Raw genomic sequence first — 69686 nt, forward strand, 5'->3', positions numbered from 1 at the left:
TAAGCGTTCGACCATTTATCTTCAGGGGACAATTTGTATGTTTTCTAATAATAAGTGGCAACTCGCTACTCGCCCAACATTATAAGGGGACAATTTGCAATTAAGCCAAACATGCAGGTGTAACACCCAGTCCATTTATGAATCAGAGTTCCTTGTGACACCAGGTACATTGCAATGCTAACTCAAGAGACTTAAACACTGATATAACAAAGATAGAGACTGATATAATAAATATAGACACTAATATATCAAAAATGGAAAAAATACAATAAAATTTTTTGACCCACTAAAATTAGTGTCCTCCATCTAAGTTCCACTGTCCAATTCTAAAATATCCCATCTCAACCATAAAAAGCAGTTCATAGAACCTTGACCCGTGCACATATACAGGTAGCCATCGCGAATGAGTGTCCTAGGCTCCTGCAAGTTGATCTGAACCTGTGTCCAGTTACGCATAATACTTGTTATTTATTGGAGAGTTTCTTAGTCAGCAGTCAAGATCCATGGCTAAATCATTTGCCGAACCAATTAAGTTTGTGCGTATTGGATCACAGTACCTTCCTCGAAAGAGTGCGCTGAAACTGCATTTGATTTTAAAAGAAAAGATTAGCCCATGATGGGATCAGCAGGTACAGATATCTCCATTATTTATTGCATCTTGACAAAGCAGAAGGTTAACTATCTGAGGCACCGTTTCGATTGGAGTAAAAGAAGGGAAAAGACTCGGTGGACGCCAGTGCCGGCGGCCGAGTGAGTGGTGCCTTAAGACTACCCAACAGTTTCCTCTCACTTACCTGAATTATGAAATAACGTTTGTGGGGAACCAAAAGTTGATGGCTACAGAAGGGTAAGCTATAAGCATAGAATGCTAGGATTTTCAACAACCCGACCCGTTGCCTGAGATTGCAATACTGCTGGCAAATAAACTGCTGCAAGCAAAGAATTCTATAATTCCTGATTTTACAGTAAAAAGGAAAATGGATAGAAGAAACTAATGATGTTGTTTCTTTTAATCGGGGGTCAAATATATCCGAAAGAACTTCGACAGGGATTTCACAAGGCAGGAAAAAGATTCGAAGACTAGAACTTTTCCAAACACTGCATGCTAGTCTGCACCTTGTTATTGTTTTAAGTATAAGAATTGATGCTCAGTTAAGTTATTTGTGAAGTTAGTTGTGCCAAATGCAAACTTGACTCAAAATCCATATTTCTCTTCCAGCTTGTGAAGTCATCAGTTATTCACTTATTATTTAATGTGATATATACTCAAATGTATTAGATTTAGTAGTTAACAATTTCGTAACTTAATAGAATAGACTTTAGATTTCAGTTTTCAAACTTCATTTTAATCGAACACACGACCCTAAGAAGGGGAGGGGATGAGTTGGGTGTTATGGAGGTAAAGATTGTAATTAAGAGGTTCCAAATTTGAAACTTTTTACCTAACCAAAAAAAAAAAAAAAAACTAAGTCTATAAATATGGACTCCTCGTTTCTAAGCTTCCCATTCCTCATCTCTATCAGTTCTACTATTCCATACTTACTGAGTTCAATTTGTTATAGTAGATAGATACTTTTTAATTTATGGGCTTTAGAAGTAGTATGAATTATTACTACGCAGCATTTCTTTGCATCACAGTGCTCTTACCCGCAGCACTATGCTACGGTGGAGACTACTCTAGAGCAACCTATTATGGCCGCCCTGATTTCTTAGGGACACCAAGTACGTGTTTCTTTAATTTTATTCATTTGTGATTTGCCAGCCCCTCTAGGCTATATCACAAATATTTTCTGCTCATGCTTATCATAGATAAATGGTGTATACTATCTAATGTAGCTAAACCAGTTAGAGTTACTTAATTCATCATTATCTCCGTTTTCCCTCTAGTTCTGAATAATCATCCTTTAAAAAAAAAAAAGCCATGAATGTTTGTTACTACAAAATTGCTACTTGTGTCCTGCGTTCAAAACCTGTTTATATATATATTGAACACTCTTGTGAAGGATTTTTTTCCCCTAGCAAAATCAGAATTTATGGTTCATCAATTTGAAATTTAATTGTTTAAATTGGACTAATTTAATCAGCTGGAGCTTGTGGGTTCGGTGAATATGGGAGATTTGTCAACGATGGTCGGGTTACTGGAGTGTCCAGGCTTTATAGGGGTGGCTCTGGATGTGGTGCATGCTATCGGGTAAAGTCTTCCTAGCCATTTTTGTATCATCATTAACGTTTGAAGGCAATAATAAGCCATCAAGTGTGGAGAACAAGCACCTATATAAATAAGCAATTCACCCAATTAGATTAGAAATCAAATAAAAATGCATTGCTCTTAAAAAAGCAACATCTAATTATACAATTTGATGTGTTCAATTATTGCAATTAATTTCACGAGTGCATGAAAGTGATGTGGCCTTTTTTAAATTAATTTCTTTTTTCATTTATTGATTTGAATTGGCAAACCAAGTAGATATATGTAAACTGATCCATGCCTCAATAATGACGATGCAATTCAAACTTCCCTTAATTTTCCTTCCTGTTGATTAAGGTCATTAACGAGAGTATATATATATATATATATATATTTATATATGTTCGTTGAGAATTTCAGGTAAGATGCACCATTCCAGAAGACTGTAGTGAAGAGGGAACCAGGGTAGTAGTGACTGACTATGGTGAAGGAGACAAGACAGATTTCATCCTCAGTCAAGCTGCCTTCGAAAGTTTGGCTCGTCCTTACAAGGCTCAACATCTTTTTGCCTACGGTGTAGTTGGTGTAGAATTCAAGAGAGTTCCTTGTCTGTATTATCGAAGGTTTATATTCCTAGTCCTGCCACAGAGCAGGTACCCCGCATATTTGGCCATTGTACCATTGTACCAACCTGGTACTTTCGACATTATTGCTATCGAAATATTCCAGGTAAATATTCGAGTATTTGAACAGCAAGCAAATTCATCAAGAAATTAATCTTTCATACATTAAAATTTTATTTATTATTTTTTTTTTTTACATTAACAAGCTTGGATGTATGTCATATATCCAATACGGCTAGAGTGATAAAAAAAAAAAAAAAACTTTATACTCACACTGCAAGAGAAATTAGCCCACACAATGCATTGAACGCTTTGAAACAATAAAATTTGTCAAGCATATATAGAGCATGCATGCGGGGATGCTTGTTTGGATTAATTAAGAAAACGACTTGTGATTGATTTTGCTGAGTTTGATGCAGGCGGATCGCGGTGAATGGAGGCCAATGCGGAGGGCTTATGGAACAGTATTTGATATAACAGAAGCTCCATTGGGTGTAATAACCTTGAGGTACAAATCTGTGGACTATGGAGATCCCGAGTCTTGGGTGCAATTGAACGAAGTGATCCCTAGTGACTGGAAAGCTGGACACGCGTATGAGATTGAGATTCCAGCATGATAGTTTAATCTCTCAGAAACTCAGGATTATCGTACGTATGATCCGTCTCTGCAGCCACAACTTATGAGCTGCTTTTGGAGTAGTACGTAGTATTGCTGTTGGATGTTTTCACTTGTGTACTGTTTTGTACTGCTGTTTCGGAGACCATAACCCTCATACATATATGGTATTGCTGCAGGATGTTTTCACTGTGTACTGTTTTGAAACGCTGTTTCAGAGACCATGCCCCTCACATATATGGTTCTTTTAGGGCATGTATAAATCTCCCCAGCTGTACGTCTTTGTTAGTATCCATGGATATCATAAATAAAATCTAATCTGTGAAGTGATTCTATAAATAACTAAGTGTGTTTTATTTTACTGTACTATGACCTTGTTCTCAAATGCTCCTGATTATGTAAAAACTGAGTCAGGATTTTTTTTTTAAGAAAAAAAAAGCACCAAAGATAGATATTTCTAATTTTCAAATTTTTTAGGCTAACAAGAAAAAAAAAATCAAAGTCAAGAATTAAATAAACAGTTGAGAGCACAAAAAAAAATTCAAAATCAAAATCCCCCTCCTCAAACTCTCTGTGAATGCCTGCCAAGTACCGAATGGCCAGGTAACGAATGAAATAATTTTTAATGCTTTTTCTAAGAATGAAATTGAATTTTTTTTTTTTAAAAAAAATGAAGTTTTCTGGGCAGTACATGGGAAGCATCAACCCAGCTTGTGAACGTCAGAATTAACCTCTTTTTTCCCATTATGTAGTAAATGATTTTGATCTCATATAATGGAATTTAGATATAAGAGCAGGAGAGCCAAGGGATTTCTTCGTGTAATTCATGTTGCTTTTCTTTTTCTTGGTGTAATTCAGTATAAGATACTCTTAGGCCCTTTAAATTGTCAAGTTGTTCTTCTACATTTGGGGGCGGAAGAAAAAAAAAACAAACATTTCCATTTCTGTACATATCGACGACATGTTAGTCTATTCACCTATCGAGTCTATTCTAGTAGATAGAATGTCGTCTTTATCGCTAATAAGCTTGATTGCCGAGGATGTGTCACCCTCCAAGATAAAGCTTGGAAATTGGAATCCTCAAGAGTCTTAGGAAGATAGACCGCTTCTTTAGATATTTAAAGCTTCGACTAGTTCTGCTTTCACAAGGCCCTCATGTCGCTTAGTTCTTAGACAGTAAACTGGCAATTAACACACCTTCGTGGCTGCGAATGAGGACTCCCAAGACCAAAAACCTTTGAGCATGCGGAAACAGAAGCAACAAAATTTGGGGCAGGCAAACTATGAAAGACAATTCTGTTGAACTTGGGTAGAGACCGGAGGTGAATTTGCTGCACGAAAGTCTGCAAGATTATGAAATGGAAAGTTGACTGCTGATAGAGGCTGCTTGATAGAAGTGCATCATCACAAGTGTTACAATCACATTATTGTGTTTGTGATTAATATGAATTTATATTAATGGTAAACAATTGTTACTTTTGCATTTTTCGGAAAAGTCTTTGTCATGAGACAACTTTTTTAAAGTGGGTTAATGTGACAATCCTCATCTGGGGAACTCCATGGCAGAGACAGATTACAAGTGGCAAAGAATAATTAGCTAACTATACAGCATAATCATCAGTAGATATTTAAGTAATTTAATGTACCAAACACTATTATGGTATTTTAGTGCCGACCCTTTATTCCTAAGTAAAAAAAAAATTAATAAAGGTCTCACAATTACAATGGTTGTAATTAAAATGCCAGTTGCCCTTTGTGCCCTTTTGTCTTAGGAAATTAGCGAAAGTCATCACATTGTAAGAGTAGCTGTTGTAAGCATGGTTCAAAGTCGCGGTCGTGGCGCAGACCCTTCTACATTAATCTCAGCATATTGGTCGTGATTTCGATAAGACGTAAATTTTTGAAATATTTAATATTCTAAAAATTGTAAAAAAATAATAAAAACTAATAAAAATTTGAGTTGATTTGAGATAACTCGGGTGACTCGACCGTTTCTATCCATCTCAGAGACGTCTCGATCAAGTTTTCGGCGATCCATTAATTCGGAGTCATCTCGTCCTGGTATCGGAACAAAAAGCCCCGCTCTGACGACGACTCAGCCGAGACCGAGACATTGTAAGAGTAGCTAGGATATATAAGTTCTACAAAGCAAAATCAGAAACTGAATGTTAATTCTCTATATATAATTGCCCTACTAATGTTCACCTACTTTCATATTTGCCTCTGCTTTTGGTTCAGGAGGAAACTATTGAATGGAAGCCAATGAACAGAGCCTATGGAGCTGTATTTGACATATCAAACCCATAACCAGGAGCCCTGACGTTGAGGTTCCAAGTGACTGCCTCTGCAGACCACAATTACTAGGTGCAACTAAATAATGTGCTCCCAAGTAATTGGGATGCTGCAATTCCGTATGATACCGGCATTTCCTCTCTTGATTAAATCTCAATGACATTGAACACCGTATTTGTGTAATCAGGACCTAAAATAATTTAAGTTCGAGGACACATACGTGTCATATGCCTAGTCCAAATGCATTGAGTGCAATGGTCTGAGGTCCACTTTTAAGGGTTTGCTAGGAATTTCAATTCAAATCAGATCTAGCTGTCCCGAACTGTACATAATCACAGTGTTACTGCAGAGCACTATGTCTCATTGTGTGTCTAATCAATAAGAATTAGCACCTTAATTCATGGTAAATTTGTTTCTTTTCATAAAAGAAAGAAAACTTTGAATCATGAGAAATTGTTTGAGTGGCTTAATGAATGGGATGGTCCAGTGGCTGGTTAGAAATCTGGTAAAATTGAAAGTGGGGAAAGAGACAAGTAACAAGTGGAAACGAAACAATCATAATTACTGAAGTGTATATGCAGCTCATCAGCGTAACGGTGACATCATTCAGCAGTTTGCTAAATGAAATTCTATCATGATTTGAGATATTTTGCAATTTAAAGCACTAAACACTAGTAAGTGGATAATGTACTTTTCCACCAACCCAATATTCTAAGATTTTAGTGCTTTATGCAGCGTAATTACAATGCTGGTAAGTTAACACCTTCCAAGGCCAATTTGCTTTGATGTTCAGATAAGGTTTAGTTACATTGCTAAGTTTCTCTGAAGAGTTCAATTTTCAAGTATAAGGGTTGGCTTCTTATTTCTGAGCTTTCATCCCAAATACAATTGGCTTTAATTGAACCCAGACTGTGACTGGACAAATTAATATGGAATGTAACATGGGTTCATCCATTCTTTGCAAAAGTTGTTTGTTTTCGAGTATTCTGCTGCTTTTGGTTGCAGAATCCCACAGCCAAGGAATTGTCTCAAGAGCAACCTATTATAAGTCCTCTGATGGCTTTGGAACTCCAAGTATGCTTCTTCTCATTTAATCACCTTATATATAACGTTATTGTACAGAAATTTATTTTCAGCTTCAGAATGCTATTATTTACATTCCGGATCATTGTCCACAAACCTCAGTTGTTACAGAAAATAAGTATTAGTCCTGTGGTTGAATGAATCAGCTGGAGCTTGTGGATATGGAGAATATGGGCGTAAAATCAATGGTGGTCGAGTTACTGGAGTTTCCAAGCTCTACAGAAATGGAGCTGGTTGCGGAGCATGTTATCAGGTTAATCTTTCTCTAGCAAGAACAGACAATTTCTTAATCCTAAAACATATTGCCAATTACTACTTCCTTTTTTTCGTTTCAGGTCAAGTGCAAGGTACCACTTTACTGCAGTGAGGATGGAACAACGGTGGTGGTAACAGATCATGGTGAAGGTGCACATATTGCAGATTTTGTCTTGAGCCAAAATGCTTTTGCAGAAATGGCACTTCCAGATATGGCTTCAAAGCTCTTCTCATATGGAGTAATTGGGGTAGAATACAATAGAATCCCATGTCTCTATGATGCCGATTTGCTTCTAAAAGTCCACGAGACTAGCAAGTATCCTGCTTACTTGGCCGTGTTGTTGTTGTTCTTGCCTGGTGCAGATGATATCACTGCATTCCAACTCTGGCAGGTAAAAATTAAGGCTTAAGAAAACTACACAATCTTAATTCGAATAAACTAAGTGGGACTATTGTAATTGACTCAAACCTTAACGCGTCTCACTAAATTTTGATTGCCCTTTAGAAAGTTCAAAAGAAAAAAGGTTTTATCTTACTTGTTTTGCATTTCTTCAACAAATTCTAGAATTTCATCAACAACAGAGTTTGAATCAAATTATGGAGTATCAATGGGAATATGCAATTATGCATAGCAAGTGAAATCATCTCATACTCATGTCCAACAAGGTTAGGATTAAATGTGCCAGTTGCCCCTTACTGTGCTTTTGTCCCATGGAAAATTTCAAAAATTACGACATCCTAAAAGTCTCTCCAGTTAAAGATCTACAATTTAAAAAAAAAAAAAAATCTGAAGATTAATTTTCTATAGATCATTACCCTTTTAATCCCTACATACTTTTAATTTGCTTGTCCTTTTGGGTTAGGAGGAAAGCAATGAATGGAAACCAATGCATAGAGCCTATGGAGCTGTATATGACACAACAAATCCACCTCTAGGAGCCTTGACCTTGAGGTTCCTAGTGACTGTCTCTGCAGACTACAATTATTGGGTGCAACTAGATAATGTGCTTCCAACTGACTGGGAAGCTGGACTCACTTATAACACTGGCATTTCCTCTTAATTAGAGCTCAATGACATTGAACTCTATATGTAATTATGCATGCAAACACCATCCAAAATAACCAAGCGTTTCTTCAACATGCATTTTATTATAACTAAACATGTTCTTGTAGTTAGTTGAGTAGAAGCATGATATTCAAGATTTATTCTTGCTACACATATTTCTTTCTGTAATATTTGTTTTCTTTCGTGGTGCTGAAATTGTAAATTTGTAAATTGGAGGAGCTACTTGCAGTTGTCTTCTTTGGGTTAGGCTAACAGGCGTCATTAGGACATTCGTTAAGAGGGTCTTACATATTAATTTTTTGACAAAAGTTAAATTAATTTAGAAAATTGTCGGGTGGATTAAATATGAGTGAATGTATTCACATAATAAATTATGTGCAATTTAAGTGAAATAATGAGTGTCGATCATTAAAAAAAAAATTCTTTCTTCCTTTTTAACTCGGATGATTTCCAATCACTGTCTGTGTAGGACATGTAAGTAATGTAATCCTTCTTTTTTGTGGTTCGCAAAACTCATTTCTGTTGGTGAGAATATTAATGGCTTGAAGTCTCATTAAACTTAAAAATATCCTTTTGCTTTGTGAGTATATTTAGAAAGGCAATATTTGGTAAGTATATATCACTAACTGAGGCCTAGGATGCTGTTTTTCCTTTTTCTTTATTCTTTTTTGTTTTCAGGTGGAACCTTATGGTGCTCAATTTTAAACCCACAAAAAAAAAAAAAAAAAGAAACAAAAAATCATGTTGGAAAAGGAATCATACAAAAGAATGAACGAGATGAGATACTCAGCCCAACTGCGCATTGAAACCAAAACAATCTGTAAAGCACCAAAACCCACAAACTTTATATGGAATGAGGTTTCAAATAGTAATATTCTCTTGTCATTGCTTTGGCAATTAAGTTGGACGACAAATTATTTTGCAATGACAACTGCTTTTGCTAGCCGTATAAGGAGCACAATGACAATCTCGAAGCAAGTCAAAGGAATGGTGGATAGATCTCTTTCCCTGTATTAAAACAGTCTTGGTCGCCCGTTGTTCCGCACCCACCGGCTTTCTTGAATTCAATTGGGCAAAATTTTCCTCTCCCTATCAGAGGCAAGAAGGGATAAATAACATTAGAATAAGAATTACGATACATTTAACTAAAGAGGGAGAATGATATTCCTACCAATAGATTGTGTAGAAGGCATGACTTGGCTCGGTAGAATTGCCAAATTAATGCAGAAGTAAAAACATAGTTCCAAGATTTATGGCAGTTGATTTTGCCATTGAGACAAAATTGTTGTGGAAATGATAGCCGATTCTTGTTTTTGCACAAAACTGGCTGTCCAATTTATAGGAGTAGGTCTCCTTATCTTTACACCCTTTCACCTATGGGAAAGGCAGAACATATAGCAGTTAGTTGCGTGTCATGAATAGCGTAATGAATGAAAATAAAATACATACATTGATTAGGGCCCGAGTGCCTAAGATGGAGGGTAGGTGTTAAGATTTTGAAAAATGAAAGTTGAGTAAGTGAATAAATATAGCCTAAGGTAATAATTGTTATTATGTAGATTCACGTTGTAATTTGGTTATGATTTAAGTGTGCTAATGCACATCTACTAAGCACCCATTAAAAGGAAAAAAAAAAATTACTATAATGCTGTAAAGAATGAGAATAAAGTACATAGATCGATTACCATATAAACTTATAGATAACTTTCCCTTAAACTTATATTTTCTTTCCAAAGGTTTCACGAATATGAATAGGATAACTTTGACCTTTTAATTGTTAGAATTGGTTTTCTTTTGGCTATTCATGTAATTTCACAAAAAAAAAAGGAAAGAAAAACAGAGAAAAGAAATAAAGAAAGAAAATATGCGCTTACCAAAAAAAAAAAAAAAAAAATATGCCATTCCATCTAATATAAGAAGAAAGGATTTGAATTAATTAATGTTTCTCCTAAAATAGATTCTTTGCAATCACAGAAATAGAAAAAAAAAGAGGCCATCCCATCAATGTAGAAAAGAAAATTAGGAGTTTCATTAAATTTTGTCTCCTAAAATAAGTCTTTGGTATCTTTTACAAGTAACTGAAAAAAAAACGTAACTGGTTTTAAGAACAAAAGTTATGAATTTTAATTAAAAAAAATTCCTCCTAGAACGAAGCCATTGCGCATGAACCATTGATGTGCTCAAACTAAACAGTAGAAGAATATCTTCGTCCAACATAAGAGAAAGAAATACCAATTTAATTAAGTATACTAGTTCTTCACCCGGGCATTTACACGGCACTTTTTATGTTCTAAAGTTTTTATTTTTTGAATAAAAATTGATATAAAATAACCTAAAAATACTATTTTATAAAATTTAATATAATAATTGTAAGACAAATATTTAAATTCAATAGATTAAAAATAGTTAATTCATATTAACTTAATAATTAGTTTCAATAGAATCTTATCCCATGATTCAATTATGTTTACTCTAATTAATGGTGGCATGTCAACATATAATAAAGAAGATTTATTAGGAAATAAATGCACTTAATATTTGATTTTTTTGCCACCAAAAAAAATTTTAAAAGCAAACTAATAGATAATGAAGTTATTATTAAATCAAATTATTAAAAATTAACAGAAGAAAGTAATTTAGGAGAAATTTTACAATCTTGTGTTTACATGGATACCATTTTAGCCTACATTGAATTCTATCGAAAGGAAGCATAAAAATGAACAGAAAAAAATTTTGGAATAGAATGACTATTTATAAAATTTAGGTGGACATGTTTGAGTAATATGCTAATACTAACCCAAACCCAGTTAATGAACCCAAATCAGTTCCAATCCATCTGCGGGCATGGGCCAGGTCCATAATTACACGTTTCGTACTCCATTGTGTAAACTTAGTATTTCTAAAATTTCCACTTCCAACTTAGGAGTTAAGACTCATTTAATAAAACTAAAATGGGAAATTTGTCAAATTGGTTCCTAACATTTGCCAAAAAACTTTTTTAGTCTCTAATATTTAAATTATGATCCATTTGGGTTCTAATGCTTGTATTTACTCATTTCTCCAACTGAAAATAGCACGCCTCTCTCATGTAGGCATATTTTCAAGGGCAAATATTGAAAACACACTTCATTTCCGGTTTTCCTTCATATTTTCTCAGTGAAAATGTGAAGAAGAAGCTGACATATTAAACACATTGCTAATAAAAAATTTATTACATAACTCTCAGTTCGAGGCAGGAGAGGGGAAAGAGGGTGGCGCTGCTGTTGCAGCTGGTAATATGAGTCAGGCTCAATTAGAGCCCTAGGAGGCAAAGGCAAGTCTAGCCAAGGCTCCAAAGCTTGGATTTTTTATGACAATGGTTTTATTGGTGGTTAGATAGTGCCCTATGAGGTGATTAGGTGGGCGGCCAGGTTGATTGAGAAGACGGGGCCAAATGAAGTTGGAAAATTGGTTGAGGAAGCAGGGGCTGGGTCAATTGCATGCTAGTGGGGGCGGAACAAGAATTGCAAGTGGAGAGGGAGAGAGGAGGAAGGAAGATGAGGATAGAGGTGTGGGAAGTGATGCCGCGGAGTTAGAGGTGGTGGGAGGTGAGGGGGGTAGAGACTGTCGATGCTGGTGGTTATTTCGCGGTGGTAGTGGAGAAAGCTTTGAACTTTGTCTCTACTACTGGCCTGGCAAGTGTGATATATTTGGCCAACAAGTACTTGGATCAAAATGTCAGCTTCTTCTTCAGATTTTCTTGCTATTCTTCCTCCATTACACAACTGTCTAGTTGCAGCTACATTTTTCCTCTTCAATTTCGTTCTTTTAGTGAGGGAATTAGGACACAAATGGGGAAATATGAAGGAAATATGGCTTTACTCAACCAGAAATGAAGTGTGTTTTTCGGTTTTACCCTTGAAAATATGCCCACGTGAGAGAGGCGGGCTATTTTCAGTCGGAAAAATGAGCAAATACAAGCATTAGAACCAAAATGGATCATAATTTAAATGTTAGGGGCAATTCTAGCTGATTTTAAATGTTAGGGACTAAAAAAGTTTTTTTGAAAAATGTTAGGAACCAATTTGGCAAATTTTCCAACTAAAATTTGAAAATTGAAATTCAAAGTCTAAAATCTGAATTCATTAAGTTATTAAATTGTTAAATACTAAATCTGATACATTTAAGTGTATATCATACTCTTATCACTTATTTTTTAAAACAAGTTTTGCTTAGAAAATTTATTATCATTTAATTAAGTTAGATGTTCTATTTTTTATTATCAAACGCGTCTGCATATGCTAAGATTTGAAATCATGTTGGCAAAGAAATCATACAAAAGAATGAACGAGATATTCAGCCCAACTGCACATCGAAACCAAAACAATCTGTAAAGAACAAAAGCCCACAAACTTTATAAGGAATGAAGTTTCAAATAATATTCTCTTGCCATTGCTTTGGCAATTAAGTTGGTTGACAAATTATTTTGCAATGACAATTGCTTTTGCTAGCCGTATAAGGAGCACAATGACAATCACGAAGCAAATAAAGGAACGGTGGGAAAATCTCTTTCCCTATATTAAAACAGTCTTGATCGCCCGTTGTTCCGCACCCACCGTCTTTCTTGAATTCAGTTGGGCAAAATTGCCCACTCCCTATCATAGGCAAGAAGGGATAAAGAACATTAGAATAAGATTTACGATATATTTAACTAAAGAGGGAGAATGATATTCCTACCAATAGATTGTGTAGAAGGCATGACTTGGCTCGGTAGAATTGCCAAATGCAGAAGTAAAAACATAGTTCCAAGATTTATGGCAGTTGATTTTGCCATTGAGACAAAATTGTTGTAGAAATGACAGCCGATTCTTGTTTTTGCACAAAACTGGCTGTCCAATTTATAGGAGTAGGTCTCCTTATCTTTACACCCTTTCACCTATGGGAAAGGCAGAACAGATAGCAGTTAGTTGCGTGTCATGAATAGCGTAATGAATGAAAATAAAATACATACATTGATTAGGGCCCGAGTGCCTAAGATGGAGGGTAGGTGTTAAGATTTTGAAAAATGAAAGTTGAGTAAGTGAATAAATATAGCGTAAGGTAATAATTGTTATTATGTAGATTCACGTTGTAATTTGGTTATGATTTAAGTGTGCTAATGCACATCTACTAAGCACCCATTAAAAGGAAAAAAAAAATTACTATAATGCTGTAAAGAATGAGAATAAAGTACATAGATCGATTACCATATAAACTTATAGATAACTTTCCCTTAAACTTATATTTTCTTTCTAAAGGTTTCACGAATATGAATAGGATAACTTTGACCTTTTAATTTTTAGAAAATGAATAGGTGTTAAGATTTTGAAAATTGAAAGTTGAGTAAGTGAATAAATATAAACATTTGAGTGTATGTCATTCTAAACTTATCACTAATTTTTTAAAGCAAGTTTTGCCTAAAAAATTCATTACTACTTAATTAAGTTAGATGCTCTATTTTTTTATTATCAAACGCATCGGAACATGCTAAGATTTGAACCCAATAAATTTAACCGCTAAATTAAATTATCATATAGGACCTTAGACTCCCTTTTACTTAAAGGAGTTGTTTGGCATATAATTGAATTAAATTGCCAAGTGCTATAAACCAATGTTTTCAGAACCGGACCGGACCGGCCGGTTCGATCGGTTGGACCGCGAACCGGCCATGTCACCGGTCCGGTCTAATGCTAAAACCGGAAGTTCATGGAGAACCGTTGAAACCCGGACGAACCGTTAAGAACCGTGAACCGGCGGTTTTTTAAATTCTTCAACAAAATATCAAGAATGGTGTAGCTAAGATTCGAACCTGGGTCTCCAAGTTTAAATATGACAATCTTACCGCTAAACTGTACTTAAGTTTGTTGAGAATTCTACTTGACTAAAAAATATATTAAATCAATCAAGTTCTTCTCTTATTTTTTTTTTTCAATTTTTTCTTCTTAACCATTTTTAACCCAAATATCCACAACAAGATTTTCTCAAGTCTTCACCATTATTATCTGGTTATTATCTTTAGCAGATTGTAAACAAGTTGAAAATTTCAACTTTTCTTGTTTTCCAACATTTTAGTAAGTTTAATTTTTTTCTTTTCAAGGTTTTTTTCTATATTATTATCTTTAGTTGATTTTTTGCATTTTCTTCTTTTTCCCCTCAATTTTCATATGTTTCCCTCATTTTTGTTTTATTTTTATTCGATTAATTAAGGATGAAATTTTTGCAAAAGTAGTGCACATCCGTGTAGGAATTGGGTAGGAATTACAAATAATAACATTGGGTTGGTCAAAAATATGGTAGTTGGCACATAATCGAAGCTATTGATAATTGAATTTAAAATAATTAATGGTATAGGATCATTGAATTTAATATAACATGTTAATTAGTAATGTTTAGTAGCAATTATTTTTTTATGTGTTTAACTGTATATTTGTTTTTCAAAAATTTTTAGTTTTTTTTAGTTTGAGCAATTAGATTTATATTTTTATAATAAAATTTTAACTTTTTCAGCTTAAGTTGATGAAATTGTGAAGGTGGTGTGGTTGCTTATCATGCCACTGATAAAAGTTTGCTATTCAAATAGTTTGTCTTAACTTGAACTCTTTTATGGATTTTTTTAAGGGTTGTAAAAGAATTTCAATATTTAATTTATTTATTTTTTGTGTTTTTATTTGTGATAATTGGTGCACATTTGGATTGTATCTATTTATGTTTATAATGAATTTATGAAAACTTGTGGTGAATTATGATATTTTAATTATATTTATCATTCCATGTTTTGTGTATAACTTTTAGAAAATTTATTATTATCATAACTTAAATTAAGTTATGTTGGTAAAGTTCAAGTGTAGAATGAAACCTGCTTAGTACTTAACACTTAAAAAAAAAAAAAAAAAAAAACAGTGAACCTTTGAACCGGCCGGTTGGACCGGACGGACCGGTCGAACCGCGAACCGGCCACCTCTCCGGTTCACTGACCGGTCCGAGTTTAAAAACATTGCTATAAACTATAAAGATCAGGTAATGGTCATGGACTAAAATAAAAAGAAGACGCTTGGGAGTCTAAGCAAATACCTTCAGCTGCTACTTGTTAGAGTAGAGAAATGCAAGAAAGTTGAACCAAACAACTCCTTTATATTTTGTCCAAGAATTTGCAAAAAGCACTAAAATCTTAGAATATCCGGTCGGTGGAGATGTACCTAGTTAATGTTTAGTGCTTTAAATTACTTATTATCTAAAATCATGCTTATGTCAAATATCCTTTGGCAAATTGCTCAATGATGCCATGGTTAAGAAGATGCATTTCTTGTCTGGGAACAAACATCACCGATTAGATCATTTGTTCCCTTTTTACTTGATTTTGCCAATACAGTAGAGCAATATAAGAGAGAAGCAAGTGAAAGGAAGATTGATGAGAATAAGCTTCTCGAAGTTGAACCCATCTCTCTTTTATGATTTATCTCACTTACAATCTTTTCTTTCTTCAGTATTGTTGTGCCCACATGTACAAGAATTTTCTCCACATATACCACTCAATATGGCTAATGAGACCAAAAAAAGTACTCTTACACATCTTGATTTGGAATTAATGCAAGGAAAGATGTTGACAACAAACCATTATGAGACTAAATGACTTACATTCAAGGTTGTACTCTTCGACTTGAAAGCGTTAGCTGTTATTTATAATGTTGAGTGAGTTGTAGATGGTATATTTATCCCTCATACTTATCCTTCAATGGGTTTCAAGGTCTAGAATGGGCATTACAATCAATGACACCTATGCCTATAATTTGGTAGACTACCATGGAAATTATTTAATCGCATGAAAATATTAGATTTTTTCTCTCTATAATTCCTCACGTATGATTTGGATTTTGAATTGATTAACTCATTAGTTGAATGAAACCATTATGGTCCAAACCAAACAGTTAAGGTAGAATGACAAAAATTCAAACACTTCATAAGATCTAGAATTCAGATATCGGAATGCGAATCTAAACGATCAACTTTGTATTTTATTTTATGCCTAAGAATTTGGAATTATGGCTAGATTGGTAGATACAAGCTCTACAATTAAGCACAAGATACCCTTTGGCCCTTCGTCATTCACCCTCTACTTAATTTCACTTCACGGCCTTTGTTCTTTACCTTTCTTTGATTGAATAGTTGTTCTAAACAAGGTTTTTTTTTTTAATTGGGTACTCAATTATAATCCACCTAATTTATTAAGTATACACATATACTAATAATTACTATCCTTTTTTATATTTATACATTTTCCTTCATTATTTTTACCTTTTAAAAAATTTAACATCTGAAATACATCTTGAAGACGGGTGTCCTGAACCTTTGACAAGATAATATTAGTCAAATAGCATGATAGTTTGAGGTGCCTTTGGGCCATTGTGTTAATTAATGTGTATAGCAACACTAGTACCTTGAAGTGGAAATCAGGATAGACTCTAAAGAACCACAATACTTCGACACTTAGCAATTCAATGATGAGCACCGTAAAATGCACTTGGTCTTGAGAAGGCCAAATGGACGGCGAAAATCAGTAGGCAACAACCCAATACTGAGGAAAATATCCAAACGCCATTTTTTGGTACAGAAATAACACTTTGCTCTTACTTAAACTAGCAAAGTTTTTTCCTTTCATTTCGATCTACAGCCATTACCTGATCTTTATAGCACTTTGTCAGTCAGTTCAATTATGTGCCAAATTAAAGACGATTTGCTACTATAGGTTAATCCGATCCAGTTGTTTACAACCTTACAGCATTTTGGTTTGAAAATGAAAGCACTAATTGTAGTGCATGCGTAATAAACCTGCAATCCTGAGAGATTACCAGTTGGGAGGTTAATGAATACAGGTGTTAATCTGCCAGTGTTTCGTCTGCCAATAATGATCTATTCTACTGTTGCTTGCGTGTTTACGTTCTTCTAGAAATTGTATCGTCAAGCTGTATATTTATGCAGAAAAGTACCGATATTGATTTACAAAACAGAAACATCTAATACATGGTCCATATGCACTTTCACTGCAAATTTTCTGGTCCAAGTAAATTTTTAACGTGAGTACTGTCGCACCAAATATATAGCAATAAACTAAAACGAGTGTTCTAATGTAATCAATTTATTTGGCGAATATATAGGTTGTGATATCGTCAATTGATTCCAATTCAACCAATATTTGGTACCTCATTTCAAATCTTTTCATGAATTATACAATTATTCACAAGCGCTCTAACATATTAGTTATTTTAGTATTTGCCTTACCTTAGAAACTACTCAAATGATCTAGGATTGTTAACAGAGCTGGGCTATCTCAAATTCAGGCCGAAACAAGAATTTATTAATAAAATTGAGTCTTATATTTAACTAGATAGGACAGAATTTACATCTAAATATTAGACCCAAATTAAATATGAGTTGAGTCTGGATCTTAGTAGACACGGCTCAATTAAATCCCAACCTAAATAATTGTGTATTTAAGAGTGTGTGTGTGAGAGAGAGAGAGAGAGTGTGTGTAATTTTATACATATTATAACTTAAAAAATCGACAATTTATAGATAATTATATAATAGTACACAAATATCAAACATATATTATATATATAATTATGTATTACATTGTGCGTTTGGTTGAACCAGTTTAATTTACTAATTTTGCAAGTCGAGTATGAACCTTAACGTAGTTAGTTTGAGTCCAAAGTCTGAAAGCCCTGAAGTCTCTTTTCTTTTTTTTTTTCTTTGGGGTGAGTTGAAGTTGGATTTACCAAATTAAGTTGGCTCACTAGATCCGGTTGACAGCCCTGCTTAAACTTGCATGCTGGGGAAACAAAATTTACACCGGGACAGAAATGATTATTCGTCCAAAATTCTTAGGATGAATCAGCCACTAATTTATGTGGAAACTACTGCACTGCATCTAAAGTTGAGCAACTGCTTCTTCTAAAGCACCACCTGGATTCCATTTTGCATAAATGGCGAGTGATAATGCACTGGTGGGATACTCCTCCCGGAAGATTCTACACGACGCTTCAAGTATAAATAGTGGATCATCTTGGTTGACCTTTTCATTCAAGATTCCCACCTTGATTCATCTTTTATTAAGGATTTTGATCAAGGAAAGGCATGGCTTTCAATCCTCAACACTATTTTCTTCTCTTTCTCACGATAGCATTACTGTCTGCATTGTGCTTAGCCCAAGATGCCTATGTAACCACCAGAGCAACATATTATGGCAGCCCTGATTGCCTTGGGACTCCATGTAAGCACATTTAATTTAAGGGATATATTGGTCTCTAGAATAGATTGATAAGGAATTATAATATCATGATTAATTTGCAGTTGGAGCTTGTGGATACGGAGAATATGGGCGAACGGTAAACAATGCTCAAGTATGTGGAGTCTCTAGGCTGTACAAGAATGGCAGTGGCTGTGGTGCATGCTATCAGGTAGGCATCTATGTTCCAGCAATAAACGTGAATAAATAACCAGAAAAAATAAAAAAGAAACAAAACTGAAATAGTGTGGCTACATGGTCGAGATCAATTGAGTTCTTGTAAATTGAGGAATTCATTACGTGCAAAAATGGTCAAGAAATTCATTTGCTACTAGACTGTACCTTCTCTCTGATACATTTGCATTCCAGGTTAGGTGCAAGCATCCACAATATTGCAGTGACGAGGGGACTAAAGTAGTGGCCACGGACTATGGCCAAGGGCATGACACAGATTTCATCCTGAGTGTCCGGGCTTATGCCAAATTAGCCAAGCCAAACGTGGTGGCAGAGTTGTTTGCTGCCGGTGTAATTGAAGTCGAGTATCGGAGAATTCCTTGCAGTTATCCAGGCTACAATCTCCTGGTTAAAGTTCATGAACATAGCAAGTACCCCTTTTACCTAGCCATAGTAACACTGTTCCAGGGTGGTACATCAGACATCGTCGCTGTTGAAGTCTATGAGGTACAACACATATCGTCTACAAAATTCGAGCAACGATATAATAGTTACTAAATCAGTAGGTCTAAATTTACATTTTACTTTTCTCTTTTGATGCATTTACCTGGGCTCCAATTCAGATCCCACAACTCTGGAGATGACTCTTTTGATGAATTTGTCACGATTATAGTCTAGGATGCACAAAGTCACAAGTACACGTAGCAGTTTGAGAGTGTAAAATTTATGGATTTTATATAACTTTCTCAGCTAAATCTGTACAAATCAAAAGTACTATTTTTTTGCTACTAATTAACTCATATATATATATATATATATATATATATATATATATATATATATATATTTTGGTTTGATACAGGAATCATGCAAGCAGTGGAGGGGTCTACGAAGGGCATATGGCGCAGTATGGGATATAGCTAACCCTCCAAAGGGAACACTGGCCTTCAGGTTCCAAGTGAGTGGCAGTGCTGGGGTGCAGTGGGTGCAGCCGAACACTGTGCTCCCCAGTGAATGGAAGGCTGGGGTTGCTTATGACACAGCTATTCAGCTCACTTGAGCAAATCATCACTGGCTATCCAGCGCTTTTAGTTATGTGATATCTTCTAGTTATGTGAGCCACTAGAAATACGAAAAATATGTATTTGCTGCATCATCAATTAGTGTCAATAAGCAAATGGCTTTTAGCGTAGTGTAATAACATGATATTTATAATTTGGGTGTAAATTTAGCTACGTACCATGAATAATACGTTGTTCATCGGACATTCAGATTTCAACAAATCCATCTCATCAATTGGGTTTTTAGTTTCTGATTTCTCTTCGTAAGGGAGTAAAAAAAAAACTGAAGTCAATCGAAATTCTAGAGTATCAAGGGGAAAAAACAACTAACGGGCTTCCACCACGTTTCAGTCCAAAATTCTTTACAAAGTAGAATAAGCATTTATCTGCAACAACACTAATACGACCCATATGGGCACGTAATTGAAAGCCTCGCCTAGTTAATCAAAAGTAGAAGAAATGCAAATACGGGCCAACTGAGCAAAAGTGGAAGAAACGCCGTCATGAAGGATGGCAATTTAGAACAAATAATATAATTCAAACATGATTTGGCTTCTCGCGTATTATCTGCAACGGAGAAAGGGATCATTAATGACTTTATATATGCATACATATGCTATGCTACAAGGACTTGGGAGTGATTACACTAACTATCAATTGCCACTATTTAGAGAGAAATCGTCAGGACGTGAACCCGTCGACCAACTCAATCATACATGAGTCTGTAATTTTCATGCTAATCTGGTCAAAGCTAAGAGGACAACTTGGGTTAGGAATGTGAACTTCTGTACGTTTATCAGGAAAGCTATGCCACAAATTTGACATTAAGGGCGGCAGAGCCACCAAATTTCAGTTCATATAGTGGAGGTGCAGCAGCAGCAGTCATTAATTGTAGAAGTTCTTCTTCTTCCCTCTTTCATTTTAGCATCAGACGGTGTTGACTTCGAGTGACTAAATCCAAAAGGCGATTGATACGGAGGTAACTGTAAGAGTATTTTCCAGCTAATTGGGTACATCAGATTGAAGTTTTCTTTCTTGAAGTAAGGATATGGTTTCTGGAAACAGAATTTTGTTTATTCAACGGAGTTTTCTGTTTGTTGTTTATCTCTTGCTCATTTGAATAATTTGTACTGCTAAATTAACTTAGTGTTCCCAAAATATCCTTCATTGGTCGGAAATTGAAAAGGAAAAATAGTTCGGAAGATTAAATTGATTAAAAAAAATCATAAAAGATGAATTAATTTTAGTGTAAAAATTTAGGGACCAGGATGGCAAATTTCCTGCATATTCCATTACGTAACAACCTGCATTAGAATGCACTAATTAAAAGTCTTATCGTCGCTACTTATCTAAACCTGTATTAGCATGCATAAATGTTGCAATAATAAACTTTACTCATGTATCCTATCCACGGATAATATTCTATATCCCCGTCCATTAATCAATAGATCAGCAATTCGTTAAGTATAATAGGACGACAACCAATGTTGGTGAGGCTAATTCAGTATACACTCCTGAGATCATTCCACCTGCAGTTGTTAATGTGACAGTAGCTGAGTACACTTGCAGATTCTCAAAGATGAAAGAGAAGTTGACATATGAAATCACATTTAGCCGATCAGCATCGGCTAATAATACCATGTCTCAAGGATCTCTTAACCGGAAATCGGCAAAATACTCAGTCAGGAGCCCAATTGCTGCAGTTAAGGGTGGAAGCTGGGCAGAAGTTCCTGCAGAAGAGAGACTGGAGATTGTACTATTAATCTGATCTTTAGATTTTTGGTTTTGATAGTAATTCTTGGAGGTATATTCCAATAAATAATACACAATAGTCATCACTCGTTGACAGATTCTGTCTATGTTGTTTATTTTCTCTACTGGTGGTGGTATGAATGCTTATACTACGATAAACTTTGTCAAATTTTGGAGTGGATAATTTCTAGAAGTGGAAATTAACATTACAAGCCATACAGGCAAAAATGAACTCTAAACACTGAATTAACAGGGAAGGTTACTGAAGATTTGAACGCTAGAAGGCTTAAATTTTATGGGAGAAAATTAGTTTTGTGGAGTAAAATTTGTAGCAAGCAAAGATTTTACATGTCTTAGGTCCTCAAGTGTGGACATTCCTTAAAACACGATCTGTATTAATGCAAATGCGCTTATTGCCACATGCAACGTAGCACATTCTCGACTGCACTTGGACTTCAAATTGAGATTCACCTGAAACAATTGATTGATTAGGCCAATCAGTTGCTGGTTCTGTGTCAGATGAAATTTTTTCCGACCCCATATACAAGCTTGGTTGAAGTATGAACCTTTTTTCCTGTATTTTTAAGAAAAGAAAAATACTTTGGGCGTCAAGTGCACACATCTTTACTTGTTCACGCGTGGACTAGGAACAAGATTACACCTAACTTGGAGGAAGAAATGCTTATTTTTCTCCATGTGGAAAGATAGAGATGGCAAAGGTGCTACAGATTGAGCAAACCTATTTGTAAAGCCATTAGGCATTACGAATCAATCCACAAACTAATTAACACGCCAATCCTCACCATCATTTTCCCCAGTCGCAGAAGTCAATTCTGTTTCTAGAATTCGAAAGTAGTTCCCTGGAAAAATAAGTAACCTACTCCTTAATCCACACTTGGCTTCCACAATCTCTAGTGGAAGATATATAGGTGGCAGCATTCCTCATTGCGTCTGCCCTCAGGAGTCAGGACCCCTGCTATAAATACCCCTTTGTCCATACCACAACTTCACAATACATACTCAGCGTATTCTCATTTCCTGGCTAATACTGTAGTATAGATTAATCCATTTTTCTGCAATTAGCAATACTATAATTATTGAAAAAATGACTTTTGCACTCAATCACTGCTGCATTTTCCTCTGCATATTGGTACTACTGCCAGTTACCTGTTACAGCGGTGATGTATTCTTATCCGCTCGGGCAACTTTTTATGGTAGTGCTGGTGCCTTGGGGACTCCATGTATGTAACTGATTTCCATCTATCCTTACCAAGCATATGCAGTTTATATAATTCTAGAGTATGAAATAGCACCACTTAGTATGACTGTCTTGTGATTTTGCCACATTCAAGCACTCGTTTTTACGGGACTTTTATGTTCTTTTCAGTTAATTATGATCCTAAATCCTTGTTTCTTTGGTTCCACTAATCAGCCGGAGCTTGTGGTTTTGGAGAATATGGTAAAACAGTCAACAATGGTGAGGTTTGTGGTGTCTCCAAGCTATACCAGAATGGAACTGGCTGTGGCGCATGCTATCAGGTGAATTTTAAACTTCAAAGCCAGTTCAGTCTCACTAGTATAACTATCAATCGATTAGCTCCTCAGTTACCATATCATTGACGAGGTTATAGATAAACCAAAAAAATGAAAGATGCAAAAAGGGGTGTGGTTCAGATGGACTGCCTTCTAAATTTTAGCTTAGTAAGGCTGAATGTGAAGCTGATTATTACTACAAGTAGGTGAATGCTTGTAGCTTACAACAATTAATGTAGGTGAGGTGCAAACATCCGCAATATTGCAATGAGGAGGGAACGACGGTGGTGGTGACAGACTTTGCAATAGGACACGACACAGATTTTGTCCTAAGCTTTGAGGCCTTCGTAAAATTGGCACGTACAAACATGGGTAGACTGTTGATAGCACTTGGGCTGATTGATGCAGAATACAAAAGGGTTCCTTGCCAATATCCAGGGACCAATGTCAAGGTGAAGGTTCATGAGAAAAGCAGATACCCTGACTACCTTGCCATTGTCATCCTGTATCAAGGCGGCGAAAGTGACGTCACAGCAGTTGAAATCTATGAGGTACCACTCCAATTACATTATCAGATTAAACTAAATTATCTGACTATGATAAAAACACTTGAATACTGAAATTACAAAAGCTCTGTTTGATTCTTCATTCATTTGAGCACAACTGCCTGTCAGATGGATTAAGAATTTTGGCCAACTAGGCACGGTTTTGTCAATTAAGAACAATTTGAGAGTGGATATTATATAAATATCTACCAAGTAACACTTAAAGTCAAACACAATCAAAAGGGTTCTGCAAAACAAGTAACCAAAAGGTGCATGAATCAAGTTGCACTCTCGCACTTTGAAGATGAAATAAGGTATTCAGCTGAATGAATCGATACCTCTGGATGCAGGAATCCAGCAAGAAATGGAAGGCCATGAGGAGGGCCTTTGGAGCAGTATGGGACATATCTAACCCACCCAAAGGTGCACTTACCTTCAGGTTCCAAGCAAGTGGCAGCGCTGGAGTAAAATGGGTGGAGCCGAAAAAGGTTATTCCCAGTGAATGGAGGGCAGGGATTATCATTGACACGGCTGTGCAGCTCAACTGAAACTACCATACATATATATACATATCTAGAATCCACATATTTTATAAGGAATAAGATCTATTACTATCAAGCTACTATAGTTTTAGTAGTCAGTATCTGCCTCAGCTCAGGATGGAATATCTGTACCTTTGTACCGAGGCGATTATATATGAATAAGGCGTTTTTTTTTTTCCATAAAAGATCCTTCACATTTTGGTTTAGCAGAATGATGCAGCTAAATTAAAACGCCAAAAGCATTGACCACTTCTGCAGTTCTGCTGATCTTGACAAACTGAAACCTCATTCCATACTACCTTCCTTAGATCTTAGTAACCAAATGTATTGAACAACACCGTATCATCCATCACGTACATGGATTTCTGTGAGGATCAGAGCATTGCAGAGTAATTCACTGTAATACAATCTGAACATGTGATCACATTTTATAGATGGAACACAAATCTTAATTCTACGTACAACCAATGGACAGAACACAAACAAGCACATTTCCTCTGCAAAGAAAAAATAATGACAGATATATCTGTCCCTGTTACTCTTCTTCATTCGTGTCACGGACAGATAGAGAGGTTAGCCCTTCAGTCGATGGTCTCATTTCCACCTTCTCCCAGGCGCTATTTTTTCAAGAACCGGCAGAAGTGCAGATGCAGTGATTAAGAGGCTCTTCAAATTGCTAGTTTAATAATATATCAAGGCCATTGTGTTCCTTTCACAATATCAGTAAATCCACACTTTATTTTATTTTTTCTCTCAGGCAAGACCTTGCAAGTGGGAGGGAGAAAAGAGAAGATTTGTGAGCTCAACATGAAACATAATTTTTTGTGTGTACTTGGTGCGGCTTTACTCAAGCTTTGAAAAAAAAAAAAAAAAAAGTCCAGTAAAATCTCCAAGGCAATTTCTAGAAATAATGCGAAAAAAAAGTCACAAACTACAGTGTCGCCGCACGTCATAATGTATTTTTTAAAAAATAATGTATTTGCATTCCATCAAAAATAAAAAAATAAATGGCAATTTTAAAAAATTATGTATTCACATTCCAGTCCCTAGGGACTAGAATGAAAAATTAAAAAATAAATGCGTCGTCGCACTTCTTGCGGCAACCTTGTACTAGATGTTTACCCATCAAAATATGGTACATAAGAAGAATGTACCAGACGTTTGTTTATACATCAAAATATGGTACTTTTCTACAAAACTACCAGAGTCAAATATATAACTTCAAAGTGATGTCATAGCATCCTCTTGGTCTAAAAAATCCAAGGGTTCAAACGCCACCTGCAACAAAAAAAAAATCCAAAGGTAATGTTATAACACCTCCTTGATTTAGTCAGATCTGCATGCCTACTAGTCCCTAACACATAAGAGTCTTTAAACTCCCCCTCCCTGTAGATTAGAATACAATAGATTATACAATTATTATCATTGTCGGAAAAAATATATATATATACAACTTCAATAAACATTTTTTAGAAGAATGTATACAAGCACCAACATTAGAATTGATCATTTTATAGGAATATTTAAGTTTCTTACTCAATCATTACCGCCATATGAGCGTGAAAGAAGCACATTACATCAAGCTGAATTTGTCATCAAGATGGTCAGCACTCAGGTTTCCAAAATTTGAAGGCAGAAGAACGACAATTTATAAGGAGAGCTCATACATGCAAAATGTCATTCAGTTTTTGTAGTCCCAACTCTCTGCGACTAGAAGCTTTCTAATACATCCTACCAATACATTCTGTAGAACCACAATAGCAACTCTTTTCCTTGATATTTCCTTTGGAATCATGAACCTGACCCACACCATAATTGTAATGGTAAGTTAGCTCCTGCAATGGAGGAATGTTGTCCGCCGCAAAAAGCATTACGTGGGGCACTCTTTTGTCAGCATGATCATAGAGCACATCCTGAGCATAAAGGTTGGGTGAACAACTATGATTTATGAACCTCCCGATATTGCCATACTTTGCTGCATCAATGGTATAGCCACCTTCTTCTACAGCTTCGCTTGAATTTCCTAATCCATCGGAATTGATTGAACCCTCGCTGTAATTCTTTCCAATGTCAAACAAATATTCGTCACTTCCTGCTCTTAGTTCAGCTTCCTTGTCCTCAAGAAGCTCCCCAGCATATTCACAAATAAAACTTCCTGAAGGAATAGAATACAAGGACCTTACTCCCCAGCCCCTTGACTTAGTCTTGAAGATCTCAAGCTGAATTTTGATACCATGCTGGCTGACTCTGTTATAGCATGTAGGAGGGCATTTGCAATGAGGTCCACATTCAAAGACAAGAGGTTTTGCTTCCACTATAGCCCCATTACGATTATATGGGATCCCTCCTCCATTTCTTTGTGCACAATAGCATTTTCGAGAATCAGAGCATTTACCAGTACAATCACAGCCTTTAGGAGAAACTAGGCGGAACCAATCAGGATATTTCATCTTTCTAATGTAATTAAACTGTTGGGGTTTCTCACTGTCAATTGTGTTCACAGCACATACGGGAAATGTCTCTTGTCCCCCTGCAATGTCATCAATGCAAACCCCCTGCCGCACTCTAGATTTTTTGGACTTCTTTACCTCTTTCCATGCAAGCTCCGGCTGGCCTGGGATTCTCTTCAATTCAAACATAAACACTAGTTTACCATATGTCCCAGTTTCTTCCCTACACTTCTCCACAGTATACAAGCCATCATAAATGTATGACGTGACTACCTTAGCCCTTGAGTCCAGCGAATCAGAAGCCTTAGTCTCTTTGGATCCACGAATTACACGCACAGGATTTTTAGTGGAGATACAATTCCACAATCCCAAGTTACCTTTTTCAAGCTTCTGGTCCTCCGGTTGCTTATCTTTGCCAACTATATTTCCTCCTTGCCCAGAATATATTAGGACATCAGCATTCTCCATATCATCATCATATGCCCCTGATGCAACAATACTAGTTGCAACAAGCACTCCATTGTGCTTCATGGAATCTATGCCAGCCTGGTATAAACGATGAATCCCAACAATGGCAAGCTCCACTCTGTACTGGAACTCGTCACCCACTTCAACTCCTGGAACTGCCCCCAAATATTGTTTGCCAGTATTAACTTCTTTTCCTTTCTCTTTTATAATCTTTGCTGCTAGAAGATCAATCCTCCTGGTTTTCTCTGGCCGCTTCAATGTTGTATCTTCTTCCGGCCTCGACTCTTCTCCCTGCAAGATTTTTCTACACAATGCTTGAAACAGGCGCAGGGTCTCTCTAACTCTATTACGAGCATCACCATTGCTTGAACTTGGACCAAAAGGAGGCAAATTCACATCAACCCTGGAACCAGTAGTAGAACCTTTAGGTGACTTATCATCTTCTGATCTATAAATTCCCTCATCCCTAACAATTGCACCAAAATTACCATCTGCACCCTTGCGAACAGAAACAGCAACCTTCTTCAGAGATGATCTTTCTGAAGACTCAGTATTGACAATGGTTTTCTTAGCAAAAGCTTTGGCCTTGCTTCGCCATGTTAAATTGCCTTCATTAACCTTGCCTCGGGTTTTTTCAACACTAGAACTTAGGGGCACTTTACCCAGCCTCAAAGGACAATTTGGTGCAGCATGCAGACCAGTCACTGTTGCAGGTTCATCTTCATGTCCTGAACCAGTGCTATCATCCAGAGCCATTCTATCAAGGGTGTTCTCACCTTCAAACAGATCAGGCGCCTTACTTATAGAGCCTTGACCTTCCACGGCTTCCTTAAGGATTGTAGCATCAGAAACATCCTTGGGCAGAGACACCACTCCTCTTGCTTGACTTCCCCGGATATCATCAACCTGAACATTTCCTTTTGCTGGTTTGCAACCAAAAGTGATTGGTTCTTCTAGAGCAGCGACTTCAACACCAGTCTCCACTTTTTCCAATGTGTCCTTTTGTACCTTAGCAGGCAATATCTCCACAGATGTCCTGCTATCTGCACCATCCTTCAATGCCTTGCTATCCGCACCATCCTTCGACACTTCCATCATCCTCTTTTCCATATTAACCTTGTCCATCCCCAGCGAACTCTCCCCAGAAGTAATTTTTAGGCTCTCCTGCATAGACGGTACAGGAGCATTTCTTCCACAGAATGGAGGAAAGTCACGAATAGCTGAAACTCTTCTTGTGCGGAATTTGTTCTTTGGACTCGGGACAGAGCCATCTTTAATAGAAACCTCCCTGTGAACCATGTGATCAATTTCAACAGTAGGTTTTACTACATCTTCACCTATGCACCTCACCAAAGTCGTAATTTCTTTCTTGTCCAATTCCATCACTGCTGCCTCAGCCTCCCTTCCATTTACCTCTCCCTTTGAGGGTCCCACCAAAATGGTTTTCCTTTCAACCTCCTTCATCAACTCCATTCCTGCAGGCTTTACATCCAACGCCATTTTCTTGACCCCATCATCCAAACTATCAGTAAAGCCAGCCACCACTTTTTCCACCAACTTATCCAGAGATCCATTCCCTTCCACCCCATATAAACCCCCTCCCAGTTCATGAGACTGAGTCTCCACCTGACTTTCATCTTTAACACAATTGGCCTCTAAAGCTGCAGGAGCATTATCACTGCTCACCAAAACCCCATTTTCTAGATCTTCCAAATTGGACAGCTTTCCAGATTGATCAGTTTCCATCTCATTTTTAGTCTTGATTAATTCATGAGCCTGAGTCTCAACCTTAGTTTCACTATGAACGCCATTAGTTGATGTCCCAATTCCATTCGCATCCACCCTAGCTGGACTTTTCATCCTTTCATGAGGTTGATTCTGGACCTCAGTTTCAATTTTAACACCATTAGGCTCTCCAACAGCAATATCACTAACTTGCAACGCACTATTGTCTTTGGCTTCTAAATGAGGCTGAGTATTTGGACCACACATAGGAGGAAAATCCCGAACAGCTGAAACCTTCCTGGACTTGTAGTTAGATGCATTTCCAGAGTTCGAAGGGTGATACCCACTCTCCAATGACCGCTTGTTTGGGTTCCCGTCAGACAATCCACCATTCAACAAGCACACCATCTCAATCACTAGAAAAAAGAAACACTCTTCTGAGTTCTGAAGCAGAAAAACCAAGCAAAAGGAATAACATAAAAATCTCAATAACATTGAAAGAGTACGAAAATTAGGGCTCAAAAGGAACAAATATATACCAACACCCCCCCCCGGGACCCAAACAAAAAAAAAGGTTGAGGCTTGAGGAATTAGAGGGTTCAATTTCCCCCTTTGCCCTCTTGAACGCCACCCATTCCTTGCTCAGAACAAAAGGGGACAATTCACTGACAACAAAACTTGTATGCTAGAATGTATCTCAAAAGAGGGTCAATACTTCAAATTAGTACCAATTAAGGAAAAAAAAACCAACAAATACCGAATAGGGTTTTTTCCCCCCCATTTTCCCTTTCGGTTTACCACCTAGCTAAGAAAAATGTAAATGTATTTTTAAAAAAATCCACAATTTTGGGACCAATATAATTAAAGTTACTAAGTTAGCTAACATATACAGCTACAGACAAAAAGGAAATAAAGCAATTTACAGCTTCATATGCATGCAGTAGACAATTGAAGCAAACGAGATTAAACTAAATTTAGAAAACAAAAGGCAAAAATACCTGATTAAGCACAAAATTGAGCTACCCACCAAGAGATTTCCACCGGTTAATTGGTCAGAAAACTGCCAAAAACAGTCCAGAAACAAATCAAGGGGACAACATAAAAGGTCATAAAATAAGACTAATAACAAGGAAAAAAACTATTACACCAAAAAATTCACGAATACATAATTTACGAAGAAATCTCCACAAATTAAGCCTTGCATGTAACACTCACCCAAAATCTAGAAATCTTAGAAAAGAAGAAGAAGACAACGAAGTAACAACTGTTACCTTTGATTTCGCTTCAGCTTTTCATGTGAAATCTATAGAGGATTTTGGATTTTTTGTAGGAGGCGCTAATATTTTGGGATTCTATTTGATTTAGCAGCGGTTAATTTCATTTCTGTTTTTTCCATTTCGGTGTTCTTTTGGCTGTGTGCAGAGAAGAGTGAGGTGACGAAGATGAAAGAATAATTCTGGGAGGATTTTGGTTTTTTTATGACTTACTTTTGGAAATTGTGAACAGTAAAAAGATTGGCATTTGGGGAAACGGAACGGGGAGAGTGAAGACGTGTCCAATTTGTTCGGTCGTGGCGCGAACGAGCTTGGAGAGGGCGGTTCAACATCGTTGGCCGGGGCCTAAGCTCGGGGTGTAAAGTTCAAGTACACTCATGAGTCAACGCTACCATAACAATAGATTACGGATTTAAATGCCATCAAGCTACACATTATGGGAGGTACAAGCTTTGATGCACATAATAATTTTGTATGGTATGCTTTTTAAAAACTTCATTTAATTTAATCTCACATAATCTTGATCCATAAAATGATTATTTGGTGAAAGTTTTTCAAAATATCCCCAAAACAAGCCTCCAAATTAATGCTTAAGTTGGGATAGGGATTGTAATAGGGGCGGATACCCGCTCCGCCGCAGGAGGAGTCATAGGGTGGGCGCGATTTTAAATGGGACGAAGGACGGGAGGATGAGGGGCGGGAGGAGTCATAACGCAGATGCGATTTTAAATAGGGCGAGAGACATAGATACCCTCACCTGTCTTCGTTACTAATATAAAGTTAAAAAAATAAATATCTATATAGTTTTATACATATACGCATTATAACTACATGTTAATAACGTGTGTACGTATGTATGCTTGTGTATCATAATTTATATGATAGAAGTCATTATTTGATTGTTTTTACTTTACTTCAATTTTTTTTTTACATATTGTAAGTTGTTTAAATAAATATGGATGGTTATAAGGCGAGGGATGGAACAAGGATAAGGGAAGATTTTAGAGCACGGAGCAGAGATAGGGACGAGGGAGGGATACCCAACCCCGTTGCCATCCCTTAGTTGGGATGCCATTAGGATGAGGTTTAGATCTAGATCTAATTATAATTTATATGAGATAATTTAGGCATACAAACAATATAAGTGGAGACTCAAATAATTAATTGGGTTTGTTTGGATACCTCAATTATCTCAAATAATAATTCGCTTGTATCATAGACACATTTTCCAACCCACCTTTTTATATTTTCAACCACCTTTTTATCTCACATACATCACATCATAAAATGTGCTACAGTAATTATTCCAAATAATATTTCAAATAATACACTATCCAAACACTCCCACTAGCGTTTTTGACACACTCAATGTATGTACATATTTGTTTAATGCATATATTGTTAGTATAAGCTTGAAAAATGTTTTTCATTTTTGTGTGTGTCTTAGCAGTTTGAAGGAAGTTTTCTACTTATACTAAATATCACTAAGACAAAAAAAATTGAGAAGTAGAGAAGTGAGTAAAAAAAAGAAAAAAGAACAGAGGTGCATCAATTAAAGTACTGAAGAATGATATTTTAGACATTTTATGTGATAAAAAATTTTAACACAAAAGAATATTCACACTTTATATAAAGAGGGATATGAAGACACATTAAACACTAAATGACTTTAATGTTAACTATTTGTTTGCAAGGCCTACCAAATTTTTAAGCCTTCCAAATTTTTAAACTTTCCCTAATTTTCAGTTTTGACCATACAATGTTCAAAAGGAAAGATCATGTCCCAGAACTGTTGACTATTTAGATTCACTCGTTTTCAAAAATACATATGCAAATAACACTAAAAAAATACCTAAGATAGAGTTAAAATTGCCTAAAAACACAACAAAAACAACAAAACATAGCAATACACACTCTATCAAGACACAATTAAGCACTAAATGACTTTAATGTTAACTATTTGTTTGCAACAACAAAACATATCAAAACACACTTAAACACTAAATGACTTTAATATTAACTATTTGTTTGCAAGGCCTACCAAATTTTTAAGTTTTCCCTAACTTTCAATTTTAAGCATACAAAGTTCAAAAAGAAAGATTATGTCCAAGAACTGTTGACTATCTGGATTCATTTGTTTTCAAAAATATACTTGCAAATAACATTAAAAAAAAACCTAAGATACAGTTAAAATGGCATGAAGCACCACCAAAAAAAAAAAAAAACAACAACAACAGCAATAACAACAAAACATATCAATACACGCTCCATCACCATTCCCTTTGTACGCCTTTCCTTAATCCTTGCTTAATTCCCATTGTCCTTAACCTTCTCCCTTCTTGCACTGAAGAGCCGAGGAGGGCCGAGGTGAGCGCGCACAACACTCTTTCCCAATCCGAAATTCTCTTTATTGCGTCTCTTTCAATCTCGTAGTGTAGCGCCTTTTTCTTTCACACCACCTCATGGGTAGGAGATTAAAGGTTCTAGCTTTGTCTCCCACCACTTGCCATTACATGTGACTTGTCACTTTAAATCCATACTAGTGTGTAGTGTGAGGATGGTCATCTCGGCTCGCGTAAGACGAGGCCATTCTTCGCTCCAGAATTGTGGTACTCACGCTGTAGCCACCTCGACTTCAAATCACATATTGATAACCAAGGTGATCCCGCCTTAGTTGTCACCTCGAGCTATCTTCTGGCTAATCACAACCGAAGTCATGACCAAGGACCTCGCGGCCAAACAGCGAGGGATATGACCCCTGACACACTGATGACCTCTGACACACTGGTGATGTCTGACTCTGATAACTATTTTGACACACTGCCTCCTGCACAGGGTAGTCAAATCCATGCGATACGCTGTCTCCATCAGATGTCTAGGGACCTGGACCTACAGTCCCTCCCTCCAAATTGTCTCCTATAAATACTGGGACCTTCCACTAGAAAAGGGGGACGGATCTCTGGTAAAGTGACAAAGAAATTTCCAGCAAGTCTCATACATTGATATCTCATTCCGAACTAACTTAAGTTTCGGAGCTACATCGGGGGACCCAGCCCCTCTTCTTATAATCTAAGCAGGTGATCCGGGTGAAGTGGTTTCTCTGGACAGGAGCACCCACAAGCAACCCGAGGCTACTAGTCCGGTCAAAAATCACCTCTTCAATTGGCGCCATCTGTGGGAACCCGAGAATATCTTAGAATGAAGCCCACGCGTTCTAGGAGAAGAAAGGCTCTCACCATTGGAGCTGATTCTAATGCTGCAGCTCAACAGGAAAATGTCTCAGAAGGACAAGAGTCCCCAGAGACTCGGTCTGCAAACGAAAAAATCATGACCCGTATGACTGAGTTTGTAAATGAGAATCTTAACATCTTCGAATAGTTGGGTAGATATTTTAAGAGGCAAGGCAAACAAAAGGCCAAGTCCTCTAAAAGGAAATCAGATGGGTCCCCCAAAGGTCCATCCGATGAAGAATCCGAAGGAAGGCACTCTATCAGGAGCACCCCGAAGCAAGCCTCTTCTAAGGCTGCTTCCAGAATTGCCTCCATAACTAAGGCATTCTCGCGGGGTTTGCTGGGGAAGCGAGTTGAGGAAGAACCTCGGCATTTGGGAAGGCCAGGAGTGGATTACATGAGAACTCCACCTTTCACAGATGACATCAATGAGGAAAGGCTTCCCCCGAACTTCAAACTCCCCTCAATACCTTCTTACGATGGCCGAGGTGATCCTGAAGACCATATTCATGCCTTCATCTCAACTTTCCGATTATATTGCATTCCCAACCCAATCATCTATCGGGCTTTTCCAGTATTCCTCCAAGGGATTGCTTGAAAATGGTTCTGGGGTTTAGAACCTAGGAGCATATCCACCCTAGGGGAACTAGTGGAGAGATTTTTTCACCGATTTGTATCCTCCAGACTGACGACCAGGACCTCGGCTTACCTGCTGACCATACAGCAGAATCCGAGAGAGTCACTTCGGTCCTATGTACAAAGGTTTCACGAGAAAAGCATGCAAATACCTGATCCCAATGAGCAGGTAACAATAGTTACCTTTACCCACGAGGTCGTTGCGGGGGTGTTTAACACTGGGATACAAAAGAAGTATCCTCGCACGCTCCAGGAGCTCTGGTTGAAGATCAAAAAAGGCATACAGGCCGAGGAACTCAAAAAAGAGGTCCAAAAAGCTCGCTCAAGAACTGATTCCCGAAGGAAGAAGGAAACCAACCGAAATGAGACAGGTACCGCTAGCGGTTTCCAAACCCCCAACCGGAATCGCCGAAATGTGTTTGATAGAATAGCCAAGGGGAAGTCACATATCCTTGATTCTGAGCTAACTCCTTTAAACACCACCCGATCCCGAGTGCTCTCCGTAATGGAGCAGAATAACCTCGAGCGTGCCCCCCCCGAAAATGTACGGAAACAGGGAGAAGAGGAACTCCAACCTCTACTGCCTGTACTACCGGGACATCGGACACGAGACGGAAGACTGTAACTACCTCAAAAGAGAAATAGAGTACCTAATCAAGCAGGGGCACTTGAAGCAGTTCATCCACCAAGCTGGAGGTCGTCAACGAACTGATTCTCTTCACGAGAGCCGAGGTGATCAACAGCGAGATGACTGGCGGAGGTCGAGAAGTAACTGCCGACCCCCTGAGCATCCTAGGGAGACGAGAAGGTCTCCCCGAGATGGGTCCTCGGGTCATGAGTTAGGATACGGGCCAAACATTGCCGGGATCATCAACACCATTGCCGGAGGTCCGACTGGAGGAGACAGCCAAAACTCCCGAAAGAGAACCTACAGGCAAGGTAACCCCGACCAGGTCGAGCCGAGCTCTTGCTTATCCGAGGTGATATCGTACGGTCCCAGTGACCCAGTCCCCGCTGCTTCCAGCAGTCATGAACCCCTGGTGATTGAAGTGTTCTCCAACAACTACATAGTTAAGAAGGTGTATGTTGACCCAAGGAGTTCGGTGGACGTCATGTATCTCCGGACTTTTGACAGCTTGAAGCTAACCAAGGAGTAGCTAACCCACGTGAGGACCCCCCTGGTAGGGTTCGGGGGACATGTAGTGCACCCTGAAGGGATGGTCACGTTAATGGTGACTGTGGGACATCACCCCCGCTGTCGTACAATTCCCGTCAACTTTATTGTGGTCAAAATTGACTCTCCCTACAACCTACTCATGGGCCGACCTACACTTAATACTCTGCGTGCAGTATATTCCACGTATCATCTAAGTTTCAAATTTTCAACTTCAGCGGGCATCGTCGAGGTGAGTAGTGATGTTTGTGCGACGTGAGAGTGTTATCTCGCCACCCTGCAAGCCGCCTCTTCCTCGACCTCCGAGTTGAGGTCCGAAAGAAGGTTCAATATCCTCTCAATCGACTGTATAGATCCTCAGCAGACCGGGAAGTCGAAGAGGCTGGAGACCGGTGATGAGGTGAAGGATGTCCTCTTGGACCTCTCAAGGCCCGACCAGATTGTCCGCGTCGGCATCCATCTGCCTGACACAATGAAGAGGTAGATGGTGGACATCCTTAGGGAGTTTCGGGATATTTTTGATTGGGTTGCCGAGAAAGTTAGAGGAGTGCCACACTACCTCATGGTGCACGAGTTGAATGTTGATCCTCAAGCACGTCCAATTGAATAAAAGAGAATGCACTTCGACCCCGAGCGCAGTAAAGCGGTAGGTGAGAAGGTGGACAAGCTCCTACCTGCAAAAATAATCAAGGAAGTGCAATACTTGACCTGGTTATCCAACTCAATCATGGTCAAAAAGGACACGGGGGGCCTGGAGAATGTGCGTCAATTTCACCGACCTGAATAAGGCCTGTCCTAAGGACTGTTACCCATTGCCTAGAGTCGACGCCCTAGTGGACTCGGCGATGGGCTACGAAATCCTCTATTTCTTCGATGCCTTCAAGGGGTACCATCAGATCGGGATGAGCGAGGAGGACCAGGAGAAGAAAACCTTCTATACAGATCAAGGTGCGTACTGTTATACCTCCATGCCCTTTGAGTTGAAGAACGCCGGAGCCACATATCAGCTCTTGGTCAACCGAGCTTTTAAATCTCAAATAGGCTGACATGTCGAGGTGTACGTGAACGACATCCTCCTCAAAAGTTAGAAGACATCCACTTTCCTGTCCGACCTGAAAGAGGTCCTCGGGGTTCTCGGAGATACCCAGATGATGCTGAACCCCAAAAAATATGTTTTCGGGGTCATTTCGAAAAAATTCTTGGGATACCTCGTTTCGTGGCGGGATATAGAAGCAAATCCTGACAAGTTGAAGGCGGTCCAGGAAATATCTTCATTTCGGTGCATCCGAGACGTGCAAAGGCTTATAGGGCGATTGGCAGCCATGAACCGGTTCTTGTCGCAGTTCGCTTCTAAGGCACTGCCCTTCTTCAAGGTGTTAAAGAAGGCTGACAAGTTCTCCTGGACAGAAGAATGCCAACAGACCTTTGAGCAAATGAAGGAGTATCTGCACCACCTCCCAACACTTACCTCACATCGGCCTGGGGACAAGCTATACTTGTACCTGTCTGCCGCCGATGGGGCTGTAAGTATCGCATTGATACTGAAGAAAGGTGTTCAGATGCCGGTTTATTATGTTAGTCGGGTCCTTCGAGAGTCCGAGACTAGATATGTTCAAGCAGAAAAGCTCGTGCTGGCCTTGATCCACGCAGCTCGTAAGTTGAAACCCTATTTTTTAGCTCACCACATCTGTTTGAGAACAGATTAGCCTCTCAGGCAGGTAATATCGCGGCCCGAAGAATCTGGTCATCTTACTAAATGGGTCACTGAATTGGGAGAATACAATTTATCCTACGAGCTCCGGACGGCCATCAAAGTTCAAGCCCTTTCGGACTTCCTAGCCGAACTCACTTTCAATGAAGTGAATGAGTCTACCTCAGCTTCTGCCAAGCCTCACCAATGGATCCTGCATGTGGACGACTCGTCTAACAACGAGGGTAATGGAGCAGGTTTGCTCCTCGAAAATTCTCAAGGAGAACTGTGTTCGTACGCCCTATGGTTTGATTTCACAGTCTTTAATAACGAAATCGAATATGAAACTGTCATCGCCGGCCTACAACTAACTCGTGGGCTCGGAGCTCGGCACATCTTGGTCAACAGCGACTCCCAACTCGTCGTGTGCCAGATACTTGGTAAATATGAGGCCAGAGAGGTGGTCATGCAGCGTTACCTCTCCAAAATTCACCAATTAACTGCACACTTCGAGTCCTTCGAAATTCAAAGGATATCTCGGTTGCAGAATAAGCGGGCTGATGCTCTATCCCGACTCGCTTCCACTTCTTTCTCTGACTTGAATAAAATGGTTTTCATTGAGGTCTTGGCCGAGCCGGGCCATTTAGAAGAAATCATATGCCCCGTTTATTCAGATGACACCTGGATGGGCCCGTTAGTTCGGTTTCTTGGACAAGGAAAGCTTCAGGAGGACCGAGCCGAAGCAAGGAAACTTCAGCGCAAGACAGCCCGGTATGCTCTCCAGCAAAACCTCTTGTACAAGAGATCTTACCTCGATTCATGGTTGCGGTGTATCACACCAGAGGAAGGGAAAAGAATTCTCCTAGACATACATGAAGGGATTTGTGGTGCCCACGTCGGCTATAGAATACTGGTTAAGAAGGCCCTATTACTTGGGTATTTTTGGCCGACCATTCGACGAGATTGCCAACTCCTGGTCCTTAGTTGCCCTTCCTGTCAACACCACGCCCCTGAGCACCACTAACCAACTAACCTTATGATCCCTATCACCTCGCATTGGCCATTTGACCAATGGGGCACCGATATATTTGGTCCATTCCCCAGAGCCCCCGGCAACTATGCTTATGTAGTAGTCGCAGTCGACTACTTCACCAAATGGGTCGAAACCGAGCCCTTGAGAAGCATAACTGGCTCAGTAGTCCAAAAATTCTTTTTAAAAAGTGTGGTATGCCGCTTTGGAGTGGTAATATCGGACAATGAAAAGCAATTCGTGGACAACCCTTTCAAAGGATGGTGTGAGAATCTTGGAATCAAACAGCACTTCATCTCGGTTGGACATCCCCAAGCCAATGGACAGGCCGAAAACTTCAATCGTACACTCCTCCACGGCCTCAAAATTAGGCTGCATTAGACCGGGTCATTTTGGGTAGAATAGCTCTCCAGTGTTTTGTGATATTACCGGACAACACCGAAATCCGCAACACAAGAGACCCCATTCTCCCTAACCTATGGGTCCGAAGCCGTGGTTCCTGTCGAGTTCATCACCCCGAATCCGCGCATGGCAGCCTTTGCTGCCGAGGTCAATGAGGAAGAAAGGCGAGTAGACCTCGACCTCGCCGAGAAGAAGCGCGACATCGCGGCAACTAAAGTAGCACTATACAAAAATATCCTAACTAGCTACTATAATGTTCGGGTCAAACACGTACGGTTCAGACCAAGAGACCTCGTGCTCCGAAAAAATTCGATCAGCCGAGCTGAATCTCAAGGCAAGTTAACTCCCAAATGGGAGGGACCCTATCGTGTTATTAAGTCTAGTCAAAATGGATGTTGTAAATTAGCTTACAGAGATGGTTCTCAGGTACCCCGGACTTGGCATGCTGAGAACCTCAAATTGTATCACCCATGAAGGGTATGTATCTATTTTTCATATTTACTGAAGTTATTTCTTCCTTGGTTCTATTTTATCCCAAGTAAAAAATAAGGGGACAAGTACAAGAGAAGAAGAAAAAAAGACAAACATGAAAGGGAAGAAGTCAATAGCATTAAAAAATAATAAGTGATTACAAAAAGTCGAGGTCCGGGATGATTCTAAGCAAAGCATCCAATACCTCGGCGCTTGGTTACAAAAATGATAAAAGGGTAGGAATGCTTTTTCCTGCCCTGGTGCCTTGGTCGCCCCCAGTCTCTTCAGCACTGGTGTTTTCTCAGCCGACCTCATCACCACCGGGCTCATCCTCTTCCAGGTCGAATTCAAAAAGCCATCGGTTTAATTCTGCTCAAACCTCAGCCAGGTCCTTCCCGGCTTGGATGCCCTGGGCACGCGGTCGCATAACTCCTTGGCATCTTCGTTGAAATTGAATTTATTTTAGAGAGACTCCAGTTGTTCAGAAGACAGGAAAGGAGATGCATCGTTGACGGGCGAGGTGTACCCAAACATGAAATTTGACAGAGTTAACTCGCCGAGATCATGAGTGAAAGTCTCGAATTTTCGGAAAGTTTCCACAGCCGAGGCGTCTGCCCTCTCTATGGCCTCCCGAGCTGATTGTTCATCTTGAGTCCTCCTGTCTTTTTCCACCTCCAGGGCTGTCCTTAAGGAATTGGTCGTGGCCTCGGCTTGCTCCAGGTCGATCACTACCTTGTTGCGTTCTTGTTAGGCCGCCTCTAACTTTTCTTCCAATTTGGAAATTTTTTTGTGAAGCTCAGAGGACGGCTGATAGTTTTCGACAAATTCGATGTAGTGTTGGGTCATCTCGACTAGGAAGGTCGTGGTGAAAACCCAGGAAACCGAGACATTTTGCATCAACTCGGCAGGAATGAGTTTCCTGGCATAAGTGCTGTCCATTGGTAGAACTGAATGTATCAGAAGCTCCTGAGCAACGAGGGAATTTTTGCAGCGGTTATTTACATTGAGATCCCACTCCGGACACCATTGCGCGCCGGAGTGCCTCTTATCCTCCCCGACTTTTTGGGCAGGCACGTGGTGAAGGTTGAATAATGACGATCCCATTACTGGAACTTCGGGAAGAATCGTCACACCTTGGTTGGGGAGGAGAAGATGCTATTGTCACGCCCTGAACGGTCACCCCCTTTGGAATGGCCGAGGTACGGGAACCTTCTCCCGTAATTATCACTGGAGAATTGCGGCTCGCAGTGGCCGCGGTCGTCTTCTTCTTCGGCCGAGTTGACGGCTCGGCCGTGTTCTTACGTTTCGTTGGCCTTTTGGCTATCTCAGTGGTGCCCGAAGTGATCAAATCGGAAATTCTCACCACTGCAAAGCATAAAAGTAGAGTTATTTAGAATCCAGGAAAAGTAAAAACAAAGCCATGAATGGAAAAATACAAGGTTTTTGAAGCCTAGTAGAGAAGAAAGGAGGATGTTCCGGGCTGATCAGAGCTCGATTGATCCCGCCGTTAACAAGGACTGCTTCGGGAAGAGCCCAGCAGTTGATCTTGAGACCCGACCCTAGGAGCTTCCGGAAGTTCTCCTCCTCTAAGTTTCCCATAGAGGTATCCTTAACCGGGGTGGGAGGCTTCCACCAGAATCCCCTTGGGAAATCATCAGCCGAGACGAAAACAAAATTGCGCTTCCAGTCCTTTATAGAAGTGGGGGCATCCACTACCAACTTGGGGACTTTGTTCCCGAAGTAGAACCACCCCTTCTCACTCCCACTATATTTTATGGTGTAACAGCGGCGGAAGAGATTGACGGTGGGGGTTATTTTCTGATGTCGGCACAGCATTTGAAAGCCGACAAGGACCCAGACTGTATTGGGGGTGAGTTGAGTGATCCTAACCCCCCAATACCTCAGGCAATTTCGGAGGAACCAGGTAGTCGGCATCCTGAACCCGGCCTCTAACTGATCGGCGTAGATGGCCACCCTACCCCTTGACGGGAGTTCGGCTGACTGATCCGACCGAGGTGGATAAATGCTGTAGTTTCTCCGCCAAGGGTACTTGCGAACCAGCTCGGCTATCAATGTCTGACCCATGATACTGCTAAACATGGGGACCTGGCCGTAGTCAATGGATGTAAGTCTAGAGGGGTGGCTGGCTCTTGCACGCCCTCGTCCCTTGGTATTTCGTTGCAAAGGTCGTCATTGTAGAGGACTTCGATTTCTTCTTCGCTCTGTGCTTGGGGTGTCCCGGCCTGATTAGACGCTTCGACAGTTTCTCCTCTGGGCTCGGAGACAGTTCTCTCCTCGGAGGGGTCGGGCCTCTCCGTTTCGGTGAATCTTGTCCTCACCATCTCCTTATGTGTGCGGGCTATTCTAGCCATAAGTAAAAGAGAAGGAGTGATAAACTTACTCTTAAAGGAAGTCGGAATTTTGGGGGTTGCCGAGGTGAAAATCTAGAGAAGATTTGTTCTCAGGTGATTAAAAACTTTTGCGACAAAAAGTGAAAGGGTGAAAGGGACCCCCTTATTTATAGGCAAGCGGTAGGAAACTGAAAGGACGGTATCCTTGAGATTCTCGAGAGGACACACTCTCTCCTCATTTATGAAGACGCTGCTCATCTGACCGGTGATTTCGCGTCTACCTATAGACTTTTCATTAAAGCTGCTGACCATCGCATCATCTTCCTTCCAGTCCCATCCACACACGATGACGTGTCATTATCGCAGTTCGCTCTCTGTAACCACCTGCAAGCCTCGGAAAGCAGTGAACGCATCTCTCTTCCCGAGGCTTGGGGGGTTTAGTGAGGATGGTCATCTCGACTCGCATAAGATGAGGCCATTTTTCGCTTCGGAATTGTGGTACTCACGCTGTAGCCACCTCAGCTTCAAATCACATATTGATAACCGAGGTGATCCCGCCGTAGTTGTCACCTCGGGTTATCTTCTGGCCAATCACAACCGAAGTCATGACCAAGGACCTCGCGGCCAAACAGCGAGGGATATGACCCCTGACACACTGGTGACCTCTGACACACTAGTGATGTCTGACTCTGATAACTGTTCTGACACACTGCCTCCTGCACAGGGTAGTCAAATCCATGCGATACGCTGTCTCCATCAGATGTATAGGGACCTGGACCTACAGTCCCTCCCTCCAAATTGTCCCCTATAAATACTAGGACCTTCCACTGAAAAGGGGGACGGATCTCTGGTAAAGTGACAAAGAAACTTCCAGCAAGTCTCATACATTGATATCTCATTCCGAACTAACTTAAGTTTCGGAGCTACACCGGGGGACCCAACCCCTTTTCTTATAATCTAAGCAGGTGATCCGGATTAAGTGGATTCTCTGGACAGGAGCACCCACCAGCAATTCGAGGCTACTAGTCCGATCAAAAATCACCTCTTCATAATGCATTCATCTGATTAGATAATGGTTCAGTTCTCGTCGATTTCTCGGTAGGTCAAATTGGACCCTCCCTTTAGAATAGACTAAAGTAGAGTAGGAACAGGTATAAGGTAGATAAGTACCAATCGATAAAAAAAAAAAAAAAAAAAAGTTAGATAGGAGTGCACACTAATTGGATATCTAATTCCCCAGCTAAAATATTGATCCAGTCTACATTTTGCAGATCAGAAAATTTGTTATCCGAACAAATATTCGCATATTTGGATATTCGAATTTACTGGATTAGCTATATGGGTATTCGATTTGTGTCCGATTCAAAATTAATTTGTGGAAATATTGGGAGAAATTCTTCTAAAATTTGGACTTGAGATGCTGGCAACAATTACCCAAATAGTATGATAAAGCAAATTTGCAATGAAGATCATCACCTTTCATCTATGACTATTGTGATAAATCCACTGTAATTATAAAATAACATAATATTCTAGGTGAGGTATGTATTCTTTTTCATTGTGACAAAAAGATGACATAAATACATAATATTTATAACTAATGTAAGAAAAAAAAAAGATGATGCCAATAGTATCCATGATGAAATTTTGAGGATTTGAAAATTGAGAAAAAACTTAGAGGAAGGACGGAGCCAGATAATCTTAAGGGTGGGCAATTGCTCTCCGTCACGTTTGATGAACTTAGATAAGTAATAGGCTTTAAAGCTTTCAAAGTTTTTAGTTTTGCAGTTGGACCCCAGAACTGTATAGAATTGCTTTGTTTTGTTATATTGCCTCCTACATCCCTCTAAATTTCCTCTATATATTTAGATACAAACTCAAATTTTGTCAAATTATATTGACATCCTAAAGAATGAAATATTATATTGATAGTGGTGACTATTACCAAAAGTATTGGACTTATCTAAATTAAACACTGATGTCGATTTAATTTAAAAGAAAAAATGGTTTTAACATTGTAGATACAACTACATTGTGTATTCTACATAGCAAACTTAGGAGAATAATTTGAACTGCCAAGTCTCCCTAATCTCTCATTGCTCACAGCCCAGTTCGATATTTTTCGTTCAATCAATTTAGGGCAAAATTGAACTATTTAAAAATTACCCCAAAAGTATTCTAGAAATATCACATTTGGGTATGATTTTTTATTTTTAAAAAAATCAACATAATTCTATCTAAAACCACATTAAAAGCACCCAATTCAAACAGGCACTTCAAGAATTTATACTTTTGTATTTCCAATCTTCAAAGTACTATAACTTTTTATAAACATGATATGATATTTCTCCCTTTTTGTTCAAACTCTAATCATCACATGTAGAATAATTTAGTTTGATCTAGAAATAATGATTCAAGGTTTCATATGAGCTTGTCAAGGGCTCTCTAATCTATTTTGGTGGAGTATAATTTAGAAAAGTGATTTAGAAATAATAATTTAAACTTTCATCGAGGCTTCTAAAGTTTCTGTTGTTCTTCAAGCTTTTGAGCTCCAATCAAAATTTCCTCTTAGTTGCTTTCCCTATTTCTGTACTGCCAAAGTCATGTATTGAAGCATAGATAAGGCAAAGAATTCGAATTTCGGCCTTATCTATTTTCTTGGTTATAATGTAGGATTCTCTCCCTTTTGTTGCTGGAATATTTATAGATGCATATAAGAAGATTCCTAGTATCATATCAATTAGTAATAATCTATAATCAATGACTTACCTTGTCATCTTTATTATGATCCTATTCTTTTTGCAAAAATGAAGGAATTTCCCATATTCACTCAACTACTTTAAAAAAACTTACACTTAAAAAAAAAAGCTTTAAAAGCCATGCATAACAATTGTTAAAATCACCTCAACATTTCACATTATGCTAACATATGGTAGTAACTAAAGGATAAATATGAATCGGCTAGTTGACTCAGCTAATTTAGGAGGTCATATTCTGGGTATTTTTGTTGCACTATATAGGGTTACAAACAAATCGAATTGCTAGCAAGGAATTCGGTCAAAAAGAGCTCAAGCATACTTGTTAACATAATAAGCTACACTCGAGCATGCTAATATTTTTTTTTCTAAAGCTCAACAAGCATATGTTTATTCATCTCTGTATACATGTTAAATTTTTTTTAATTTTTCTGTTACATTACTTAAATATCTATTTCATTTTAGACAAATTATTTCTTTCACTCAGCTCGAGCTTGATCTAATCTCGAGTAAAGACTCTAACTCAATCAATTGTCTGAGCAAACTTGTCTCGAGCTCGACCACACCTTTTATATTGAATTTTGATTTTGATGCTTGATTAAACTCGTTGATACTCTTGCTATTCCGACCTTAGGATGTAGGCTAGATTGTATTAGTAGCTCTCCCACTATATATATAGGTTTTTGTTATTACAATATTTTGCCTAAACCTGTCTTGCAAGGACTATATGCCTTTGTTTGCTACACTGCAGCGGAAAGTGAATGGCTGGGCAAACAAGAAGCTTAGTTACAGTGGCCGTTTGCAGCTTACTAAATTTGTGATGTTCAGATATACCAGTCCCCTGCCTTTATTTTGCTTAAACCTGTGATTAGAAAGGTTGAAAGCATGCATTATGTCTTCTTTTCATTGGACTGGTGAAATAAAGAGTCATTATGGGGTTAGAGTGAGTTGGAAAGATATGTGTAAACCTTCGAAAAAGGGGGTTTGGGTGTGCATGACTTGGCACTTTGGAATACTTGTCTTGTTCTTAAGCTTCTATGGAATCTAAATGCTAAGAAGGACACTCTTTGGCTCAAGTGAATACACATGTTTCAGCTTAAACAAAAATCTCTATGGGCAGTTTCAGTGCTTGCTAACTGTTCATTGGTGTGGAGAAAACTGCCCAAGACAAGACATCTGGCCCTTCCTCTTGTGAAGAGGGTGATTGGAAATAGAACTAACACACAATTTTTTGGTATGATTGATGGCATCCAGTAGGGCCATTATATCTGCACTTTACTGGAAACTTGCTTAGATGCTTTGGATTATCCCTCTCTAATTCTGTGGCTAAGTGTATTCAAGGGAATGAGTGGAATTTGCCAGGAGGAAGGAAATGCACTATTGAAGTTAAGAACTTGAAGTAACTCACATCATGTGAATCTATTCCTTTAGCAGATAAGCAGGTTTCCACTCTGTTGTTATCTAGCACTAGTGGAGAGTTTACTGTACAATCCACCTTGAAGGCAATTAGGCAGGTTGGTCCAATGCCTTGGTATAATTTGGATGCTGTGCGGAAGACGGCTATACGCTAGGAAGAGGATGAAGGACTAAGAATGTTTATTTAGACTATTTGTTTGTGTACCCTGTAGAGGAGGTAAGGAATTTATGGACCATCTTTTCTTTGAATGTAAGGTTTCTGTAGCTGTTTAGTATCTCGAACGGTTTGCTACCCCCTGCCCAAATGAACTTAAATAGATTATTACACAACGGAATTCCTAATCATTTCTATAGTGAACTACGAAGCAGTAGAAATGGATACCATTGAGTTTGACACCTATTTTTGCCCCTCATATGCACTTATCAAACACTCCCTTCTTAGTGGTAAGTCCGATTAGTTAGAATTCAATTGCTAATTCATTAGTGTTATGATTTTGGAAGCCTAAAAAGTGTTTACCCAATAGTTTATGTGCATATTTGGCTGAAATTGCACCCAAAGTTTAAAAAAAAATTTCTTATTTTCTATGGCACAAGTGATCAAGATTTTAAAATCCAAACCATTCAATGAACCGGAAATCTTACTAGGTTAACCATTGGACTAACTGTAATTAAGTCATTATTGACCTATGGCATAATTAATTAATATGTTTTTTTATTATTATATAGACCATTACAAACTAAAAAAGAACTAACTGTGCTAAAACATGAAATTGTAATAATATTAAAAATGAAAAAATTTGTGAATTTATGAATAAAGTTTGAAAAGTTTATATAAAAATAAAGCTACAATATAAATTGTATAATTGTAATAACATTTTTTAGATAGAAATACAGAATGTAGTAAGAAATTTTGAAATTTTAAACAATTTAGAGCTAAATTGTTATTTTTAAAAGGTGAAATGACACAAAAATAGACATTGCATAAATTTCAGGTAGATATGAAATCTAAAATGAGATATAAGGATTACATGAAAAAAAAATAAGAAAAGTAGTAGTACTTGGTTGGCAGTTGCAGCATCAGATATGTGGGCTACATTTTTGGAATAAGGACCCGATAAACTTCCCCTGTAATTGCCGAAAGGGAAAATAGCGATTTAGTCCTTCAACATTTTACTTATGTCGATTTAGTCACTTAACTTTGTTTTATCCCAATTTGCCTCTTTAACTTAAATTTTGTATCTAATTAAATCCTTTTACGATGGCACCACCAATTAAAACATTTCCAACACAAAAGTAACCGTCCATGCAATTTTTTTGAAGTTTTTGTAAAAAATATATTGTAACAATTTGATATATCTGAGGTAAAAAGATAATTAAAAAATATATTTACGAAAAAACGTAAAGATTTTTTGATGAAAAATAACCTTTCAAATATTGAACTGTCGATCATATAGTGTAACAGAAAATCGACCGAACCGATTGAACTGTCGATCAGATAATTTTACATGGCAAAAAATGGTTAAGAAAAACCTAGAGAAATGCAAGATAGACCCAAAAAACTTACCCTATAATTGCTGAAATGCAATTAAATTCATATGAAAATATGCTGGTTTTATTTTTCAAATCACTCTAGAAGAAGCTACAGCCTACAATACAAATGAAGTTGGAACATACCAAGACAAATGAAACTCCAAATTCCAATGGCGGGAGAATATTGGCTTTAAGCTCCCAAAATGAACCGTAAAAGTACAACACACAGAGTGCTCTAGTTGCAGAAATGGAAAGACGAGGAGCAGAAGACCCCTTTGGCTCGCTCATCAAGCTCTGCCAAATCACTTCCTCCCAGGAACTGAAATTACAGAACTGCCCTTTTGCTCTAGAATCCGAGAAGTTCCCTGACGCCGTCGATTCTTTGCCGTCACAATATTCCCCAAACCCTCCGGCGTCGGAGCCTCCGGGAATTATTATGGTCTCCCCTCCCGAAACCGATGGCGAGGATGGGGATGACGACAGGGCTTCGATTTACGATAGTAATCCTCAAGAAAATGAAGAATTCCAAACCCCTCCTGAGCACCATAATATATCCGCCTCATCCTCGCAAGAAGAACCCCAGAAACTTGCTACACCCATGACAACCGTTGATGAGAGAGTTGACGGCTCGGATGATGTCGGGATGGTGGCAATTGATGCTGGTTGTGGTGAGAATGAGGCTAGTTTTGTATTAGGAGCAAGAGGGGAAAGTCTAGGGCTTATGGAGACGGAGGAATTGGAAGGAGAAGTTGAGGAAATCGAAGGAATTGAGAGGGAATCGAAGAAATTTAGGGGTTTTGAGGGTGAATTAGATGAACCCGTGTCGAAGAAAAGTAGGGTTTGGGAGGAGAATTGGGATTCGGAGAGGCAAACTGTATGTATTGATGAGACAGAAATTACAGAGAAGGTTGATGGTCTCGATGAGCAGGTGCCTTTTTATTTGGATGTGGATGAGAATGATGAGGGGATAGGGCTTGATGAGGATAAAATTGTAATTGATCTAGATTCGGGTGACGAATCTGTGGGAATTGATGGGGCTCGTCAAAATGTTGAAATGCAGAAAAATGTTGAGGAGATATCTGATGGTCAGAATGATAGTGAGAGAGAAATGGAGAAGGTTTACTGTGGTCACGATGGTGGTGTTGGTAATTCGGGGGAGCAGGAGGAGGGTGGTGATTTAGATAACGGTGAAAATTATGTGATGATAAATGGAGGTCTGGTGGTGGAGGGATTTGAGGAAGGGCACTGGGAGAATGGGAATGATGAGCTGCGGGAGGGTGAGGGGGTTTCTGGTGGTAAGAACATAGAAGAAATTGAAAAGTTCAAGTACACGGGTAAAAGTGGTGTTGATGATCCAGGGAAGGAGAGGGATGTTGGTTTAGATGGCGGTAACAAAAGTTCGTTGGTAAATGGAGATTTGGTGGTTGAGGCATCTGAGGAAGGGAATAGGAACAATAGGAATGATGAGGTGCAGAGAAGTAGTGAAAAAGTCGTAGCTTGTAGGAACATAGGCAAAATTGAGCAGTTCAGGTACCATGGTAGTGGCGATGATGGGAATCAGTGCTCAAAGGAAGTTGTTCAAAGAAGGCGTGAATTGCCATTATCATTGAGGGAGAAGGGTGATGATGTGGGAGGAAAGCCGAGGGTTGGTAAGTCGGATGTGAAAAATCCACCTTGGAAGGAGCTTTTGGATACTGTGGCAGTTGTTTTGGGAAAGGCGAATGATGCAAGTGAAGATGTAGATTTCTTGGAGGCAGCAAAGAGGAAGGGTATGACCTTTCCGCAGCCTAGATGGATTTGAAGTCTATGCTTACTACTTGAAAAGAGCATGCATTTGAAACTTTTAGATGTGTAGTTGAATAGAAATTTGTAGTTGGACTAATGTTAATGTGAGTTGTTCTGTTGAATGTATCATCTGTCATTTAAAGTGAGGTTCAAGTTCAGTGCTTTGGGATTTTGATTGGCACAAGGATGACCTTCTACACTCGGTTTATTTGTAGTCAGAAACAAGAAGTAACTTCTCATTAGTGTTTTGTCAAGCTATCTTGGTGTAATTGGTGGTTTGCTAGAAGAACCTCTTGTTATTGCTTTAACTTTAACAGTTCTGCATAAAAGGTAATTTTGGTGACTTTGGAGATTTAATCCTTTCATTGTGATATAACTCAATCTTTTCATGCATTGTAACTTAAAAGACTCTATGACGAAGGGGATACCACGGTGGCAATTTCTCAACTGGTATATGATCTACTTTCATGACTTCAAATTTCTGTTATTGATATGTCCAATATGCAGGTGCTAATTCACAACGTATGTCAATTAGCCTGTTAAAACTTCAACTGTCCTGTTTCAATGTCAGACTAGTCTCTGTAAGTTACTGAATAAGGGGAGGAAATGTCTGAAAATGCTTTTCTTGTTTTCTTCTCTTTTTGCTTTTATATTATGAATGCCTAGACTGACATGGGTTGTTTACAGACAAACGAGTTAAAAGAGTTTTCACTTCTGGAAATAACAGCTACTGCAATTGCTTTAGTGATGTGTTCTTGATTTCTCTTTTTCCTTTGGCAAGAAGCGACTCAGGTCTTATATGTTCTTCTTGTTCTGTGTCTGCTTTATTAGTAGTGTTGCCTACGTATTCTGGTCCTTTCAGACGCAACATGTTTTGGTTAATATTGAAAATAGCACAAATATTATATGTTTCTTTTTAAGCAAAAAAAAAAAACTAGAAAATTTAATTTGTAGCTTGTCACTCTTATTTTAGGTCCTATGTGGTTTTATCAGGTGGAATGATTTTTCTAGAATTAATAATATTTATTTTCTTTCATAGAATTAATAATATTTTATGAACTCATCAACGTGGTAATTTAAGAATGAAATAGAAGGCTGAATTATTTTTTTCCCTTTTTTGGGCTTGATATATTTATCTCCTCATTGTGATTTGTATTTTCGTCGTAAGTGGCGAGAAGAAAAGAGTAGTAGCAAATAGTTCCCTTCGTACGACGCCGTCTGACTTAATATACCTGCCTTTAGCCTCACCTGCTAAGGGAAAGTGGCGGGTGGGCCGTACACCCTTACCTAACCTCAAAGAGGCGGGAAGGAGCCAACGGTCCCATTCAAATTCAAACGATCCTTCCGAAAACTATTACAGTGATGAGACTCTCACTATCCTTCTCCATTTCCATGTGCCCCTGTGCTTGGATCAAGCTCGGAAAATTGGAACGGGAACGGGAACTCTTCAGAGTCTCATCATCGGAATCGCCATGGTCTTGGATTGATAGATATAGTAAGAATTGCAAAATCCTCCCAAATCATGCCAAGATGCATATTATCCTTAAGGAAGCTTAATGGACAGGGGTCATCAAACTATTTTATTAGAATGATTATTTAGATTTTTGCGTTTAAATAGGTGGAAACCCTGAGGTGTTTTTTCGTGGGTGAATTGAATGAATGAGATGAAAACATAGGTGCACAGAAAACATGAAATTTCTAATGGTAGAATTTTGGGAATAGAAACTTGAAACGTAAGAAGAAAACGAAACAATTTTTTAATCTTAGAAAGTAAATGATAGGTTGGGCTATTGATGAGGATTTAGTTTTGAGAGGTTTAAACATGTTGGTTTCCGTGAAACCAATTTTTTAATTCTTAGAGGAATGGATAAATTTGAAGCAATTATGTTTCTTTTGTTCTTAATCTCTTTTGATTATGTTTACAAATTAAAGTACTTACTGAGAGAGAGTCTGAGACAAAGGTCATGCATGCTAAGGGAAGACAGATTGATTTTGGGGACCCATTGATTGTATAGTGTAATATAAATTATTCTGTCTCAAAAGTGATTTTCAATTGCTTGAAAATTCAAAAATAATGGATCAAGAAGTTGGTCCATTTTCGCATGAAAAAGAGCAAGATTCATACTCTGTTGTTTATATCAAAATTTTCATCACCTAACTCCAACAGAACACGATGTAATCAAACTTATGGTTAACTTCCATACACGAAGTGGAAATGTGGTAGTTTTGGTCCAATTCCCACCAACAAAAGACAGCCCTGCCTGCACTGTCAGTTACATTTGAACCTCAACAAAGATGTGGGATTTCGGCACAGTATTGCTTTGATCTTCAAGGACACCTGCATAAGGAATTATGACCATTTCTTCAACAGATCTTACTTTAACTCAGTTCGTCACAGGCCAGCAAAAATCATTACCTTGTTGGTAACCATTGTTGGAGGTCCGTAACTCAAACACAGGGCTATTCATGCCTTTTCCCAAGCGATCTGAGTACGAATTTGGATACCACAAGAAGCAAGCACATCTAGATGATAAGCCCTTCCTCAATGATCTTGAAAAATTCTGGAGTAATTAAATGAAGAGAGATGATTTGTATGCAGGAGCTCCAGTACGAAAATGCACTCAAACAGAAGTTGGAAGAAAACAGATGGATAACTTGCTGAATGATAAATCTTCTCGAAATGTTGGTAGGCATCGTTCTACCGGTAGCATTTAAGAAGCTTCTCTCTCAAAGTTTATAGGGACATTCTATCTGGAGGAACAATGACCTTACATATGACTAGCAGCTAATCTTTTGATTAGTATGTAAGCAAGTATTCTCTACAACGTATGAAAAATCTTCACAGACTCGGTTCCCCCAATCTGATCATGATTACTAGTTATTGAATATACCCAATGAATTTCTCCCCTCAAAAGAGCTGGATAAGATATAGCTTCAAATGATGTTTACAGTACTTGAAATTCTGGAGACGTGTTCATTAACAAAGACCACCCTGTATCAAATGGATTACTAATTCACAAACCAGGACCTACCCACAAATCATTGAGATCTCAAGTGATGGCTAGCAAATTGACGTTTAGATAAAGATATGACATTGCTCGGCTCATCGGCCAAGAGAGAGAGATATGCCAGTCACTGATGGCAGGCTTAACAACTATGTAGCATATGGAACTCTTCAAAGTTTTAAGTTACCACCTCTTCGGCGTTATGAGCTATATAATACAATATCTGTCAACCTATACAAAAAGCCACCCATATCCATTTCCTAGAATTCCATGTATGATATAGGTAAAGCAGCCCGAGCCAAAAAAACCAAGAAAAGGGGAAAAGCAACCCTCAAAACAGATCCCACGTTTCATGTTGGCATGCAAAACATATGAAGCACAACAGCTGGGTTTGGAAGAAGTGACAAGACGGCATCTAATAGCCTAGCTATTGTATCAGGGTCGCGCTGCTATGGTTAGGGATGCAAGAGCTGTGGGTATCCTGAGCTACTACAAGTGCTTGCTTGGGCACCAAAACTTGAAGTTGGAAGCAGGAGTTCTGCCTGCGGAAATGAACTGTTGGAAGGCACATCCAGCAGTAGATCCTGATCTGAACTTTCTGCCGTATTGAAAGAGTCCAGCACCAAGGAGCTATTATCAGCAGGCAGGGCAAAGAGACTTCTCGGACTGAAGCATGAGCCATCATTGTCTGTTACCTCCCTGTGTTCATAGCTGGCTTTCATCATCACTCTTTTTGGACTCTTCATTATGGTCTTTGCTGCTGAAAAGGAAATGGAAATGGAGGTTATTCCAATGCGGTTACAAGACATTCATGTGTAATATAAAAAGATCATGTTAAAAACTAGGCCTGTTGAATTAGCTCTGAGGTCTATTACCCTTGGCTGTTTTACCACAGCGAATAATCCAAACAAACAATTTTTTGATTCCAATCATGTGAACCTCTTATACAAAATGTTCATAAGAACTTCCTCGTATGCCGCCCAGCAGCTATCTCAGATCCTTATATTTTAAGAAGCTCTATTTATTTGTCTTGCATCATAATTCAGAAGGCAAGAAAAAGAAGCATAGTAAGAAAGACATCAGCGGACTAGTAAGATATCATAAGAAGCAATTTTTGTTTTGTCTCTGAAGGAGATTGGTTTGACACCTTTTTGCAAGGCCCAAGGCTCAAAAACCCACTCCATTGAACAGAAAACCAAGTGCATAACAATGTTTACATTTAATTGGCTAAAGTCCACGTAATCAACTTTTTTGTATACTGATAGTTGGCAACTATGTAATATCACAAGAAACATCCAGGAACATGCAACCCCTGAAATGATCAACTTGACATGAAACTTGAGCCCTATAGCTTGGCTTTTCACCCCATATCATCTATCAGAAATTTACTACAGTGCTAACACCCTCCAACTATGAGCTGCTTTGTGATCTCAAAGAGAACATGTTCTAAGGACACAAGCAGTTGAGTAATAATAGAAAAAAGACAGTATGGCAGACCTGGAAACTTCTGATATTGTCCATCACGTGATCTTTTAGCATTCACTGAATGACCAGTTGCAACAGCATCAAATTCTCCTGCAACTTCAGACATGCTAATACTACTTCTACATTTAACATCCTACAGCCAGAATATAGTTAGGGTCAATAAATTTATACCATTTTTAAGGGGAAAGAGTGCAACTCATAGCAAATGAGGTCATTATCATGTACAAACCTTTAGTAGATTATATTGACCCACCCATTTTGATTTTGTCAAATTGCACAATACAAATTTCTTCAGAGTCCTACAATCTTCTGTCTTCACCCCCGATAGTGTGTTGTCAAAAACACCTTCAGCAAGCAGCTTCTGGAAGGAAGACAGGTTCTCCTCAAATTGTATGCTATCAAACATGTTTCTGAGACTGTATAGAAACAAGACAACCCTTTTAGTGACGAAGCATGCATGTTAGATCCTTTAAATGCCACTATTTACAACTGACATGAGAATGTGCTTGCTTAGCCAATACTGAGAGCAGAGATGATGATCCAGGATGACATTAAAAGCAGTTTAGCTGATTATATTATGTGAACGTCCACACTTCAACAAGACACCTTGTGTCTGTTCGGATAATTTTCAGAACAATCAAGTCCACTTATATCTATGATGTACAGTTTCCTGTGTGTTTCCAATTTCCAGAGAGCCCCATCATAAATGATGAGCACTTTCTGCATGTGACTTATCAGAATACTTTGAGTTAATCCTCTCTCTCTCTTTAGGTTACATTAGTTAGCATGCTTGATTCTTGACTTCATAGTGACTCGAGACAAACAAGAGGGATGGTGGGACAAACCTCTCAGGTGGTCCAGAAGTATCAATGGACGGTAAATATTTAAGTAACTGCTGATGCTCCTCCTTAGTTAAGCAACTCACAAACTCACCAAAATTGAGAAGATCCTGCATCAGATATAGACAACAACCAGCTTGTCAAACTACATGATTCAAAGTTCAAACATAGAAGGTTCATGGTTCCAATGACTTGGAGCTTAGCAATAAACCTGGAATATTGTATAACCCTGATAAAGTAAGTGAAGTACTGAACTGCAAGATGACCTTTATAAGACTCCAGCTTATGAAATTTGCAACTGAAGACTCAAAAGCAATTAAAAATTGAAAAGAAAAAACAGAGTACGTCTGCTGGACCAAAAAGTTCCAATTTCTGTTGAATACTTGTTGAATGACAAAACATAATATCATCATTTTCTTTTTCTTATTTGTTTTACCATATGAACAAGACAAGTCAAAAAGAATGGAAGATTAGAGCCCTGCAACTTACTTTCAGATCAACATAACATAGTGGCGAACTGTGATGACCCAGCAATTGCAGTTTCTCCAGCTGATCTTTATCCCTACAATATAAGCACAAGCTATAGTTAGACCAAATTTAATTGGTAAGGAAAAAAAAAAGCATAATGACAAGAAAGCATATATAATCACACATGCCAAAGTTTTTAACAAGTTTACACAACAGAGAATGCAGAAACACCTAGTTCACAAACTCTGGAATAAGAGAAATAAAATTCCAGGTATTGTTTGAGTGACTCCTGGTAAAAATGTATTATACGTAGCAAACTATTTCTACTCCTCAATTATAAGGCAATATGTTCTTCAGCTCGAATGGCATCCAATGCCAAATATCAGAAAATGCATCCCATACCACATGGCCATATATTCTCATCTAAAAACTGTCCCTAAGCCCCTAAAGTTATAGCAGTTTTGTCTGTCTGATAACCAACATCATATAACAAATTACCATTTAATCTGCTCTTGTTCCCCACCCTGCCCAGTAGGCTTCTTAACTTTCTCTGCTCCTGGATTTGGAAGATTGACACCTTTGTTATCAGTATGTACAGAAAAGGTTGTCAACCGAGAATAAGCCTCATTGACTGGGTGTAGCTTGTTATCAACCGAAAGGGAGCTAGCTTCTGATTCTTCTTCTCTAGCTATTGAGCTGGGATGCCGAATGAGTACACTTCCATGTCCTATCTCAACAGATACCATAGGTTTGTCACTCTCAAAAAGCAAATCTTCTTCAGAAGACCCAGAGAAGTAGGGAGAATGTTCATGTAAGATGGTATACAGATCCTTGGTAAGCTTCTCAACTGGTGACGGCTTAGCACGAGTAACACAGGTTCTCTTCCTTGAAGGCACCATTGAATCCCAAACCATGGGCTGGGCTGGACCTGAAAATATATAAATGCTTCACAGCCAATTGCATTTTCAATGCAAAGATAATCCTGCAGAATTATGCTATAATAACAATACAATGTCAAACTTAAATAGTATATTTTTCATTCAGAGGAGAAAAGGAAAATAGAAAACTCAGAATTGACGGTTTTACTGGGAAGGCATGGAGAATGTTGATGCAAAAGGCGCTGAAACTCTGTATGAAACTCATGCATATACAGTGAGCCTACCAGTCAAGTCGCTTGCATCAGCACTGCCAAATTGGGCACAGCTCTCAGAATTAGATATAGCAGAGCCTGAACTGGATCTGTTGCTTGTGTCTTCATCTAAACCTTTGCGGAAGCCATGGTTATAATCAGGAGAAAAGGCTCCAACTTCAATTTCATGATTCGGCTTCCGCTTAAGAACCTTTGCCTCTTTATTCTTAACAGAGATATTCTTCACCCTAGAATTTCTATAGTCCTCAAGGTCATCTGGTTCTGCTCTAGCATGTAAAGGGGTATAGTTTACGAGTGTCCCTTTTGTTCTCCACCGGGATCCACATGCATTGCACAGTACTGGCTTCTCTGGAGGCCCATTGCGCCATAGAGGGGTGCCTGTAGCATTGATCAAATGCAAGCGATCAGTATATAATGCTTTTCAGCAGATTATTGACACTGCACACTCTATTTGTCATACAAATATCGCAAAGAAATTACAGGAACAGAATTGTACACATAAAAGCAACAGAGCAATTGATACATACAAAGAGAATTTTAGTAGGAATCTCAGTAACAGATTCTTTCTGACAAAAGAAAAACAAATAGTTGTAAGAGGACTGGCAAGCATTTTAAAGTTTACTCTAAATGAGCTTCTGATATAACGTGTTCACCCCAAATTTGGAAAAGTGAGCTTATTAGTGCATAGGATATCAAAGAAACTCATGAGTGACCATAGAATGGCCATCTCAAGAATGAGAACAAAAGGAGAAGACGAAAAGAGGAATAGTAGGAGTATCATCGATAATGAAAAGTGAAATAATACTTGACAAATGATCTCAGACCAAAATAGCAATATCGGGAGCTAAGGTTGGGATGAAGATGACTCCCACAGGCATCTGCATTATAGACTTGAATTTTCTCAGTCACTGATGTCCAACTTGTTCTAAATTGTTGTATTTTGAACTTGAATACTAGACATATCATACTAGAAGCTGCAATAAATTGGAAATTACAACCACAACAAAGTCCATTATAACTTCCCTACAACTGAAATCCTAGGACAAGCAAATGACAGGCAAGTGAAGATTGTCCAAAATTGTTAACCACTCAGCATGAAGCAATTGGTTTCTAAAAGTGAAGAAGTGCCAAAGATCATTGTTTAGCTGATGGAGCATTGGAATCTCCCATTTAGACAAGCATTGTGGAACTGCATGTACCATATGTTTTAGGCAACACAGAACGAATTGGATTGTGCACATATAAGAAAACAAGATGGTTCGGAGGGTGAAGTCATCATCAGATAGCTTATGAAGAAATGGTGAAATACAAATCAATAAGGTGACTGAATGAGAAATTTGAGCCCTTATTTCGAGAAACAATGCCACTAAACCAAAAAGCAATGTGCCCTTGGATTATATTAGTGGAGGAAATTATGAATCATAATCAAACACCATATGGTTCAGGAAAGGCTGTCCTTCATTTGGGTAAAGTTTGGAAGACTGAACCGGACTGAAACCAGCAAAAATTGGCACTGGTTCTTTACTTGTATTCTTTCAAGTGTGAATAAGATGACCACTTAGTCTAGCAAACGATCATGTAAGGAATGCAAATACAATTGCTTCAAGCAGATCTTTTCAATAAATTCAGGTATTTGCATTTGGCAAGAGTAGATTAATTGAGCCAGGAAGACTTCTAACTGCCATTGGGGTAGCGAAATGGGTACAATAGACTACAAATTGCACAGCTAAACAACAACTCTCAGCCAAATTTCCACTAGTAATACATTGTTCAAGAGAGTCAAAGGGCAGTACACAAACTCAAGAAGAAGAGAATAAGGCTAAGTAGAACATCAAAACAAACAAGAAAACAGAAACCCAGTTTCATTTAACCAATTCAATATTGAAAAGACGATTTTATATTATGAGATTCATAGACAAACAGAGTAGTAGTCTTAACAGCACAAACTAGCGATAATTGTTCAGTTATTACAAACATCTTTTTTGTATTTTTGAAAAATGAACTAGCATATGGGCATTCATTTCTCAAGATTAAACAAACTCATCTCAGCATAGAAACCCATTATAGACCATATGAAAACAAAGAATATCCCAAAAAGAACCCATTTTTCTTGAATATTGAAGAACTTAAATGAAAATATATTTGAAAAAATACGAAAAATAAAAATTAAACTCACTTGTAACACCACAGTGATAGCAAGGTCCTTGCTTTCCCATATCTGTGAATTTCTTTTCTCCCTAAATTTTAAAATAAGCAAACTTTCCAAAAGGATTGAGTCTTAATAGGGAGAAAGAAACCAGTTTTCCCAAGAAAATTTTTTCAACAAAAATTTTAAAAGATTAAACTTTTTAAATATATATGACTTAAATTATTCTTCTTGAGCCAGTTATAGAACTTATGCTTCTGGGTATGAAGCCTTTTTCTACAATATAGTTCTGCAAAAAATAGCAAAAACCCAACAAGACCCAGAGGAGTCTGTATCTTAAAGTCCCAGAAAAACCACTAAAAACAGCAAAAATTCAACAAGTAATTGAAAGGTAAAAAGATGGGTTTTTTAGCTCAGAATCTGTACAACCCAATGGAAAACAGAGAAGACCATTTGGAGATTGTAGGAATCTAATGAATGGGTTGATAAAAGGGAAGGTGAAATGGGAAAAAAGGAAGAGGGGAAGGTTGTGTTTATGTATGACCTCTCTTCTTGTTGTATTGTATGTGAAGTAAATGTTTCAGCTTTCTTTACTGCTTTGCTTTTTCCACAAATTCTTATATTTTTTTTCTTGATTGATGTTAATGTCTATAGATTACTTATACATCTCACAAGTTACAATTTTACTTCTTTCAATTAAGGTATTATAAACACATAAAGAATATTTTTTTTTTTAATAAGTACCTAATGGGGTAGAGGAATATTATTGCTCTATCTTCTTGTTGACTGTAGACTTTTAGTTATATGTTATCTTGAACAGATTGTAGTAGTAGTACAACCATTTTTCAAATACCAGTTTTCGAATAAATGAAAAGGCCAAGAGAGAGTTAATGAATCGTTGAACCTTTTGTTTGAGTATGTGTACTGGTGAATTTTTTTTTTTCTAAAAAAAAAAAAAAGGTATGTATACTGGTGATGATTTTTCTGTAATTACTTATTTAGTTATGGTTGTGAAAAATATGATAACATATGAGAAGAAAGAGTAGAAAAAGATAGGCAGGGCCAAGCCAGAGAACAACAAAAAAGAGAAAGAAACAAGAAAGTTTGTTTGGACTTCTTATATTCTTTCTTTTACCATATACTTCTCTCTGATGTATAAAACTTCTTTTTGGTAAAACAGGAGGTATATGTAAAAAAAAAAAAAAAGATAAGATAAATAAAGGATTGATTGAAAATTCTGATGCGTTTATGGTGACATGATGCTGATAAATAAAATAATATATGTATCTAGAAATTTATAATAATTTTTGTACAAAAAATTAGTTTAGTGTCAAATGTGGTGCCACTATTGGTTATACCAGCTTCAATGCCTCATTTCTCACCATTGATGTGGTTCCAAGAGAGATCTCACATGTGGGTCCTAGATGATGTGGTATGCACTGACCTTCTAGTTTTCTTTTCAATTCAATCTTAATGGAAGGGATATTAATCAATAGTTTGATCTGCTCCTGCGAATTTTGCAAATGATGACTGACTGCTACATGGAACCAAGAAATTAAAATTTGGGATTAAAAAGGAAGAAAACTAGTTTTGAAGAAATTCAGGACCATAATAGTTCTTGTAGATTTTTGTGAAATCTCTTAATTGGGCTTCTCTCCTTTTCTTGCAATGGGGGAGAAATGAGGAATAAAGTACAGTATTCCATGTTTCATAATAGTTATCTAATTTTTTGGTCATGTGGCACTTAAGGTCATGTTCCTCCATTGTTCAAAAAGAAGAAGAAAAAAAAAAAGGTCATGTTCCTCCAATAAGAATTCCAAGTTGGACCAATTTTACCAGAACACAGTAGTGTTAGATTCAACCATTGTACCAGAAATTTTGTTTGATTTCCAAATTTATGACCATCCCAAATAACAAAAGTAAAATTTCTAACACCAAAATAAATAAGATAAACTACATTAACCATCCTCGGAGATTTATATATATATATATATATATATATAAGTGGGAGGCCTTGGAGTTGAAAACTCCTATTTACAATCCTTCCCGCTTATCATTCTTGACGTTTCTCATAATAAAAAAAAATTTCATTTATTTTGAAATTTACGATGAATTCTTCTTAATTTTGCATTCCATAACCCTCTTTTGAATGATTAGTCTTAGCTAAAAGGGAAAGGTTTTTGGTTCCACAATCATCATTTCTAATTGGTAGAGTGTGAGGAGATCCTAAATTACATTATCGAAAGGACTATATGAAATCATTTTTATTACCAAAAAAAAAAAAGGTATATAGGGTTGGTCAATGAAATTCAGTTCAAGAGAATGTCACACAAAAATTACGAGAAACTTCAAGGGAGTCAAGTATAATTTCCCTAAATGAATGAGCTATAAGAGAAGAAAGAAAAGATATATAGATTTAGGCAAAAACAAAAAGTGCCCAATTTGGACGGCTAAGCACCATGAATTAATTTGGTTTGATGCATTAATGTCCCTTTTTCTTTATGCTTTAGAGTTAGAAACTGAAGACAGATTGATGAGTCAATATCCAAAGGCCAAAAGTCATGCCAATAGCCATGTAGTATGTGACTCTTTCTTTTCTTGCATTATTTTGTGCTTTAGAACAATCACATGGCAGCCCAGTTTTAAAGAAATAAATGTCAAAGGACAAAAGGCGAAAAATATTAAGAGTTTTCTTGGAATCAACTCAAATTGATCCATCATCACCGTCCATTTCATCCACAGCAAAGAATTTGATCAATCAAGTAGTTTGCTGACTAAACATTTAATTATTGTTCTTTATTGATTATTATTCCCACCCATCCACACCCATTTAATTATTCTTTATTAGATCTCTCGAGAAATTATATTGTTTTCTTTTTTTTCTTTTGACAGAACAAAATTTGATTGTTATACCAACCAAGTTGAAGTAAGTTAAAAGAGATGGGGTGAGGTTCCTTTTTTTTTTTTTCTTTTTTGTACTGTTAACGCATTCGAACCAACAAGAAAGACTTTATTTGCTTCTCCAAATTACTGCTTCAAAAACAAACAATAGGAGAATTATTGGTTCATGCACAAAATATAGTGAAAGAAAAATTATCATCACCCTTTCTTGCTTTTCTTCACAAATTAACTAAGCATAACACTTTTTACCAAAATAAATAAATAAATGCAAGTGCCATTCTCAATTGGATATAGTTTTAAAATTTAACCCTTCTATTACCTACCCAAAAAAAAAAAAAAAAGACAGGCAGATGGTGGATCCAAAATAATGATCAACATCTGGTACGTCAATTGTGGATTAGTTCCATAGAGGTTTTTCAATATATTGTTATGTTTGACTGTCTGGCTTTGGACTTTTTCACACTGTTTTGCGTTGTTCCTTGTGGTTTCCTCTATTTGGTCTTCCTCTGCCTCATTATAATTGTTTACTTTTTGCCGTAGGTTAGAGATAAAACCAAGTTAAGTAGCCCCCATTCTCCAAATCACCACTACCCCTACTCTTTGGCTCCTTAAGGATGAAGTAAGAAACTTTTTCTCCCAGAAGAGACACCTTCAAATAGGTGGTCATTATCCCAAGCGAGACCTTGTGGAGATCTAGCATAATGTATGTATACTCTTCAAGTGTTTGGGAGTTCCAAAAAAAAAAAAAAAAGGTATTACTATTGCCTAATCAAGAAAAGCCGAAAGATGCCCTTTCTTGTGCCTGAGATTTGGAGAAGGGTTATTAGAATTTTTCTCACTGTCAAATTTAGAGTTTGAATTTTGAACCTGACAGTTGGAAGTGAAAAGGGTGCAGAAATGAATGAAAGGAAAAAACAAATGTTATATACGGCTTGAATTATGATGCACATTTTGTCAGTCTAAAGCAAAAAAAAAAAAAAAAAAGTGAAAAATTCAGCATAGTACAAAATCTACGTAAAAAGACTTTTCTGCTGTCTAGATTGTTCCAATATTTGACATATAGAGGGAAGAGACGATCATCTGGAATCTTTGATGTCTGAATTCCCTGCTGTTTTTGTTCTTTATTACTTAGCATTAGTTTGGCTTAGTCATATGCAATTCTTAAGCATATTTTTTTAGAGGCTAACTTGAAGTACAATATTGACTGTAGAGCGATTTAAATAAATCCATTTGACCCATTATTCCTTTAAACTAGGTAAAGATGCTTTTTCCCTTTCTTATACTCATTTTATTCTTTTCTTTCCCCTTTTTAAATAGTAAAAAGACATTAAAAAAAATAAAGAACAATATCCTAAGTTTGTGAGGAACTGTATAGAACCATATCGCTACACCTTCTTTTGTATACCTTTTGTTTCTGCAATTAAAAGAGAAATGAAGTGGCATCTAGCATTAGACAGAGGAGATCCAACAGAAATTACATGGATGATTGAGAATTATGGTCTACATGTTTAGAATTGACAGTGCTTTTAAGATGAAAATCACACTATACAAAATCAATAAATGGAACTTTCAAGACTTGTCAAATAATTTGTAGGGCTCTTTTTTTCCATAAATGTAAGGTTTTGAATCCCAGATCTACCATCCAATTCATTCCTTCGCCTCAGGAGAGAAAATTAATTAAAAGGTAATCACAGTCATAAATAAATTACTGCCATTAAAATTTAGTTCAATTTAATGTTGTTAAAATTTTCTTTTACTGCACTTTTCATAAGTCATCCTTTAATCACCAAACCTTTTGTTAATGTATTCAATAATTGAACTAGTACAGCCTAACACATTGTGGGATATAAATGATATGATGTAAATTTCTTGATAGAAGATTCTTCAATTTTCCCAAAAAAAGATGGGTTTGCCCACACGAGTTGAGGTAATTAGACGAAAATGAAAATTACAATTCCTACACTTCAACAGCAGTTTTCTTGATCATTGGACCAAGCTTAGTTTCAATGCCATGTTAAATCAAACTGATTTCTTGTCTCTTCTCTTTTGGTTCAAAATGGAAGATATTTTATACACACTGAATGAAAAAAAGTTGAAAAGTAACAAGAGTATTTTGATTCATGCAATACTAAGTCTCGTTTTATTATGTGTCACGGAAGAAAAGTTTTCTTGTTCTTGCCCAATGATAAATCACTTGCATACTTAGCAAGTAAGCAATCGCCGATTTGATAATAAAACGCAACCTAGTTAGTAAGATTACGGATTCAAGTCATCAATGGAGTGAGCGAAAAATTATTAGTGGTCATCTTTAACAAAATTTTTTTTTTTAAAAAAAAGATCATTGATCTTAATCTGAGCTCTTAAGCATATATTATTGGATGTGAACATACTTGAATCCTATCCGCCACTCTGCTGTGGATTGCATATGTGCCATACTACTAATGGCCGAATTGATTGCTGCGTGAGAAACGCAAAGTATGCAGTCATGATTCAGAAATGACAAAATGTCGATATTATCATTGAATTACACATACCAAATTTCGGTGTTTTAAATCTATCTACTAGTCTAAATTTGGCAGGATGCATAGCCAATTTGTTAACTTACATGACCAGTAAATTATATACTAAGTATGTGAAAAGTGGATCATGTCATGGGTGCTGTCTTTATCATCGTTACACATTCTTGGATATATATATATATGTATCCACTATATTCTAGAATTATGCTAACAAGAAATATAGAGGCACATAGGGAGAGAAAGTCCTCAACATTGATGTGGAACTCGCACCATTCATGATTGTGTTTGCTATTGCCCTTTGAAAAGAAAATGGTCTCATTAATTTTCTTCTCTTTTGCTCCTACTGTTTATGTGAATTCAAATTTGGTTTCGCACCTTTTTGGGACGTAAACATCCTAACTTTTCAGATGAAGGGTTGCCTGTTATTAACCAAAATATATATGTTTTTCGATGAGGAGTGAAGAGGGAATCTAATAAAGAGTTGTGGGAGTAAACTGTCTTTTCAATTCATCAGTTTTCAAAAATTAGTCTTTCAAATACTATAAAAATTTTTAAAAAATACTATAAAAAGTAGTTTAAATTTTTTTTATGTTTAAAAAATATCCCAAAATATATTCTAAAAATTCTACTGCTCTTAAATATCTCAAAATATATTCCAAAATATACTTTAAAAATTTTGCTACAGTAAAATTTTTCAAAAACACCCCAAAAACAGTTAATCCAAACGAATTAGTACTAAAATGATTTTTGGTTCAATATTGGTTTTTTTCCGGTAGGATAATACCTTAGGTAGTAATCACTCCTTGTCCTCCGATATTGACAACTGATTGCTTCAGTAAATGAGAATTGTTCTTACAAAATAGAGAATTGCAACTCGTTCTCAATGGTCAACAATCAATTATGCTCGTGATTTAATTTAAGTGGGGAAAAAAAAAAAACTCTCCCTTTGACCTAACGTATTAGCGATTTTAAAAGTAGAAAGTTGAAAAATTAGCGATTTGACAAGTGAAGCAAATGTGTGGATATCAATTGGAAGAAGAACATAGCAAAATAATCAGGCAAGGCCAAGGGTGAATATTTTGTCATTCTTTCTACATGATTTTTTTTTTTCCCAAAGCATTAGTGGAATCGAGTCTTTTAAAACTTACTTTAAGCGGAAATGGAATCCCATCATATCATCAAGACTTTATCTAATTATATGTACCCGAAAACATAAAGCAAACCAACTTCCCCCCACTAAGTTAAGAACAGAATAAAAACCATCTTTGAAATATATATATATGTTAATTTGAGATTCACATATTGGCTCTTCAATTCAACTTAGAAGACTTCAACTTGACATATAATTGAGCAAAAAAAAAAAAAACTAATGAGAAAAAAATGACAATTTTGGCATTTTTGTGTAGTGCACATAACAAAAATCATATAAATCAACATGATAGGCATAAACAAGAATTTGAGATAGTATTAATAATAATAAATTAATAACAAATATACACAGGACTTTGAAAAATCCCAAGGGGGGCAGGTCGGGACTGACCCAAAACATGTGGCCAAAAGTTGCAATTTCTCTACATTTCCAAGTGGGCTCGTGAATGGAAAACAAATATTATTGCTATATGGACATTATTTTTGGTTGGGAGGTCCATCTCCTTCCAGGGTGATGCACGGGGTATTAAAACCACTGCCCTGAAACCACACCGCAATAGACAGTGACTCGATGACACTTGGAGCATGGCTGATGGCCACATTGACGTGGAAGATGCATTCTTCTTGTAGTATTAGTCAGATAGAGTATGGCTTGATGGCTAGGCCAAGCTGCCAAAGTTAAAACTCAAGCCAGAAATTTGTCACCTACTTCAGCCAAACCCAATCAGCAGCACTGCTTTGATTTGCACTACATTCATTGCACCTTGACTCCAAATTTTTGGTCACTCAATTGATAATCCCTTGACCTGTATTTTAGAAAAATTCATAAATAAGCATCCGACTAAATCGATAGTGGTTCATTTTTTCCGAATTTTCTCTTTGACCCCTTTGTGTACCCCCTCCTCCTAATATAGAGGAGTAAGTGTAATGGAATCTATTGTATCTGGAAAAAAAAAATTGATATTTTAACAATAAGAGCGTGCATGCATCAAAATTTTGTAACATCAAGTTTTATGTCAAAAAAAAGAACCAAGCAAAGTAAGGAGAGGAGACTGGGTAAATTATGTACATTAACTGTGTGACTCGAATCAATAATTCATCGTTAAATAATGGCGATGGGTCATTTCCCCTTTGGTGAATTTCATATAACGAATGATTGCATTATAATATTTCTAACATGGATGCTAGTACATAAGGATGGCAATGGAGGCGGGGTAGAAATGGGACGGGGGACGGGGCAGGGGCAAACTATTTCCCCCGCCTTAAAATGGGGCGGGGGGTGGGGCAACATACACCCGCCCTGTCCCCCGCATACAATAAATAAATAAATATATATATATATATAATACAACCACAAATTTCCCAAAATTGCACCCTTACTTACAAGTACAACGCTGGTCAGTGCCAACGGCCACACTGCCGCATCAACTGAAGAAATTTCTTGGACTATTGTTGATTTGTTTCCAACGCCCCCCCCCAAAGACTAAACTATCCAATTCCAACCTGTTTTGCTCCAAACCCTTTTTTATTTTGATCGGTTCCCTTTCTCCGCACTGAATGTAACTTGACTTGTTGTGCTTTATTTCCATCTGGACAGCTTTTTAATCTTATTTAACGTTGTTTACAATTCTATTATTGTAAGTGAACATTTATGATAAGTTGATTTCCCCGTAGGGAAAACGGGACAGGAGCGGGGCAGGGGGCGTGGGGCAAGGGGCGTTATTTGACAACGGATCCCCCGCCCCAACCCCGCCCCATTGCCACCCCTACTAGTAGATCATGTCACAATTATAAAATATTTCATAACTTCTATTTGGTGTTAGTGCAGCACATAAAAACAACGCTGTAACTTGTTTTTAATTTATTGAATAACGTAGCGCATATGATGTATCTAATATTCTCTATTCCAGCTAGCTTACTTTTCCCTAATCAAATATTGGATAGGAATGGTAGGAATGTAGAAGATGTAGAAAATGTCTCCCACCAATCCCTGCTTGAATGGTAGGAATGTAGAAAATGGCAAGGATTATTAACCAAATAATGGATAGGTTTATTACTAAGAACTGGAAACTACTAGAAAAGTATTGAGAGTTTTTTTTGTCCTTAATAGGTGTCCACTAAGTATTCGTTAATACACTTAAATCACATATAACATATTATATAAGTGCACGTACTAATTATTACCTAGTATTTATACACCTTGTGTTTATATAAATGCGCGTACTAATAACTATTATCTTGTACTGATATACCTTGCCTATCTAATTATATCTTTTCAAAACACTTGAACTCCATTTTAAAGATTGCCCAACGAGACAGACCTGAATATTAGTTAAAGGACAAGTGCAGGAAAGAAAGGAACCGATGTTAAATACTCACTACTCGAGCAAAGTCATGGATTCTAGTTAAATTAGTATTGTGCTCGTGATTTCTGCTTTGCTCATCCCGTGTGAGCTTTACACACGGTTGAGGATGTTGAATTCGAGTATCATTAAGCCTTTCGGACTTGTTCACAAATGCTTTGCTAGTCATATTCTTTATGTCATCTTTGATTATTAATGGCTAATTCCAGAAGGAAAAGTTTCCAAAATCTGGCATCTTTGTGGCCTTTGTGAATTGATGAAAGCCATTGGTGTGCAAAAGGTAGACCCGTGCTGCTTTTTGAAATGTTCTTTTTTTTTTTCTTGTTTCTTGAAATGTTCTTCTGCTTTTGCTTGGGGACAAGAAGAGGAATGGTATGTCTATCCCAGCCAGAACGAGTCAATGCACTACATAATACGACATTCATAAGTCACCGCTTCTAGTATATAGTAATCTAACACTCGTCTATTTCATTCTTATTATATCTCAACGGAAGAGTGGTATAGTTTGTACAAAGGTTGTTACTAGCTTTTATTACAAGTTTCCAATTTTTTCATAGCAGTTTAGACATTGAGGAAAGTTTTCATAATTTGTACACTTCTCTGATTTCAGGATACAAACACTAACTTAACCTCAAATCATTAAGGTGACACCTGAATAGACATATAATTAACTGCAAAAAAGTGAAATTAGCCTCAAACTGTCCACCTTGTAGTTCATTGCCATCCAAGAAATCGTTAAAATTATATATGAGAAAGTCACTTAAACTGACCTTTCTTGCTCTAGTCCTCAGCAACATAATAATCCTAGAAGATAATTAAATAGGTACAAGGTTCGAAAAGTTTCTTAGCTGCTAAACGTGATCGCGACCCCCACCGCCCCATACCACAACTCTGCGAGTATCCTTTTTCTTCCTTACAATAATGATACCGTGTATGTATTGTACAAGCCAAACTCAAGGGCTCATAACGCCAAGACCATGAGCACCTCTGGCTTTTGGTTTACCGGTCAACCAGAGTCTCAGAAATCCCCCCAAATGGCACAAAAATTACAGGTAAAGAAAGTCAACACGTTGCAGCACGCTCCCCGGATTCAAGCTAGTAGTACTTCATTTGGCTACAACCCAAAAACTTGTTCCGGGAATTGTTAACAGTGTGACATATTCAACTTTGTGTTAGCCTCTTTTATGTAATTTGTGTTGCCTCTTTTAGGGGATCATGCGGTCACCTCATTAATACTGATCCATCAATCAAAACTTTGAGCATTGAATGAGCAAACAAGCGATCTCTAATGTAAAGTGTTAAACAGAAAATCTAACAAAGATGCCGGCTCGCACACGCAGCATTGGCAACATACTAATTTACCACCGTTGAACGTTAAGCCGTAAAGCGACCATACAAAGATCCAAATAAAGGGCGATCTTAGAATTCTTTCCAATCCCATCCCCCCCCCCCCCCCCCCGGGTGGGGGGGCCCAGAAGATTAGGTAAAAGCAGACACCTGCCCGTAGCATCGTCTTTTAGTTAAAATGTAGGAGCTGCCATCGCATCATATGATGCCCTACGAATCTCCATCCAAGAATATAGTTTGAATGTAACAAAATAAACATCCCCGCGGTCGAATCATTCAAGAATCAAAGGCCAGTGTCCACAAGATTTTGGACCTGATATATGCCATACTTCGGCCTCACCTCAATTCTGCATTTTAAGTTAAAAGTGCCCCAGTATCATCAGATGTAATGACGCACAAATTGTTTTCACGAAAATCATGGCACATTACAAGCAAAATACTCTTACCAATCAAACTGATGCAAAGATCGGACGAAAAGGAAGGAATTCACTGGTTAAAGTTTTACTCAATTTCTTTAGGTAAGCAATAAACACTGTCCAACAACTGGCACTTGACACCACACAACTTCCCAATATGTAGTACCACAACAGCGAGCACTTGCGCAAGCCTACCAGGCTAGGACCATCAACATCAGTTGATCCACAGAGGAAACAACTCTCAAAACAGAAAAAAAAAAAAGAAAAAGAAAAAGAAAGAGATCATCTCATTGACTGTTAAACAATGTCCTTCCTCTTGAGCCATTTTGGAGTAGTTAGTGTCTCCTTTTCCTCTTCTTCTCTTCCTTCTCTGATGCGTTTTTCAACTACAAAATAAACATAAATAGTCCAATCATCAAAGCAGAGCCAAGTAGAAGATGAACAAATAAACAAAGTAATAAAAATCAATCAGCCACTTCTCAACAAAATAAACAAACAATAAAATTAATCAGTCAACAAATATACAGAGAGAGAGAGAGAGAGAGAGATTACCATTATTATAAGAACCCGCACAAAGACAGCAACAAAGTCTACAAAAAGGGTAAGAGAGTGCTTCACATAGTCCAGATCACCGTAGTGCGCCTTCTCAATGATATCCTGGGTGTCCACTACTATATAGCCCACAAACACTAGTAGCCCAAAATATAGCTGCGAACAAAGATCAGGAATAATTATGAGGTCAATCATCCAGAACAGGATGAAACACCAAACAGGTGGAACACTAGATCAGACACCAAACCAGTACCTCAAACTTGAAAAATGCCAAAGACCCTCCAAAGATGGAGGATGCAAAGTGCAGCCAGAAAAGAATGGAAACACCAGAAGAAAGAAGGCCTGCAAGATACAGATATTCCCTGCGCCTTGCCAACATAGCAGCTGCTGAGAAACAACCAAAGGCAATAGCACAACCAATAACTGCACTTACCAAGATGCTGCAACATCCAAGAACAACGTCAGAAGTAGTTCCTCAAAACAGCTAACTTGCTAGAAGGAAAAGAAATGGCCAGACAGTGTTCCTTCCAAAGTATTAACAACACACCAAGCTTTGCTAAATAAGCCAGCAACTCACATGAATCTCACATCCAAACAAAATAAAGTCTAAAACACATCCATAACACTTGCCTCCCAGACTGAACACAAAGTGATGCAGATTGTCACTTGGGACGCAGAAAAAGAATAAAGGATCTAAAAATGATACAACATTTCACCTTAAAAATAAAATTCGTAAGCAATGAAAAACGGCCTCAAGCGGGTTCACATAAGACGTCCTTTCCTAACAGGGTCCAGAATAACTGCCTAACAGACAATTGATTTAATTGGTATATTAGCCACAAATAATTTTTTTTCGGTTGCCGAAGTACCACCCCCAGTGGAATCTCTCGTCAACAAGATTTGATCTCATAAGTAGACTTGGTTA

At 37.7% G+C, this 69686-nt stretch overlaps 8 protein-coding genes across 10 annotated transcripts in view; 5 read left to right on the plus strand and 3 right to left on the minus strand.

The window, feature by feature from the left end:
• The first annotated feature begins 1510 nt into the window (after positions 1-1510).
• Positions 1511-3616, plus strand: LOC140012520 (expansin-like B1). Its single transcript, XM_072060638.1, has 4 exons — positions 1511-1722; positions 2085-2191; positions 2609-2917; positions 3231-3616. Exons 1-4 carry the CDS (start codon positions 1584-1586, stop codon positions 3426-3428), a joined length of 753 nt encoding a protein of 250 aa, XP_071916739.1. The 5' UTR covers positions 1511-1583; the 3' UTR covers positions 3429-3616.
• A 2858-nt stretch (positions 3617-6474) lies between these two features.
• LOC113707375 (expansin-like B1) lies at positions 6475-8345 on the plus strand. The gene is made up of 4 exons (XM_027229669.2): positions 6475-6793; positions 6949-7055; positions 7138-7449; positions 7921-8345. The coding sequence occupies exons 1-4, from the start codon at positions 6649-6651 to the stop codon at positions 8116-8118; spliced, it is 762 nt and encodes a 253-aa protein (XP_027085470.1). The 5' UTR covers positions 6475-6648; the 3' UTR covers positions 8119-8345.
• Positions 8346-18055: 9710 nt separating this feature from the next.
• Positions 18056-19857, plus strand: LOC113706427 (expansin-like B1). The gene is made up of 4 exons (XM_027228328.2): positions 18056-18411; positions 18492-18598; positions 18796-19107; positions 19463-19857. Exons 1-4 carry the CDS (start codon positions 18276-18278, stop codon positions 19658-19660), a joined length of 753 nt encoding a protein of 250 aa, XP_027084129.1. The 5' UTR covers positions 18056-18275; the 3' UTR covers positions 19661-19857.
• Positions 19858-22441: 2584 nt separating this feature from the next.
• LOC113706178 (expansin-like B1) lies at positions 22442-24445 on the plus strand. Its single transcript, XM_027228071.2, has 4 exons — positions 22442-22654; positions 22846-22952; positions 23186-23497; positions 23842-24445. The coding sequence occupies exons 1-4, from the start codon at positions 22519-22521 to the stop codon at positions 24037-24039; spliced, it is 753 nt and encodes a 250-aa protein (XP_027083872.1). The 5' UTR covers positions 22442-22518; the 3' UTR covers positions 24040-24445.
• A 1068-nt stretch (positions 24446-25513) lies between these two features.
• On the minus strand, positions 25514-30433 carry LOC113707165 (uncharacterized). 2 transcript variants are annotated; one of them, XM_027229358.2, is made up of 3 exons: positions 29948-30433; positions 29675-29736; positions 25514-29120 (listed from the first exon to the last, which is right to left on the minus strand). In XM_027229358.2, the coding sequence occupies exon 3, from the start codon at positions 29082-29084 to the stop codon at positions 25755-25757; it is 3330 nt and encodes a 1109-aa protein (XP_027085159.2). In that variant the 5' UTR covers positions 29085-29120; positions 29675-29736; positions 29948-30433; the 3' UTR covers positions 25514-25754. The 2 variants fall into 2 exon arrangements, with proteins under 2 accessions (XP_027085159.2, XP_027085158.2); XM_027229357.2 differs by having other exon boundaries at positions 25514-29092; positions 29948-30369.
• A 5705-nt stretch (positions 30434-36138) lies between these two features.
• On the plus strand, positions 36139-37704 carry LOC113704963 (uncharacterized). The gene is made up of 2 exons (XM_027226826.1): positions 36139-36643; positions 36767-37704. Exons 1-2 carry the CDS (start codon positions 36139-36141, stop codon positions 37702-37704), a joined length of 1443 nt encoding a protein of 480 aa, XP_027082627.1.
• Positions 37705-51479: 13775 nt separating this feature from the next.
• Positions 51480-58055, minus strand: LOC113703910 (GATA transcription factor 26). 2 transcript variants are annotated; one of them, XM_027225426.2, is made up of 8 exons: positions 57545-58055; positions 55381-55746; positions 54717-55146; positions 54240-54312; positions 53757-53860; positions 53141-53327; positions 52924-53044; positions 51480-52186 (listed from the first exon to the last, which is right to left on the minus strand). In XM_027225426.2, exons 1-8 carry the CDS (start codon positions 57582-57584, stop codon positions 51882-51884), a joined length of 1626 nt encoding a protein of 541 aa, XP_027081227.1. In that variant the 5' UTR covers positions 57585-58055; the 3' UTR covers positions 51480-51881. The 2 variants fall into 2 exon arrangements, with proteins under 2 accessions (XP_027081227.1, XP_027081228.1); XM_027225427.2 differs by having other exon boundaries at positions 51683-52183.
• Positions 58056-68278: 10223 nt separating this feature from the next.
• LOC140012936 (bax inhibitor 1-like) overlaps positions 68279-69686 on the minus strand; it is a 3439-nt gene continuing 2031 nt past the window's right edge. The window contains exons 4-6 of the mRNA XM_072061561.1: positions 69015-69201; positions 68762-68917; positions 68279-68595 (exon numbers count right to left, since the gene is read on the minus strand). Coding sequence (XP_071917662.1) covers positions 68545-68595; positions 68762-68917; positions 69015-69201 — 394 coding nt within the window. The 3' untranslated portion in view covers positions 68279-68544. The remainder of the gene's footprint in view (positions 68596-68761; positions 68918-69014; positions 69202-69686) is intronic.

The sequence above is a fragment of the Coffea arabica genome, chromosome 8e (genome assembly GCF_036785885.1).
Source record: "Coffea arabica cultivar ET-39 chromosome 8e, Coffea Arabica ET-39 HiFi, whole genome shotgun sequence".
Taxonomy (NCBI): Eukaryota; Viridiplantae; Streptophyta; class Magnoliopsida; order Gentianales; family Rubiaceae; genus Coffea; species Coffea arabica.

What these genes read in the sequence shown, in the direction of transcription:
- LOC113704963 (XM_027226826.1), top strand. Translation starts at nt 36,139, where the DNA reads ATGATGCTGAACCCCAAAAAATATGTTTTCGGGGTCATTTCGAAAAAA. An exon ending in GGCCTTGATCCACGCAGCTC is followed by an intron (nt 36,644 to 36,766) that starts GTAAGTTGAAAC and finishes CTGAATTGGGAG; the next exon opens with AATACAATTTATCCTACGAG.
- LOC140012520 (XM_072060638.1), top strand. Translation starts at nt 1,584, where the DNA reads ATGGGCTTTAGAAGTAGTATGAATTATTACTACGCAGCATTTCTTTGC. An exon ending in TGATTTCTTAGGGACACCAA is followed by an intron (nt 1,723 to 2,084) that starts GTACGTGTTTCT and finishes TAATTTAATCAG; the next exon opens with CTGGAGCTTGTGGGTTCGGT. An exon ending in GATGTGGTGCATGCTATCGG is followed by an intron (nt 2,192 to 2,608) that starts GTAAAGTCTTCC and finishes TGAGAATTTCAG; the next exon opens with GTAAGATGCACCATTCCAGA.
- LOC113707165 (XM_027229358.2), bottom strand. Translation starts at nt 29,084, where the DNA reads ATGGTGTGCTTGTTGAATGGTGGATTGTCTGACGGGAACCCAAACAAG.
- LOC113706178 (XM_027228071.2), top strand. Translation starts at nt 22,519, where the DNA reads ATGACTTTTGCACTCAATCACTGCTGCATTTTCCTCTGCATATTGGTA. An exon ending in GCTGTGGCGCATGCTATCAG is followed by an intron (nt 22,953 to 23,185) that starts GTGAATTTTAAA and finishes CAATTAATGTAG; the next exon opens with GTGAGGTGCAAACATCCGCA. An exon ending in CAGCAGTTGAAATCTATGAG is followed by an intron (nt 23,498 to 23,841) that starts GTACCACTCCAA and finishes CTCTGGATGCAG; the next exon opens with GAATCCAGCAAGAAATGGAA.
- LOC113707375 (XM_027229669.2), top strand. Translation starts at nt 6,649, where the DNA reads ATGGAATGTAACATGGGTTCATCCATTCTTTGCAAAAGTTGTTTGTTT. An exon ending in GTTGCGGAGCATGTTATCAG is followed by an intron (nt 7,056 to 7,137) that starts GTTAATCTTTCT and finishes TTTTCGTTTCAG; the next exon opens with GTCAAGTGCAAGGTACCACT. An exon ending in CTGCATTCCAACTCTGGCAG is followed by an intron (nt 7,450 to 7,920) that starts GTAAAAATTAAG and finishes CTTTTGGGTTAG; the next exon opens with GAGGAAAGCAATGAATGGAA.
- LOC113706427 (XM_027228328.2), top strand. Translation starts at nt 18,276, where the DNA reads ATGGCTTTCAATCCTCAACACTATTTTCTTCTCTTTCTCACGATAGCA. An exon ending in TGATTGCCTTGGGACTCCAT is followed by an intron (nt 18,412 to 18,491) that starts GTAAGCACATTT and finishes ATTAATTTGCAG; the next exon opens with TTGGAGCTTGTGGATACGGA. An exon ending in TCGCTGTTGAAGTCTATGAG is followed by an intron (nt 19,108 to 19,462) that starts GTACAACACATA and finishes GGTTTGATACAG; the next exon opens with GAATCATGCAAGCAGTGGAG.
- LOC113703910 (XM_027225426.2), bottom strand. Translation starts at nt 57,584, where the DNA reads ATGGGAAAGCAAGGACCTTGCTATCACTGTGGTGTTACAA. An exon ending in TATGTTATGTTGATCTGAAA is followed by an intron (nt 53,861 to 54,239) that starts GTAAGTTGCAGG and finishes TATCTGATGCAG; the next exon opens with GATCTTCTCAATTTTGGTGA. An exon ending in GTCAATATAATCTACTAAAG is followed by an intron (nt 53,045 to 53,140) that starts GTTTGTACATGA and finishes TTCTGGCTGTAG; the next exon opens with GATGTTAAATGTAGAAGTAG.